Below are 72,089 nucleotides of genomic sequence, written 5' to 3'. Positions count from 1 at the left end.
GAAAACAAATGTGATAGTGTGAGTATTAATCAAACAATAACAAAGGCGTGTGAAATGAGTTAGAGAGAACTAGACTGATTGCTTTAATTACTTGCGGCGTAAAATATTTCCAGAACAAAAGACGCTGCTTTTGTGCTGAGTTCGAATTGGATTTCTGCACTTCTTCTCTTAACGGCTGTAATTATGGGAAACGGCATGCTGGGAGCACAAAGACCCCGAACACCCACAACACACACTACTCTCTCTGTGTGTGTGTTTGGTATTAAAACCACTATTAACACATGAATCTGCTTGTGTTTAGGGATGCATCTCTATAAAAGCGTATTTCTGCGATGGCCAAACTCAGACACTTCAGTTTTATTCATTATAACTTGCTTATTTACACAAACAGGATGTTGATAAAGGGCTAAAGTTGGTGTTTATTCAGAGAGGGACTGACAGTGCACATGAGGACTTTAACTTCAACTTTGTTATTTGCATTTATGCATTTATCCGAAGTGACCTGCGCTGCATTCAGGTATGAGTTATGTAATTTTAGCAAATAGGATCAACACTTCCAAATAACACTACAAAATATTTATCAGAATTCATTAAATCCATACTCACTAATCTGATGTTTATGCTGCTGGTTTTTTTTTTTTTTTGGTTTTTTTTTTCTCCAAAATTATGTCACTTCCTGGAATAAGATGTTGTTCAGGAGCTGGTGGAGATATGAGGAAACAGGATAAATATTAAATACTGATTATGAATTAAAGCAATGTACTCAAGAAAAACATGTTTAGTTTGAAATATTTAAATTAGACAATTTAACACAGAATAAAGTGTCAGTTTTAGTATATATATATATATATATATATACACACACATACATGAAATCATTTAGAAATTCACCCAGCATTCATGTTATTGTGCAGCATTACAGCATTATGGACGTGTTTTACGCCATGGGCAAAAAAGTTAATTGTGATTTTAATCTCACAATTCTGATTATATCTCATAATTCTGAGCCTAAAACTATGCAATATAAACTCAGGATTGCAAGACAATCTCAAAATTACAAGAAATAAACTCAGAATTATGAGATATAAACTCAGAAATGCAAGAAATAAACTCAAAATTGCGAGATAAAAAACTCAGAAGTGTGAGATAAAAACTCGGATATGCAAGATAAAAACTCAGAATTGCGAGATAAAAGTTTGGAATTGCGGAATATGACTCAGAATTGCAAGATATAAACTCAGAATTGTGATATATAAACTAAAAATTGCAAGAAATAAACTAAAAATTGTGAGATATAAACTCAGATATGCGATTAAAACTTGGAATTGCGAGATATAAACTCGGAAATTGCAAGATTATAAAGATTATAAAGATTATAAAAGAATTGTGAAATATAAACTGAGAATTATGAAGGTTGCAATAACTTATTTATTTATTATTTCTATGGCACAAACCAGCTTCAATACAGCATACATACTAAAGCCATTTGCAAAAAAGTTAATTGTGATTTTAATCTCACAATCGTGATTATATCTCATAATTTTGAGCCTAAAACTATGCAATATAAACTCAGAATTGTAAGAGACTTGTAAGATATAAGTGCATAAATGACAGATATAAACTCAGAATTGCAAGACAATCTCAGAATTGCAAGAAATAAACTCAGAATTGCGAGATAGAAAACTCAGAAGTGTGAGATAAAAACTCGGATATGCAAGATAAAAGTTTGGAATTGCAGAATATAAACTCAGAATTCTGAGATATAAACTTGGAAATGCTAGATAAAAACTTGGAATTGTAAGATATAAACTCAATATTGCGAGATATAAACCCAGAATTGTGAGATATAAACTTGGAAATGCGATTAAAACTTGGAATTGCGAGATAAAAGTTTGGAATTGTGAGATATAAACTCAGAATTGAAAGATATAAACTCAGAATTGTGAGGTATAAACTCAGAAATGCGAGATAAAAACTTGGAATTGCGAGATAAAAGTTTGAAATTGTGAGATATAAACTCAATATTGCGAGATATAAACTCAGAATTATGAGATATAAACTAGGAATTGTGAGATATAAACATGGAAATGTGAGATATAAACACAGAAATGCCAGATCGAAACTCGTAAAATTGTGAGAAAAAAGTTTGGAATTGTAAGAGACTGTATAAACTCAGAATTGTGAGATATAAACTTGGAAATGCTAGATAAAAACTTGGAATTGCGAGATAAAAGTTTGAAATTGTGAGATATAAACTCAATATTGCGAGATATAAACTCAAAATTGCGAGATAGAAACTTCGAATTGCGAGATAAAAGTTTGAAATTGTGAGATATAAACTCAATATTGCGAGATATAAACTCAGAATTATGAGATATAAACTAGGAATTGTGAGATATAAACATGGAAATGTGAGATATAAACACAGAAATGCCAGATCGAAACTCGTAATTGTGAGAAAAAAGTTTGGAATTGTAAGATATAAACTCAGAATTGAAAGATATAAACTCAGAATTGTGAGATATAAACTTGGAAATGCAATTAAAACTTGGAACTGTGAGATATAAACTCGGAATTGCAAGATATAAATTCAATATTGCGAGATAGAAACTCAAAATTGCGAGATAGAAACTTGGAATTGCAAAATATAAACTCAGAATTATGAGATATAAACTCAAACTCAAAGAATTGCAATATGTAAATTCAGATCTGCAAAATTTAATCTCAGATAAAAACTCAGAATTGTAAGATATTAACTTTGCGAGATAAACTCGGAAATGCAAGATAAAAGTTTGGAATTGTGAGATAAAAATTTATAATTGCAAGATAAAATTCGGAATTACGAGATTTAACTCAGAATTGTGAGATATAACCTCAGAATTGCAAGATTATAAACTCAGAATTGTGAAATATAAACTGAGAATTATGAAGGTTGCAATAACTTATTTATTTACTATTTCTATGGCGCATTCACACTCACCTTGTGTGCAGTCAGTCATTAAACAGGCGTAATTACAGGCGCTCAGCGATATAAAGACTTTGTCGCGCTGACATGCAGTGGTCAGTCGACGCGCACACGCACACACGCGCTCTGAGCCGCTGAAACCCCTGGATTAAAATCGCTCTCTTAAAGTCTCCCGCCGCTCGTAAACACGCTGATGAGCTTCTAAAGGGATCAGACTCAAAGACGGTTAATTTGCCCCTTTGGTGGGTGACAGACGGGCCGCGGCGGGTGTTTGCTGCAGTATCTCAGTGTCAACTTAAATACTATATGCTGAGGATCACATTTAGATTCATCTCTGCAAAGGTACTTAAGACGATATTGTTTAAAGGGGCCATTTACGCCCAAAGCCACGGACGCGTCGTGCCTGACACCGGCAGAATTAATTGGTTACATCAGTCATTCAACAGTTTAAAGGCAGAAAAATATGCAATTTAAATCTTGAATTTAAATTGCATATTAAAGTGTAATACCACGTTTCATTACTTAAAGTTCAGATGGTTTTTGAGCAACCTAATACTTTTAAAAGCCGCCGGATCGCAGGGTGAAACTCATCATAGGTGACTCGCGTGAGCGCGCGCGTGACGGACGGCGCGCCTGTTATTTATGACGGGGGTCAGTGTGGAGATCTGGGAGGGTAAATGTCACGTATTGATCGCCACTGATTGATCCGCGGCTACAGTCATTGACATTCTCTCCCCTTACAGGACCGTGTGTGTGTGTGTGTGTGTGTGTGTGTGTGTGTGTGTGTGTGTGTGTGTGTGTGTGTGTGTGTGTGTGTGTGTGTGTTGTACCTTCAGCCGGAGATGTGCCAGGAATTTTCTCACTTTCTGGGAAGCAGCACATGCCTGAAAATGATCCACATGTTTCTGGAAATAGAACCGCTGGGAGATCTTAAATTAACTAATTCAAAAATCAAATTCGTTTTATAACAACATTCGTTTGTTTACCAATATAGCCCAAGATTCGTGTGGAGTAACATGACTGTGTCACTGTTTCAAAAACAAATAACACACACACATAAAACAAAGGAAGAAATAGTGTTTTCTGTCATTTAAATGGATGTTTTTGTCTTGTGTTGACATATTTATTACTAAAACAGAAAGTTTTAGGGGCTGTTTACATGACAGTATGTCCAACTAAAAACTCTTTTATGTGTTTTGGCCATTAATACGTTGGCCGAGAGAGCTCAAAGCGCTGCAACTTAAGAAAACACATGCAAACAGAAAAAAGTGACAACAAATTAAAAAAACATCTTCATCAGCTTGACAACAGGCACTGCAAATCCTCGCAACGCAAACTCAAATATGGAAACGCCTGCAAACACAAAAAGCTCTCTCAGCCACCGTACATTAATTTATATGACAACAACAGTTTTGGAGGCCTAAAAATTTAAACTTTTGAAAAAGCTGTTTTAAAATTGCAAGTTTTTAACACTGTTTTGTCTCCAAAAATGTGAATTTGTGAAAATAGTGACATCATGCAGATGCATATTACATGTTCAGTTTGAATAAGTGCAAATTTTTTGTGTAAGAGATTTTATGTAAAACAATGTCTTTGTTTATTTTATTTACTTATTGTATTTTTTACAGTTGTATTTTTGTTGCTGTCTTTCAAGTGTCACTACTGTTGATATTTTGTACTATTTGTATGTTTTTTGTTTTTAGCAGTAAAAAAAAAATTAAGTTTGTAGTAGTGTTTCTTAAACAATAAAGAATTTTTAGTTGTTTTCGTCAATCTGTGTGAGACAACATTGTAGTCTGTATGCGGAACTTTTAAAAAGTGCAAAGGAAAAGAGTTTCAGTTTTTAGTAGGCCTACATCATTTTTGTGTAAACATACCCTTAGATGTATCACATACATATAATATTTGTGTAATATAGTTTTGAATAACATACTAGCTCACTCCATACAAAGATATTTTAGATCTATTTAAAGTAAAATATTCTGAATTTAGCCCAAAGTGGTTGGTCAGCCACGGAGGAAAAAATTAATAAATGCATATTTGCTATAAGTTTGTTTTGTTATCTTTTAGCACAATACACCTTTGACATCTTTTAGTAGTTTGCTATTATAATAGAGCTAAAAGCTCCAGACAAAAATGTTGTCACAGAATCAATCTTTGAAGTCGGCATTTTATTTATTTTTATTAAACTTCAATTATTTTACTAGTGTATTTTTAAATAAAACTGCTTCTTGAATGCAAAAAAAAAAAAAAAATCAAGCTGGGCTTGATATAGTCCACTGGACTAAATTTTTGGTTTGGTAATTGCTGCGATCATTTCACGTGAGTGACAGGTCTCTGGATGAGAGGGATTGAAACTCATCTGGATTCAATAAAAAATATGATTGGTCCATTTTGATTTCACAGTGACAAAGTCATTTGGCTCAAACAGCAGATGAAGATCAACAGAATGTGGTGATATTTGACAAATTCTACTAGAGTTCAGTCAAGCTTAATTATATTATGAACACAAGCTCACACCTGCAACTGGAATTTAGAAAAGAAAAAAGAATAAAAAAAGAGTGTTTTTCCATTTTCCGCTCAAACAGAAGAATAGAGCACACAGCTGGGTTGCCAAGTCCATGGTTTTGGACTACTTTTGCTGCTGGTTGGGTTATTTTGCTGATTTGCTATATTGCATAAACTGTATTGGACTGAAATGAAAATATTTGACCCATTTTACATTCATTTTACTCAATGTTAAAACTGCACTAGATGAGTTTTGTGAGCCTTTGAGCTCCTTTTTTCCTGTGCTTATTATTACTACTATCAAGTGATTTCAAGTTGAAACAATGTATGAAGCAAAACGGTTATAAAATGTGTATTTTGGCTACGTTTTGAGTCCTGATATTTGCCATAGGGTCATTTGGGAGAGTTTGTGCTATTTTTGAATGGCCACCTGGGCTAGTTTTGTTACATAGATCTGGCAACCCCAATACACATACCTGTTAGTTCATGCATTCCACTGGAATCGAACCCATGACCTTGGCGTTGCAAGTGCAGTGCGCTACTGACCTACAGGAATAGTAACCTTAAAAATATATATATAGATTTTCACAAATGCTTAAACAATAAAATAGCAGGTGTTGCAAAAACTTTGTTTGGATGAAATCGGAAAGTAACCCGAGTGCACTTTGATTTCATGTTAACTTTAAAAACAGCCGTAAGTGAACTCAAGCACACGTCTCTCTCTGTCTCTCGTCCAAAGCGCCCATAACTGTCTCTCTCTCTTTCTCTCATTCGCTGTAACTAAGCGCGCATCTGTGTCCGTGTGCGCGCCGGCGGGGCCGCTCGCGCTGCAGGTGACAGCTCTCCTCCAACGCGCCCGTGAGCGACTCGGGGCGCGCCGTTGTCCCCTCACGTCTCCCGCAGTTAGAGGTGATTTGCAGTGACGTGTGCTTGGAGTGCACCTTCCCAGTCCACTGTCAGCCCAATGCGACCTGGCAGGTCCGCACACGCGCACACCCGCGCGCGGCCCTGACAGCTCCACGCGGCGGGAAAGGAGAACGGGAACACGTTGTCAGTCGCCCGAAACCGCGGCTCTCTTTGCCTGGACCGCAATGTCACGGCGAGAGCTAGCGGGCGGCCGCGGAGGTGAGTGAAACTTCCTCATCTGATGTTGCTACAAGGTGAGTTTCAGCTGCCGCCGCGATTCATTCTCTCTTTGAGCTTTCGCAGGTCTGGCATGCTAGCGTGCTGTCGCTGTCTCACGCACACACTCACACTCACATACACATACACACGCGTTTGCTATTTTCAGGCTGTTTTCCTCTCAGTTTACCACACGTACCTCCACTAAAGAGGTGCTTTAGCGCGAGCGAGAGCAGAAGGTGCGTTTCAGCCTGCGGCGTGAGCGCGCGCCCCCATCTCTCTCTCTCTCTCTCTCTCTCTCTCTCTCTCTCTCTCTCTCTCTCTCTCTCTCAGGTAAGCGCGTGTCCGCCGGCGGAGCGTCTGTGTGAGCCAGTAAATGTTTACTAACCGGGTGAGTTTGTATATACTGTATTTCCCTGGGCTTTTTCCCACTGAGGTGAGAAACATTTACCTGTTCACTGATCCCCGACAGACACACTCCCCGAATGTGTGTTTGTGAGGCCACTTTATTCATTTGATAGTTTATGACCTCTTGTTTTACAGTGAACAGGCCCTTTTTACAGGGCCACTGCATTATAATAACATGCCATGAAGGATCCAGTTTAATCGGATAATAAAGGATTAATTAATGATAAATGTGATATATGTATTGTAGGTCAACATTGAAGTGGATCAAACTGCAACAAAGTTGTCCTACAACCAAATCAATACCCGTTCTTGTCTTAGGACAACTTTGATTAACTTTTTTGATCCACTTTAAATGTTGACTACTGTACTTTAAATATTAGTGTTTTATTTTTTTTTTTTGTTTTTTTTTATCACACTATCATCAGGTAAATAAGGGCATTCAATGACTTTTTCAAGGACTTTTCTGTCATTGATTTTCTTTTGAGGTTTGTCTTGCACAACACACATTTCTGACCCTGTCCAATTTTTTTAAAATTGAGATTTATCTGAAAACTGAATTAATAAGCTTTCCATTGATGTATGGTTTGTTAGGATATTTGGCTGAGATACACCTATTTGAAAATTGGAAAAATCAAAACATTGAGAAAATCACCTTTAAAGTTGTCCAAATTAACAGGGTTGCCAGGTTTTCACAATAAAACCCAGCCAATTGCTACTCAAACTAGGCCAAAAGTAGTCCAATTGCATTTCAAGGGGGGTTCCCAGGTAAAAATCACATTCCGGTGGGTAATATACACATTTTTTTGGCAGGGTTCCCCCAGTAAAAGTACCATTTCAGAGGGTAAAAATTACGGACTTTCTTAGCAATGTTTTGATATATTTACAGTAAGAAATTTACAAAATATCTTCATGGAACTTAATATTCTAATGATCATGGTGTGAAAGAAAATGATAACCATGCTACTTATGACTGGTTTTGTGGTCCAGGGTCACATTTGGCACCAGTAAAAGTCTAAACATCATCTTAAAGACAAACACTAAAGCTTTATGTGACAAATTTATGCTACAGTAGGTACAGTACCGTTCAAAAGATTTTTTAATATATTTGAAATAAGTCTCTTTTGCTCACAAAGTTTACATTTATTTGATCATAAATGCAGTAAAAACAGTAAAATTGTGAAATATTATTACAGTTTAAAATATCTGTTTTCCATGTGAATATATATATTAAAATGTAATTTATTTCTGTGATCAAAGCTGACTTTTCAGCATAATTTCTCCAGTCTTCAGTATGACATGATTCTAATCATTCTAATATGCAGATTTTCTGCTAAAGAAACACTTCTGATTATTATCAATGTTGAAAACACTAGTGCTGCCCAATATTTTGGGGAAACTGTGATACATTTTAATTTTCAGGATGCGCAGATGAATAGAAAATTCTAAAGAACAGCTTATTATTTGAAATAGAACCCTTTTGTAACACTTTTGAACAATTTAATGCATCCTTGATTATTAATAAAAGTCAAAATTTCTTAAGCTGACCCTGAACTTTTCAGGACAAGTTTAAATGTGAAATAATGACTCACCATCATGATGTTCCAAATCTGTATGACTTTGTCTTCTGCAAAACACAAAAAAATATATTGTTTTTGAAAAACAATATTTTTAATTGTCCATACAATTAAGTCAATAAGGTCCAAATGAGAAAGATGAGAAAAATACTTATTTATGATTGCTATTCCTTAAAAAAATTGCTTTTTTCATCAAAAATCACACAGCAATGTATTACTCAAACCTGCATCAGTAGCTCATGTACAAACTCATCAACATAGGTTTAAATCACGTACACTAAAATTGAACTTTAAGGAGAGTAATATAAAACCAAATGAACTAATCAGACAAATGACAAAAAATATACAAAAAAAAAATACAGTGCAAAAAATTCTAAACTATTCCATTGCGAAATACTGTAATATTGTTGTGCTCTGAAACTCAGGTTGTCTGCAAAAATGCTAAGGCGAATTTATTTACTTACAGTCGGAGTGTGATCATAAGAGACGGAGAGAGACAGTAAGCGTGTCAGGCGTGTGTAAACACTAAACTGATGGTCAGTAATAACACTGAGGGTCTGGTGAGGGTCTCACACAATAAAGCTTCTATCAGAACTCATTCATCATGTCCTGAAGAGACTCTGAACTCATTCTGATACACATCAGCAATGAGGAACACAGCACTTCCTCCACTACGACTCTGAGAAACACACACACAAAATGGTCAAAATACTTACAATACACAACATATGCAAGCATTACCAAATAAAATGATACACAAACACACTCTACTGTACATAATCTACCATATTCTGTTTTCTAACTGCACACATTTGCGCTGTGATTTTGCACAACCCAATGTAACAATTTTTAATGATAAAAACACTAAACCCAAGCCAATAAACTCCTGCACACCGTCAGCGGCCTGTAAAACTCGCACATCATTTACATGACTCATGCAAATGCAGCAGGAAATGAATATTAATCTGTGATTGTGATGCAGATGTGCTTTGGATATGCAAATGACAAACACGGTAGCGCGGCCTTCAGGATATCAGGAGCGGTGACCTCCACACGACCCCGCAGCTCCAACAATCACATGTGAAGTTACTATAGATGCACAAACGCCACGGGAATCACATCAGACCAACACAAACCAGCCATACAGCACAGAACACGGATATGAAAATGCAGCAAGCACAGTGTCAGGGTTAACGCATTACAAGTAACATAAGTTACGTAATCCGATTACTTTTTTCAAGTAACTAACACATTAGTTTTTAATTTAAAAGAAAATACCTGAGTTACTTTTTTTAAATAAGTAACACTTTGTTTTCCCTTGTATTGAATGACAGCTCTCTTGTTGCCATGTTGATAAAAATGTGAGTACACTCTTAAAAATAAAGGTGTTTCACGATGCCATAGAAGAACCTTTTTTGTCTAAACGGTCCCATAAAGAACCTTTAACATCTGAAGAACCTTTCTGTCTCACAAAAGCTTTGTGGCGAAAGAAGGTTCTTCAGATTATAAAAAGGTAAGAAAGAGATGGTTCTTTGAAGAACCTTTGACTGAATAGTTCTTTGTGGAGCCAAAAATGGTTCTTCTATGGCATCGCTTGAAAATCCCTTTAAAGCACCTTTATTTTTAAGAGTTTAAGTTGTGTGCGCTGTGTGAACATGATGTTACTGTAGTTCTAGACTAAATTTCAACATGCATTTACTCATGCCACTCACACAAAAACAGATTCAGAGTTCCTTGTAATGAATACAAACAGTGAAATGCAAACTCAAAATATGATGCAAACCTGCAATAATTAAACAATATAACTTACGTACTGTATTTAATTCCATTTTATTAAACCAATATTTTTGCTGCTGCCCTTCGATGATCAAATTCAACCATACTAATAAGTAAAAATAACTTGAGATAAACATCCCATTTGTTAATTTCTTTTTTTTTTTTTTTTTTTTTTTTTTAATTGCTGAATTTGCCTAAAACATAACTTTTTATATTAAGAACAAACAAGCATGCCCAGTCAGGTTGAGAAAAAGTAGCACAACAAATTTCTTTCCATTAAGAGTTACTTTTTAGGAAGCAATGTTATATTGTAATCCATTACTTTTTCCCAACAGTATATGTTGGTCTGTCTTTACTGTCAGATGTCAGCTTTATCCTTAAACTCTTTAAAATTAAGGTTTAAAAAGGTTTTAGCACATTTTTGGTTCCTCAAAGAACCTTCTTAAAATGCCTTTTTTTTCATAGTGTAAAGAACATTTAAGCCTGTTTTAAGTTTAGCAAAAAAAAAAAAAAAAACATCACAATCACTCAAAATTTTAATATATATAAATATATAAATATTTTTTTTACAGTGATGCCACAGAAGAACCATTCTGGGTTCCCCAAAAAACCTCTCTGAGAACTGAGAACAGTTCTTAAATGTTTTTCTTAGTTTAAAAAACATTGAAGAACACTTTTTTTTCTATTATAAAGAACCTTTTGTGGAATGGAAAGTTTCCACAGATGATTAATGTTCTTCATGAAACTATTAATGCCTTTATTTTTAAGAGTGAATGAGAGCATATTCCTCATCATTTATATTGAAAACATGTTATGATGCCTTTAAGAATTTTAAATAATTGGATAAATACTTTGAGTATTAATAAATTGAATAAATATTGGTATTTATCATATAGCTGTTGTTGCAAATGTATAACAGACATAAACAATGTATTGCTCCATTATAAAAATGCAATGCAGAATGCTTGATAAAACTGATCAAATCGGTCAAATCTAATTGAGACAAACACATTTACCACAAACTTTGGTCTTCAGTAATACGGTCCAGTCGTTCTAACTCAAATGTGCTGATATCAGGAGGTAGCGTGCACTTTTATAACTCATCCGGGACCTTTTACGCTGCAAATATCACTGAACAATAAAATCAAATCCAGCACATTCGTCTTTACTCTTATCAGATGAGCTTTATTGCTCCAAACAATTACTGTCCAATCAAACGGCAGATAGGCGGAGGAAGTGGTGTCACCGGCGGGACAGTGAAGGATGAAGGCGTGTCAGGATGAGATATTAGGCCGCTCCGGACCTGAACGCCTGATGTATTGAGTTGGAACGGATCCGATCGGCGCCGCGACACGATGGCCTTAAAACAGAGCCGCAATAGTGTTTACTGGCTTATCTGGAAACATGAACCCAATAACACACAAACCTCTTCGCACCGTTTCATTACGTTGTCTAGAAGTTCCTTTCAGAAGACTTTCTGCTGTTTGCAGGAGTATAGATCTGAGAAATATTTAGGTTTTAAATATTTGAATCATTTTTTATATTTTACATTTTAGTTTTAGACATTTAGTTTTTTGTTTGTTTGTTTTTTTGGATCATTTTTAGTTTTTTATGTTTATCTATATCCTTTTTATTTTAGTACATCAAGTTAAACTAAATACATTTTTTTCTATTTTATTTCAGTTACTAATTAGAAACAAAAATGGTTAGTTTTTAATTTTAGTTTTCATTTTTTGTCCTTTTAAAATTTTTATGTTTATCTATATCCTTTTTATTACTTTTTATTCAGTTTTAGTTTTTTAGTACATCAAGTTAAACTAAATCCACATTTTTTTTCAGTTACTAATTATTTTATTTATAAAACAAAATTGTTTAGTTTTTAATTTTAGTTTTCATTTTTTTTGTCATTTTAATTTTTTAATGTTTATCTATATCCTTTTTTATTACTTTTCATTTCAGTTTTAGTTATTTTAGTACATCAAGTTAAACTAAACCCATTTTTTTCTATTTTATTTCAGTTACTAATTATTTTAAGAAACAAAAATGGTTAGTTTTTAATTATAGTTTAATTGTTTTTTGTAATTTTTAGTTTTTTGTTTATATCCTTTTTTTATTTCAGTTTTAGTTATTTTAGCACATCAAGTTAAACTAAATTAATGTTTTTATTTTTTATTTCAGTTACAAATTATTTTAAGAAACAAAAATGGTTAGTTTTTCATTTTAGTTTTCATTTTTTGTCCTTTTAAAATTTTTATGTTTATCTATATCCTTTTTATTACTTTTTATTCAGTTTTTGTTTTTTAGTACATCAAGTTAAACTAAATCCACATTTTTTTCAGTTACTAATTATTTTATTTATAAAACAAAATTGTTGAGTTTTTAATTTTAGTTTTCATTTTTTTTGTCATTTTAATTTTTTAATGTTTATCTATATCCTTTTTTATTACTTTTCATTTCAGTTTTAGTTATTTTAGTACATCAAGTTAAACTAAACCCATTTTTTTCTATTTTATTTCAGTTACTAATTATTTTATTTAAGAAACAAAAATGGTTAGTTTTTAATTATAGTTTAAATTTTTTTTGTAATTTTTAGTTTTTTGTTTATATCCTTTTTTTATTTTTTTATTTCAGTTTTAGTTATTTTAGCACATCAAGTTAAACTAAATTAATGTTTTTATTTTTTATTTCAGTTACAAATTATTTTAAGAAACAAAAATGGTTAGTTTTTCATTTTAGTTTTCAGTTTTTTGTCATTTTTAATTTTTTATGTTTATCTATATCCTTTTTATTACTTTTTTTATTTCAGTTTTAGTCATTTTAATACATGAAGTTAAACTAAATTCATTTTTTTCTATTTTATTTCAGTTACTAATTATTTTATTTAAGAAACAAAAATGGTTAGTTTTTAATTTTAGTTTAATTTTTTTGTTAACTATGATAACCCTGGATTACTCAAGGCCTATAAATGAAGAGTTACAGAATGTTTCTCAGAAGATCAAGAAAAGCTTGATTCCTCATAAAAACATATCATTTTCTGCACCTACTTTATGGTTTGTATCTTTTGTAGATTTTGATGCGTTTTATAAATATTCAATACAAAATCTCATGAAATGACAACACACTAATGCAGTATTTGATCAGATCAATCACACAGTCATTAGCAGATTATTTCGTCTCAGTTCACGTTGACGTCGGGGTTGATCACAAACGCCCGTCTCATATAAACATGACCCCAATTTTCGGCATGAGATCTCAGAGCGGCACACGGCTCCAGGTCAATCGAGGGAGAGAGAGAGAGAGAGAGAGAGAGAGAGAGAGAGAGAGAGAGAGAAACAGCCCTCCTGCAGGCGGCCACTTTTACACACTCTCTATTATTCATACTGACAATATAATATAATCACTATTTTGTTTTATTGTAATCTTACTAGTGCATTGTCGTCCCGTGAGTGATTTCATGTTAAATATTTAATAAATTCAAATGAGCAACAGCCCACATATAAAATTAAATGTACTATTGCAGATTTTTGGATGCGTCTTTAGACTAGCAAAACATTTTCACAATCATATACGACCTAGAGTATATTAAATATTTGACTTCTAGAGTTTATTCAGTATATTAAAGGGATAGTTCACCCAAAAATTATTATTCTGCCATCATTCATTCTCTCTAAAGTAAAAAACACAAAATATATTTTAAAGAACATTGGCAACAGCTTTGGATCCCATTGCATTCTATTATATGGACATATCTCGTATTTCAAAATATATTTTGTGATTTGTAGAAGAAATGCTTGAGGGAGAGTAAATGATGATCATTTTGGTTGAACTGTACTGTTTTTTTCTCTACTTCCTCTACTTTCTCAAAATGTTTCAAACTAAACATTTTTTGAATACAACATTTTAATTGATGTTCAGTGTTTAGTTTTCTGTTATTTCAGTTGCTAATTATTTTATTTAAGTTTTTAATTTTAGTTTTTTTTTGTCATTTTTAGTTTTTTGTTTATATCCTTTTTAATTCTTTTTTATTTCAGTTTTAGTTATGTTAGTACATCAAGTTAAACTAAATTCATTATTTTTCTATTTTAATTTCAGTTACTAATTATTTTAAGAAACAAAAATGTTTAGTTTTTGCTTAGTAATTGTAATTTTAGTTTTCGTTTTTTGTGTGTGTGTGTGTGTGTGTGTGTGTGTGTGTGTGTGTGTGTGTGTGTGTGTGTGTGTGTGTGTGTGTGTGTGTGTGTGTGTGTGTGTGTGTGTGTGTCATTTTTACTTTATGTTTATCTATATCTTTTTACTACTTTTTATTTCAGTTTTAGTTATTTTAGTACATCAAGTTAAACTAAATAATTTTTTCTATTTTATTTCAGTTACTAATTATTTTATTTAAGAAACAAAAATGATTAGTTTTTAATTTTAGTTTTTTTTTTTTTTTTTGTCATTTTTAGTACGTCACTTTCCTTCGATCAAAAGCCTTGTTGACATCCTCCAGAAAGGGACAATTTTGGAGGGAAAACAGTAATTATATCAAGTTTTATCAATGATCTGATGAATTGTGTAAGGTGTTGTGGTGTTAGTTTTTTTTTTTTTATCTGTATTTTTAGTCTAAATTCCACAAATAAGTTTGATGATATCAAAGAAGGATGGTTGAAAAATCTTGTTTGTGCGAATAATCAAGTTATGATGCATAAGGTTTTCTGACAAACATATAATTTAAACTGAATCGAGTTGAAAATGTACTGAAAACACAATCATCTACAAACATCTCAGTGTCGTGAAGCCCGGGAGCGCAGGAGAAATGACTATCATATGCAGCGCGTAACTGGAGACGTTTCCTGAGGGTCATCTGAACGTTGGAGAGCTCATCCATTGACCAGACGCACAAAACATCTCCAATCACCTGAGGCCACGTTCTGCATTACGGCACCAGAAACGGCCTGTTCCTCTCTCATCCGTGGCTCTCGCTCTGTGTGTGTTTAAGGCAAGGTGACAGAGTCACACACAAGAAAAATCCCGTAATTTCCAGAAGAGCCGGAGGTGGCCGGAGCCGGACGGTGGGCGTTTCTCCCGAGGAAACGCATGAGGAGGCAGAGATGAACTCTGACAATCCCTCCACCCCTACAGCGGCCGGAGCCCAAGATTACGATATTTCTTCTGAAAGCTCTTTTACTGAAGATGAGCGCAGACGCAGCACTGCAGGAGGAGGATCTGTCTCCTGTTATTAAACACGCCGCATACGGCCGGTCACAGATACCTCTGTAATATAGGTCACACACACATATGCGTCTCCGCCGGCCGCTCCACGGGCTGATGTGTGATGTCAGCGCGGTTCTGGGTCACGGATTGGCTGGCAGGCTTGGACATGTGACAGCACTGAAACTGTCTAACTGGATACAGAGAGACAAACTGAGCTGTCCTGGCCACCTGTCCAGCCGGACAGAGAGATGGGTGAGAAGAGAGGAAGACAGATAGCGAGTGAGACGGATGAGAGATAATACAAAGTTCCGTTATGAAACTCTGGAAGTCGCCAGCCGATAGGTTCTAACTTAATCTAACTTAATCACATCGTTACTTATGCAGTATAGCGCAGCTGATTGGTTTCTTTTTACATCAGCAGCCAGTGCTCAACATTCAAATACTTGGTTAGTGCTTGCATGCTTCAGAAACATTCCACCCTCCCCAGCTCCACCTGTACAGATCTACTACAGAGTGATTTTGTGTATGTTATACAGTGCCTTGCGAAATTATTCATACCCCTTCGTTTTTTTTTTTACATTGTTTTTTTTGTTGTTGTTGCAGCATTATGTTAAACTGCTTTAAATTACTTTTCCTTCCACATCAATCTACATCTCATACACCATAATGACAAATCACAAAACAGGTTTGTAACAACTTTGCGAATTTATTAGAAATAAAAAACTGAAAAGATCCCGTTGCATAAGTATTCACACTGGAAATGTATCTCAGGAGCATTCATATTGCTTCTAGATGTTCCTACACTTGGAGTGGAGTTAAACTGTGGCAAATTCATTTGAATGAGTCTGATTTAGAAAGACACACACCTCTCAGAAAAGGTCTAACAGCTGGAAATGCAGATCAGAGCAAAAACCAAGATAACTGCCTGTAGAGCTCAGTGACAGACTTGCGTTAAGGCGATGATCTAGAGAAGAGTTCAGAAACAAATCTGCTGCATTGAAGGTTGGCAGAAGCATTCTGCATAATGGAAGACGATTGGAACAACTAGGACTCTAGAAAATGTCCAAGCTGACAGAGATGGAGAGGTGAAAAGGTGAGGCAAAGAATGGCAGATAATTACCAAATGCAGATGTGCAAAGATGCTCACATCAGACCCAAAAAGACTTGAGGATGTAAAGCTGCTTCAACTATGGACTGAGTTAAGGGTATGAATACTTATGACATCTACTTATTTCAGTGTTTTAGTTTTAATACATTTGTCAAATTTGCAAATCTGGTTTTTGCTTTGTCATTATTATGGAGAAATTGATGTGGGGAAAAACTCATTTAAAGCAGTTTAACATAATGCTGCAACAAAACGTGAAAAAAATGAAGGGGTATGAAAGGGGTTATTTCATATATAAGTGTATAAGTATTTCTTACATGCTCACAGCATGTCTGTGGATATATTGGCAGTAGCAGTTCTCAGTACTTGCTTTGCAGCAGCAGCATTGGAGATCAACACATGCCATGTACATAACCACGCTAAACTCTCCAAGAGTTGTCATTACAGAACTGATATGATGATTTAATGTTCTGAAAATATTCTGCAGGGCCTTAAAAAATCTTACATTTGGTTTAATCAGTGTTACAACATGTATTATTACATTTACATTTAGTCATTTAGTAGACTCTTTTATCCAAAGCGACTTACAAACGAGGACAATGGAAGCAATCAAAATCAACAAAGTCTTGGATTAGCTTAATGCAGTATATGTAGCAAGATTTTTTAATTATATAGTAAATAAAAAGAAAATGGACAGAATAGAAAAACTAGTGCTTTTTTATTTTATTTTTTGTTTTTTGTTGTTGTTAATTGTATAATAAATAAAAAGAAAGAAGATAGAAAGATAAAAAAAAAAAACAGAATAGAGAGTGCTAGAGTTAGAGAGTAAAATAGAGACGGAAGAGATGTGTTTTTATCAGATTCTTGAAAAGGACTGCTTGGATTGAATTGGGCAGGTCATTCCACCAAGAGGGAACATTTAAGGTAAAAGTCCGGGAAAGTGAAAATATCTCTCTCAATCAAAGTCCACAGAAAGTCTTAAATACTATAACAAAAGTCAATTAAAACTCTAGGAGATCTTAAATTTGGAGATTGACAAAAAGTGATGATTTGATTCAATAAATGGTCATTTCACATCAAAACATTCGACAGGATTGTGTTTTCAGAGCTGTTTGCTGTCGGTGAATACTCCGCATTTACGCCTAACGTCTACTTATGATGCAGCTTTGATGAACTGGTGATGTTTATATTAAAGTATGTTGTAGATGTTTGAAAATGCATTTTTATACCCCTCATCTTTTTGAAATAGCACCTGAAGTAGTAAAGCATAGACATTTCAGACTTGTTTATGATTATTTCTTCATTTTTTAAATTTATCTTATATTATCTTATTATAATTATAATATAATTATATTATAATATAATTATAAACTTGCATAAAACACGTGTTGTGTATTTAAACTTGCAGTTGCCCTGTTTTGCATTTAAATGTTAGCCACAGTCTCACCTGGTTGAAACAGCTGGTTTATTTAGAGATTGTATGGGGTTTGTTTTGTAATGGCATACGGTATTCATTTTATTTGGGCAGGTCTTTAAAAAGGTGTTTAAAAGTCCTAAATCTGACTTTACAAGTTCTGTGGAAGACCTGCAATAATCATTCGATTTTCTACATTGTCTAAACAGTGCTGTTTGATGGTGTTCTCTTCCTGTCTGTCTTCATTTCTTCTGGTCACTGTGTTTAGTGTGTGTCTGTGGGATTTTCCAGCTGTTTTATGATCCTGCAGGTGTGAATGGGTAAGTTAGTTAGATGTTACATGTTAAGACTTAATGCTGGAGTTTGATGATGACTGACTTACTAAACACCACTAACTAATAATAAATTATTATTCTTATAACTTTATATAAACTCTTTCTAATTTTATGATTTACACAATCATGGAAAAAATTGCATAATGCAGTTCAATCCGAAGGGAACCCAATTAATGCTGTTAAAAGGTTTGTGGCGACAGACATTTTCAGAGCAAACTGATTCACACACAAATGTTTGAGATTGAGCTCGAGAAAAAAGAGAGAGACCTGAGAGACTCCAAGTGTTTCTATGTGTTGGAGTTTTTAAAACAAAGTATTAAAGACAAACAGTGATTTTATGAGTGCTACGGTTTTGATATTTACAGTATGATCAACTGCCGACGTACATCTAACCACAAGAAATATGGGAGAAATTGATCCTGGGTCTAGTTTAAAACACAATTACGTTGAAAAAAAAATCATATCACTTTTTGCATGTGAATATGTGAACACAAACCACACTGACATTCATTCAGACAAGAGCCACTGTATAAAGACCTAGAAAGATTAAATTGTGTTGAGTAGTTTACATAAATGTCAGTTCTGGGCAAGTTGTATATTTGATATAAAGCCAGTGATATGCAGTTTAGTTTAACAGCCCTGCTGAAAAAAAACTGCTAAAACTAGCCTAGACTGGTCGGCTGGTCTTAGTTGGTTTAAGCTAGAAGTAGCTGGTTTTAGCTGGTCTCCCAGCCTGGGAAAGTGGCCAAAACCCCATTAAAACCAGCTTGCTGACCATCGATGACCAGCTAAAACCAGCCAACCAGCCTAGGCTGGTTTTATCCATCTTTTTCAGCAGGGAGCTTACCCATATTACAACAATATGCAACACTGTACATTTCCATTATTGCAAAGCGGCTTACAAAAGAACAAAGTAATTCTTTAAAGAATTGTCGAGGTTTAAAGTTTGTGTTTGTACAGAAAGTGAATTTCAAAAAACATGTGACAACTAGCCCCGCTCCCCTCTAATAAATCTTGTAAGCTGGTTATTCTGACTTACAAACACAAGAAAATACAAGAACGCTGATTTCTCCTTGAATAAAGATGATTTGACACAAGCAGATCTACTGATAGAACATCTGAAATATGAACATGACTCGTGTTGAAGATCTCAGAATGAAGCATCAGAACTGGAGCAGCGGTTTGATGGTGCTGTTCTGACCCCTGCTGGACAATCCCTGCACTGCACATGCACCACCACTGACCGTGTGGAGGTATTTTTAGGCACCTTTGATCAGTGTGTGTGTGTGAGAGAGAGCTCAAGGTCAAGGCTGGTTTTATTTCCAGCATGTCTGTCTTTTGATCTGTGTCTCAGGATGACAAGGTAAAACACACACATACACACAGCAGATGCACACAAACACACAGCAAACGCACTGATCAAACACAGCAGACGCATGCAGCAGGAAATAAACAGAGAATAAGCCCTCCAGTGACACACACACACACACCTTCTGCTCAGCAGGAGTTTGAGCTCCGGATGTTTCTTGCGATCGGTCAGTCTGAAGTCGCTTGGAGCGAAACACACGGGCAGATAAAAATAGTTTGAGATGTTTCAGTGTCGGTGTCAACAATCTGTCAGAATGTCAGACACCTGGTTACGACCCCCATCACATCACATGACCATCACAGCGGTGTCAGACAGGCCACGGGCAGCTCACCACAACTTCAACACTGAGAAAACCTCAGGACCGCACAAACCTGAGTTAGGTTGTTTGTTCAGATAAGAACCTTTTCCACACAACAACAGTTCAAAATAACCTAACTGTCCCAAAAGCAATACAAAAGTAGTATGCACACACACACACACACACACACACACACACACACACACACACACAGCCTTTATGCACCATTTCCCAAGCCTTCTAAGGCTGTGTGATGCTCTGTGTGAGAAACAGAACCAAATGTTGGTCATTCGTCTAAAAATATTCTCCCTTTAAGCAAAAAGTATCCTCCTTATTTGTGTTTCCTTTAAATATAGGGCACTTCCAATTCATTAGCTGCTATGTAAATATCTACAATAGCAGAGAGCAGTAAACTGTAAAACTCTGTGTTGCCACTGTGTTTATGACTATGATATACAAAATATTACTTCTGACCTATAAGGCCCTTAATGGTTTAGCTCCTGCATACCTAACTAGTCTCCTTCCACGCTACAATCCCTCACGCACCCTAAGGTCGCAAAACTCTGAACTTTTAGTAGTACCTAGGATAGCAAAGTCTAGATTAAAGACTCATCTCTTTAGCCAAGCATTCACATAATGTATCTCATAACGTTGTACTTCAGTTACATCTGATCAAATGCACATCAACATTTTTCAGCTTGGGCAAAACACACAATTTTTGCTTGGTTGGAACAGCAGCTACGCTAATTATTTCTCTATTTGTTTCTCTGTTTCTGCCACGGGATTTCCATCTCGTGGTAACTAGGAATTACACAAGATTCAGTCTGGATTCAGAAGAAGAGATGATGCCAACCCCTCAGAGGACCGCAGATGATGAAACAACAGCACTACATAATTTTTCTACAAGTTTGATTGCAACACATAATCATTTCTATTAGTGTTCATCATCTGTTTTTGATTACACCATTACTTTTTTTTTTTTATATTTGTACCATATGTACATCGACTTAACATACAGTAGTCACCACTAATAAGCTACTAAATATATTGTAGTAGCCTACATTTTTTGTACAGCTGCTTTGCAACGATTTGTATTGTGAAAAGCGCTATATAAATAAACTTGAATTGAATTGAATTGATATTAAAATATAATATGTGACCCTGGACCACAAAACCAGTTAAGGGTCATCTGAAAGCTGAATAAATAGGCGTTTTTCGTTGATGGTTTGTTAGGATTGGACAATTTTTGGCTGAGATACAATTATTTGAACATCTGAGGGTGCCAAAAAAAAAAAAAGACCTTTAAAGTTGTTCAAAGGAACTTTTTAGCAATGCATATTACTAATCAAAAATTAAGTTTTGATATATTTATGGAAGGAAATTTGCTAAATATCTTCATGGAACATGATCTTTACCTAATATCCGAATTATCTTTGGCATAAAAGAAAAATCAATCATTTTGACCCATACAATGTAGTTTTGGCTATTGCTACAAATATACCCGTGCAACTTAAAACTGGTTTTGTGCTCCAGGATCACATATGAACAAGTCTGCAAAGTCAAGCCACATAATGACTGTTTTTATACAGCTAAAATAACAAAGTGAATCACATTGGAAGTTTCGCACATTTAAGCCACAAAATTTGCTCTTTCGTTAAAGTTAAGCTGGGTACTTATGTTTTACATGTAAGCTAGTGTATATGTACTGAGCAGAACAGAACAGAATGTTTATTGCCTGATTTTTTGACCAAGTGATTTATAGTTATATGTACTATATGTGCTGTAGATTTGCTCCTTATTCCACCATTTATTTTGTTGTGATTCTTTCAATAAATTCATTTTTTTTTAAATGCATTAATTAATTGGTCCACAAGGTGGCGACATTGACCCGAGCTGTTGTTTCAACATCCAAAAAAAAGAGACAGTAAAATCAGAAACACCCGTGCTGACCAGTGCTTCTGTGAGAGGGTTAAAAGATTCACAAAATGGTAGTTCAAAGGTGCACAAAGTGATTTCTGAAAAAGAAAAAAAAACTATCCAAAAAAAAATCACATTCCTATTATGATAACTCCGCCCTAAATTCACAAACATGCTATGCAACACAGGCACCTCCCCTATTATGCGTGGACACGCCCCTTACTGCTGATGGGCTAGAAGTGTGTTTTGGTGTTTAGTCAAATCCACTTTTGCTTACTGCACCTTTAAAACGAGTATAGAGTCTTTTTTCATCGCTTATAGAATCTGGACAGAAATAGTGCAGACTGGAGAAAGATGCAAGTACAGAGAATAAGTTCTCCATATAGTGGACTTCAATGGTGCTCAACAGATTGAAGGTTGAAAGAAGCAGTTTCAATGCAGCTTCAAAGGGTTCTAAATGATCCCAGCTGAGGAATAAGGGTCTTATCTAGCAGAACGATAATAATAATAATAAATACTTTTTAATCACAAATGCTCATCTTGTCTAGCTCTGTGATGCATATGCCTACTCCGTTCAATTTGTTTCAAGACAGTTAGGGTATGTCGAAAAACTCCCATCTCATTTTCTTCTTCAACTTCAAAATCATCCTATATTGCTGCTTTACCTTTTATTGTCAAGGGTGTTTGACCCTCCTTACAAGTTCACTTTGTAAACACTGGGTCGGTGTGTCTGCAGCGATGTAGGACCTTGAAGTTGGAGAACCTTGAAGGATTTTGAATTGGATTTTTGTGACATACCCTAACTGTCTAAACCGGAGTGCAGAGTGTGCATCGCAGAGTTAGACAAGATGAACATTTGAGGTTAAAAAGTATGTAAATTGTATTTTTTTTTTTTTTTTAGAAAATAACCAGTCGTTTCGCTAGATAAGACACTTAATCCTTGACTGGGATCATTTAGAGCCTTTTGAAGCCTCATTGAAACTGCATTTTTAATCTTCAATCCATTGAGCACCATTGAAGTCCACTATGTGAGAAAAATTTTATTCAAAAAAACTTACTTTTGGAACTGAAGGAAGACAGACATGAAGATCTTGGATGACGTGAGGGTGAGTAAATTATCAGGATTGTTTTATTTTGGAAGTGGAGTAATCCTTTAAATACCATTCTGCTAAACATGCCTATAAGAGACTATTAACTACTCTTCCTTTTTTATTATACAAATGTGTAATTAAAAATGTCTACAAATGTATAAAACTGATCTAGGATTATGTAAAAACCAGACACTGGTTCGATGGTTTCATGTTGATGTCCTCCTATTGGCAAACCATTACAATTTTAAAACATTTCAAAGGCTTGTTTACTAAAACCATGTGGCAGTTTGATACACACTACTTCGAAACAAAAGATTTGCAAAAGTTTTATAGCATCAGTTTGAAAGGCTGTGTTTAAGAAGCGTTTGTGTCAAAACTAGGGGTGCAACGGTCCTCGGTAAAAAATCGAACCGTCCCGTTCTCCTCCCACGGTTCGGTGCGCACCAGGACCGCGGTTCAACTTGAATCTGACAACGCATCTGTAATAGGTTTTAAATAACAACACGTAAAACAAACAGGGTTCGGCTAATGCATGTTTCTGTTGATGGATGCGCATTCTGGCTTCGCAATACGTTACAACAACAGCGATTAAATAAATTCTTGTTCAATGCGAGTGCTGTATACTGGAATATGAGCAGTCATTATTGTGTCGTCTCTCGGGTGCTGATAGTGGTGAGACCTGAACAGCACACATTGCTCTCTGGATTTAAACTAAACTCATTTAAGCTTTGCCAGTTTCAACATTTAAGAGCCATAAGACACAAACTCATGCAGTGAGAAGATCTCTGCCGAAGCGCGCAAACCCGTGCAAATATTAAGCTCTTTTATTGTGTTTGAATGAACAAATTCACAGAAATGTTGTCAGAGTTCCCATCTTGCCAAGTATCCTAGCAGACATTAAGTATCAGTGGATCAGTGCATTCTCTTAAATAGACAGCAATTTTCGTAATATTTACCAACAACAAAATCACTCACTGCTCTGGATTGAATAGCTTTTGTAACTTTAAGCTTCAGTTTATACTGTAAAATATGCAATTTTTTTTTTTTTTTTTTTTTACATTTGATCATTTCCAGTTCTGTACCTAAAAACTAATGTTAGACCTACCTAAAAAAATGAAAAATGACTGGTTATTTTATTTGTATCTTTACTCTGTTGTATTTATTTGCGCTGTTGATTGTAGTTATATAGATTCTTCTTATTTCTTTACTTTTTAATTTTTTCCCTAAACATAGCACATGTACCGAACCGTACCGAAACCGTGACTTTAAAACCGTGATACAAACCGAACCGTGAGTAAGTTGAACTGTTGCACCCCTATTCAAAACTGAAGTATACTTTATACTTTTACTGTGTTATTTGTCCTCTCTGATGCTGGATAGTCAAGTGAAAAAGCTTCTTGAAGATACATTTGGTCACACTTTATATTAGGTGGCCTTAACTATTATGTACTTACATCAAGAAGCAAGTACAATGTACTTAATGTGGTCATATTGCATTGCAAATCACTTTTGCATCTATTAAGGTGGGATACGGATAAGGTTAGAGACAGGTTTGGTGGTATGGATAGGTGTAAGGGATGGGTCAACAATGGTAATTACAAATTTAATTACATATAGGTTTTTAAAAAAGAAAAGTACAATGTAAAAACATGTATGTACACAATAAGTGCATTGGACCAAATGATTCATTTAAATGTAAGTACATAGTAGTTAAGGCCACCTAATGTAAAGTGGGACCATCAATTTTTTTTAGTGTGAAAATAACATCCTAGGGTTTGAAACAACACGAGTGTAAATGATGAGAGTATTTGAATTGCTTTAAAGCTGATCAGGCGTGTGTCCGCAGACAGCAGGTCATTCCGCTCCAAAGACTCAACAACAACAATAATGCACAAGAAGCCCCGATCCATCTCCTGTCCCCTCTCAGCCCACCAGCGCAGGGTTTTAATTACCCAGAGTCCCGTGCGGCCGAACGAACGAGGGCGAACCCTCTCTCGGGTCAGTGCGGCCCACCCTCATCATTAATTACTGCTGCTGGGCCTCCTGACCCCGACACGCTGACCGCAGACGCTCTTCACACAAACACAACACACGTGTCATTAGCCGGGAACTAACATATGAAACATTAAACGCGCTCGGCGGCGCCACAATCCAAACATTTCATTTGTTCTCAATTATTCATTTCTTTGAGGGTTCAGAAGAGTCGTTAATATGGAAATCAGCTCACATGCTAACGAGCTCTCGCTGTCTGATTTGGGACACATCACTGGAGCACATTAACAGATCACTGCGCGTTTCTTGCTTTCTTTTTCTTACAAACCTCACAGAACTATTCAGATAAATACACTAAAATCCACATGAAACAACATTCACAGTCCATTTTACTTGACGGGACATCATTCGGAGTGATTTTATTGTGGTTATTTGCTCGCCGTATGTTCCAAGTTATTTATCAAGGATGCATTAAATTGATCAAAGGTGACTGTAAAGATATTTATAAGGTTACAAAAGGTTTCTTTTTCCAATAAATGCTGTCCTTTTGAACTTTCTATTCATCTGTGAATCCTGAAAAATAAAATCTATCATGGTTTCCACAAAAATATTGGGCAGGACACTGTTTTCAACATTGATAATAATCAATAAACAGCAAGTCAGCATATTAGAAAGATTTCTGAAGGATCATGTGACACTGAAGACTGGAGTAATGAATGACGATAAAAAATAAGCTTTGATCACAAAAATAAATTCAAAATTTTGCGATCAGTAAGATTTTTAATGTTTTTTTTTTGGTTTTGTTTTGTTTTTAATCAAAAATACAGAAAAAGGAATAATATTATGAAATATTATTGCAATTTAAAATAACAGTTTTTATTTTATTTTAATATACTTTAAAATATAGTTTATTTCTGTGATGCATAGCTGAACTTTCATCATTATGTTGGAAACAGTCGCACTGCTTAATATTTTTTGGAACCTGTGATACTTTTTTTTTTGGATTCTTTGATGAATAAAAAGTAAAAATATATATATATTCAAAACAGAAATCTTTTCTAACAATATAAGTCTTTACAATCACTTTTTTTATCAATTTAACACATTTATTTCAAAGAGAGAAAGAAAAAATGTACTGACCTCAAACTTTGAACAAGGTGTTTATTGTTACAAATGTTTTCTATTTGACATAAATGCTGTTATTTTTAACGTATTACTTATCAAAGAATCCTGAAAAAAGTATTACTGTTGTCAGTGCTGATAATAAATCAGCAAATAAGAATAATTTCTGAAAAAACATGTGACACTGAATGCTGGAGTAATGATGCTGAGAATTCAGCTTTGCATCACAGGAATAAATTATATTTTAAAGTATATTAAAATAGAAAACCACTATTTTAAATTGCATTACCATTTCACATTATTACAGTTTTTTCTGTATTTTTAAGCAAATAAACACAGCCTTGATGAGCAGAAAAGTACTTTAAAAAGCAAATTTTACTGATCCCAAACTTTAGAAATATCGAAATTTGTAATTATAATAATATTTCACTTTTTGTATTTTTGATCAAATAAATGCAGCATCAGTGAGCAGAAGAGACTTCAAAAACAATCAAATCTTACTGACTGCAGTTAATCTGGCATCCAACAGCAATGGATATTTCCTAACATCCACGAAATGTGTAAAGGGTAACACGTTTAAAGGCTATATTTGGGAGTATTTGTCTGACAGCAGATATCCCGAACGCAGATGGAGGAGGCTGCTCATTACTCTAAAGAAGGTTAATCCATTTAACTCCTGCATATTGATATGCCAATTACATCTAATTGAGGAGGAGGCATCAGTCAAGGTAATAGTGCAGAAAGAGTGTCGGCGCGCATCGGGCCGCGGGAACACGTGTAAGATCGTCTCTCCTAATTGGGCCAGAGCGACTCGGGCAAACGCACTGAGGTGTGCGACTCCAGACCAGACACATCCGTCAACAGCGCATCCCATAATGCACTTCACCTCCCCATGCTGGGCCTCGCCTGAGCGTGTCCGAAAATGATCAAAGCAAACGGGGAGAGGACGGGACGGGGCACGAATGAATATTTAGCCTGCCGTATTCTGTCTGGAAGCGTTTGGATCAGTGAATGAAGCGCAAACAAACCTGGGATTGATTTCATTAAAGTCTGTTACAAACCCTTCTGCTTTCAGTGTTGAGATACGGTTATAGTTTTTAATAATAGTTTGAATTTGATTTACTTTTATATTTTTTTTCCTTTTAATTGTTGTTTTTGTCATTTTTATTTATTGTTTTTGTTTTAGTATGTGCATTTATTCCCTTTTATTTTTGTTTTAGTTTATTATTTTAGAACAGCAAGCTAACAAGTATTTAAGAATCATTGAGAAATTATAATTTTTTTTATTAATAGCTTAGTTTATTTTTTATTGTTTTTTCATTTAATTTTAGTTTTAGTCATTTTGTTGTGCATGGTTTCATTCTTGATGATAGTTTAACAATAATCATTTTTCATACATTTGACATTAAAATGTCAGTTTTAGTTATTTTACTCCAAGTAAAATTAAATGATAATGATAATTAATGAGATTTTTTTTTTTTGCAACTACCTGGATTTTTATTTATCTATTTATTCTTTTCTCTCCTTTTTGGTAATTCAAAAGTTTTACTATAAAAGTTTTTGTAATTGTTTTATTTAATTATTTTTTTTATTTTTATTTTTTTATTATTAATTTATTTTTATTATTTCAAGAAAGAAATATTTCTTTATGTATTTATTTCTGTTAGCTATAATAATCCTGCTCATTCCTACATAAAGGTAATTATTTGTTTTCATTTTTAATTATTAAATTGTAATTTGTTTTGTATAAATATTTGGATAACAACTAATATGGTGGTACAGTATTTTAGTAATTGTAAACATGGCAGCAGTCATGCAATATTTAATCATTTAATATTACAATACGTTATGATGCAAAAATTGTATGATTTAAAATTTATATATATATATATATATATATATATATATATATATATATATATATAATAACATGCATTACAAATGTCCTTGTGTTTCAGTTAATTTTGGAAAGTTTAAAAAAGTGCAATAAATTCAATGCAAAGTTAGAATCATGATAAACACATGCTAAAGTGCAGATGAACGTCATCGTGCAACCTTGGCGGCATCTGGAGAGACAGACACGGTTAATGCAAATAAAATGCATCAGTGAGTCAAAGTTACAAGACAATAAAACCTGTTTAGCAAACATTTGCAGAGATAGTTGTAAAACAAAGTAAATGATCTTCTAAATGAAACACACGCTGTACAAATACTATAGCATTGCATAACAGAAACCATCCTCAGTTTCTCTTTGGCAAAGACCGTCTGCAGATCTACTGAGACACTTTTCCATTGGGTTTGAATTAAAGTTAATCAAGATTCATTCAGAGAGTGAAAAGTGATTCAAATAAAATGTTCAAGACTCTCAGCTTTAATCTGATGTTCAATGTCCCTAAAAAAACAGGACCTACGTTCCCATGAGGGGCTTGTTTATAATTTACTACTGAATAACTCACTCCAGTGCAAAGTACAAATGTGTCACTGTTCTCATGTGAAGACACTTTGCTTAAAATGTAAAACTTTTACTGCATCGAACATATTCCTGCTGCCTTTGAACCAGATGTCAATCAATTATGTCATCATCTAAAGAAGTTTAATATTTAATATTTATTTAAAATTGAATATTTATCATGTTAGCAAATCTCAAATTGAATATCCATTTTTCATACTTTCAATTTATTAACCCGAATTTAACTTTAGCATTTTTTACATTTATTTTGACAAAATGTATGACAAAGTTATTATTTATTGGCACAGAATTTAATATCAGTACAAACCAACATATTTGAATGGAATCTTTTCTTAATGAAGACTTATTGCATGCACATTAATTATATTTTTCAACTTTTCTACACAAAATCTATGATGAAATATAACCGCATTTCAGATTATTGGTACAAAATTCTTTGAAATCCTTTGGAACATTAGCTGATGTGAAGAGAAACATTCATTGGCCATTTTCATACACTTTAAAAGCATATAAAACTAATTTGCCTGTAATGGATACCCCTGCTCTCGTCATGTTAACAAGCAGCAGCCACTAAAAACATTTCAGGCTTCACATTGCTGAGGGTCTGTCAGTGTTTGGCTCCACAGGCGCTCAGCGCTGATCCCAGAGCAGTGATAAAGCGGTGAACATCAGTGAAGGAGTTGTAGAGCGGCACCGGAGCGACCCGCAGGACATTGGGCTCCCTCATATCGCACTGAAACACCAGACACACAACACACTGAGACACACACAGCCTTGACAACTCTATGGACCTGGAAACTTTCCAGGGAAAAAGCAATATTTCAGTGCTCCTAAAGCGCCACCTCGTGGTAGAGAATGAATTTGCATTTCAGAAAAGTTTTTCTGCCGTTTATGCTCAGATTGCAAATATGCATGTTTTTATGCAGCAGACGCATGGAGTTGTAAATGTGAAAGAAGTTAAAGTACATTCCAAAGATCATTAAGACAGGAATATTTATTTTAAGTTTGAAATAAATACAATAAATTATATACTTGATTTATCCCTTATAATGGTCTAAAAGCTAAAATGTCATTTTTGTACTTTTTGTTTATGTGAAAACCTGTATCTAAACTGTAGAACATGTCATTTTATGGCTTAACATGCTACCGTACATTGTCCAACCCCACTCATACTGTGTTCATTATACTTGTACAGCTTTTAAAAAGGCTCATAAATTATTATTAAAAAAAAATTATTTTATTTTGCAGATAGTACCCTGTAAATAGTGGGTTAACTAACTAAAATTTCTTTCTTGATATTTGTGCATTGAAAATAATTTTTATTGACATTTGTGACCCTGGAGCACAAAACCAGTCTTAAGTCGCTGGGGTATATTTGTAGCAATAGCCAAAAATACATTGTATGGGTCAAAATTATTGAATTTTCTTTTATGCCAAAAATCATTAGGAAATTATGTAAAAATCATGTTCCATGAAGATTTTTTGTAAAATACCTACTGTAAATATATCAAAATGTAAATTTTGATTAGTTATATGCATTGTTAAGAACTTAATTTGGACAACTCTAAAGGTGATTTTCTCAGTATTTAGTTGTTTTTGCACCCTCAGATTCCAGATTTTCAAATAGATGTATCTCGGCCAAATATCCTATCCAAACAAACTATACATCAATAGAAAGCTTAATTATTGAACTTTCATATGATGTATATATCTCAGTTTTGTCAAATGTAACCTTATGACTGGTTTTGTGGTCCAGGGTCACATTTAGACTTCACTCTGGTTTTCTAGTTTTTAAAGAAACTGACTTTTTTTTATTTGGGCTAGTTAAATTAATTTTCAGGGCTACCAAAATCTGAAGAGTACCTAACAGAGATTTTGTGTGGGTATGTTGTATGTGCATGAAAACCAATAAGCTTTCATGTTTACCATAAGTCATTTGCTTTATGTGTGTTTGTAAGGCAATAGGTTACAATAAATGTTCATCATGTCTCTTGTGATGTGATCATATCTCTTCACAAGACTTGGTTAAGTTTTATGACGCCTTTATGAATTTATGATATTTTAAGTTTTGGTCACCTAGAGCTTCAATGAAGGTGGATTTATCAACAATATCTTAATGTGTGTTTCAGAGATGAGTTTGGAAGGACATGAGTAAATGATGATAATAATAAAGTGGTACGTACGGCGATTCCTCTCTTCTCCAGCTCCTGAAAAACAGCTCTGATTGGAAGAGAGAAGGACAGAGACAGCTGGCAGCCTCTCTGCTCGGGGTCCGAGGGCGTGATGATGTGAATCGAGGGTTTGTCGGGATCTGACGGGTCTTTGGTGTAGTAATGTCTGATCAGATACTCCAGATACCCCGTCAGCAGCACCGACTTCCTCCTCAGATCCTTCATACTCGTCCGGTTAAAAATCTGGACACCAGAAAATCAAAAATGACTAAATACTTCACTTACATAAATTGTTAGGAAATCAGTATTTAAAGGATTAGTTCATCCAAAACTGAAAATCTGCCCATTATTTACTCACCCTCCAGGCACCCTAGGTCTATATGTCTTCCTTCTTTCAGACGAATCCAATTGGAGATATATTAAAAATTGTTCTGGCTCTCCCAAGCTTTATCATGGCATAGGCAGGTGTTTCTCTTCATCAGTCCAATAAAGTGCATCCATCCATAATAAAAAGTGTCTCACGTGGCTCCAGGGCTGAATAAAGGCCTCCTGTAGCGAACTGATGCATTTTTATGAGAATAGTATCTCTATTTAAAACGTAAACACCAGCGGTGCACACATGTCACTCAGACCCGACGAATGTGGAAAAAAACAACAGCCAGGAATTAGAAGCACAAATTTGTAAAGAAAAATGTTGAAGGATTTCGATATATAAGACAAGTGGAGACTGGTTTTCCTTTGCTAAAGTCAGGAAACATTGCTTCCTTTGCTGCTGTAAACAAACGCTGGTTTTCACAAGAACAGAACAGCTTCTGTGTATGGATATTTTTCTTACAAAAATGCATCAATCCGCTACAGGAGGCCTGTATTCACCTCCCGGAGGCATGTGAGGCACTTTTTATTATAGATGGATGCACTTTATTGGACTTGTTTTGACTGATGAAGAGAAACATCCGCTCATTTCCATAATAAAGCTTGGAAGTGCCAGGATAGTTTTTAATATAACTCCGATAGGATTGGTCTGAAAGAAGGAGGTCATATACACCTAGGATGCCTGGAGGGTGAGTAAATAATGGGCTAATTTTCATTTTTGGGTGAACTATCCCTTTAAGATGCAACATATAATCAATAATATCAATTTATTATGATATTAACACAGTTTATAATTTTTGGCTGATTAATTTGTGATTTTGTGAACACCCCAAATGGACACATACAGAAATGCTCACAGAACAGTAAACAAAGTGTATCTTGTATCTGTAAATGACTTGAGTTGCTTGTATGATGTTGTAAGATGGATGTGAGTATATAAATAAAGGTTGTCAGAATGTTGTATAATAGTTGTCTGTATGTTATTAAGTTGTTGTACGCTGGTTATCAGAATGTATTTTGTGCGTGTGCTGTGTGATGTCTTACCTCTAGACTGGCCTGTAGTGAACACACCAGTAAGAAGGGCTGATTGGACAGACGGAATCCATTAACCCCAGGCCGAAGATCCATTTCTGCAGAAATACTGTAGTCATTAATGAACATTTTTTTTATATTAACACTGCAGATTGACTTTTCACTAAAATCTATATCTAAAAGCTTATACTGAATCTAAAGTTGCTTTTCCAAGTGTAATGCAACTACAGGTGTGTCCACAGGATGTCAGCAGAGAGCAGACTGTGAGTTCCCACAATCCCTCAAAACTTCCAGTGATCATTATGATGTTTGTGCCAGTGACTGATATTCTCCTACCGTTATTCATGAGGAATCTGGTCTTCAGGTTGTGTCCCCACCAGCCCATCAGACTGACACAAGCACACAGACACACACACATTGCATGAGTATCTCATCAGCTTTATTATGTCTGTAAGTGAGCGTTATTGAATGTGATACTCACGCCGGTTTGATGCTGTGAGCGTGTTTCTCATGTATATACGCTCCAGCCAGACCACCGGCCCCTGAGTTCACATACTGAATAAAACACACACTAAACACCGTTAACACTGATCCATCATATATTCAACACTAATGCAATAAATACACAACAGCAAGAAATAAAAATTAATTAATGAACATACCACAAACACAACACAAAAACTAACCTTATAAGAGCACCAGCATGCAAAATCCACATTCCAGTCATGAAGTTGCATTTCTGCGTTTCCTACAGTGTGTGCGCAATCAAACCCTACAAAACACCCCTGAACACACACACACACACACACACACACACACACACACACACACACACACACACACACACACACACACACACACACACACACACACACACACACACACACACACACACACACAGATTGTTATTTTCCTGTTTACTACTGTGAAGCTGCTTTTAATCAATCTGTATTGCATAGAGTGCTATAGAAATAAAGTTTTAATATTTTAAGCAACAAACTAAAACAATTAACATTGAACACTTTGCAAAAAACAAAAAAGGTTTTAAAAAGTATTTATTTCAGTATTTATTATTATTATTTTAGTATTTACTACTGTTCCTGAGAAGCATATTTAGGATGTTGTCAATTCACAAAACTCTTTAAAATGCATTAATTAAATGCAATTTTTTGTTTGAAAATATTCAAACATTCAGATAAATAAAGGGTGGAGATGCCAAACTTCTCATGGATCTATAAATCAGTACACTGACCCCAATTAGGGTCGCACGAGGGCAAAGCATTTCCAATAAATTTCCGGAAACTCTTTTTGCAACCCTAAGCTCAATATGAGTGAACAGTCACTACTGAGCCTGTTTTGCAATTCCTGTTTTCATGGTAACAGGAAGCTTTCTGATTGGTGGATCTCTTTTCAGGATCATGGTTAGTTACATTTGTTGTTGTGGTTTATTCGGGTTTAAACCAAACTGATACGTGTCTCTCTGATCTCATGTTAGTATTAAAGTGCATTAAACTTTGTGATTTTCGAATGACTTTTCACCTTGGCGTGTCCCGCTCTGGTGATGGCCTCCATGTTGAACAGCTGACCGGTGTAATACTGAACGCTGCTGAGCATGACCAGAGCAATGGAGTCGCCCTCCCGCTCGATGAGCGACAAGATATCCTCCGTCCTGATGGTGTCTTCACCCTGAAAAACAGCCAATCCAAACAGTCACAAAACACTTCCTGTGTGCATGATTTCATACTTAGAGGAAGTGATGTCATTACCTGTCTGGGTTCGATGGTCAGCATGCTGTCGGCCACGTCCAGTCCTCTCAGCCGGATCTGAGATTCAATGGCGTACTGCACATTCACACACAAACACGTCAAACCTACAGCCGTGACTGATCCAGTAATGCTCATATCAAAATAATGTTTACATACATGATCGGATGGAAAGGCCTTATCCTCCAGAAGAATCTTGTAGCGTTTTGGAGTCGGCTTGTAGAAGGAAAGCTGAGAGGATCATAAAAAGAGGAATATTTGAAAATCAATGTGCACAGAAAAATATATACCGTATTTTCAAATGTTTTTACCATCAGAAGATGCAGATTGACTGTCAATCCATTCATCAGAGCCACTTCTTCAGGCTTAGCACCTATTTAAAGAGTCAAACACACACATTTACTGATTTACATGTTTTATAGGTTCATTCCACATGCATAATAGTTCTTCTCTATTTTTTATCAGCTTTCCCTAACCCTACACCTAAACCTACCCTCACATAAAACTACAGGCATTTTTCCATTCTTAAAGGGGTCATCGGATGCCAATTTTCCACAAGTTCATATGATTCTGTAGGGTCTTAATGAAAAGTCTATTATATACTTTGGTTAGAGATTCTCAATAGTAGTGTACAAAAACACCCTTTTACCTTGTCAAAAAATCAACTCATTCTGTTGCATGTTCCTTTAAATGCAAATGAGCTCTGCTCGCCCCGCCCCTCTCTGCTGTGGGATGATGAGCCGTAATGTTTACTTTAGCCGCAAAACTTGACAACAAACACATTATTAAGGCCATTTGCAAAGCTGCATTAAAAAACCCTCATACTCACTTCTGCTGTGGGTGAAGCTGCATTAGGAATGATTCGCACGAACTAGACGCGTATGTAGATCATGATCAGCGCTTTCCTTTCAGAAACGTATGTAACATTATCCTCTGTGTCTTCAGCGGCTCAGATGTCGGGAATAAATGACGATGGCTATGTTCATTATTACATCCATCAATCGCTCAATTAGAGACATTCTTGTCTTCCTCTGCACCTGAGTCTCACAATGGCGATCAGGGTCAGACTGTTTCAGCTCGGTGAGGGCGGGGCTAAGGTAAGGCGCTCATGTCAATCAACTATCGTGGGATCGGCCTCTATCTGTGTGCCGTCACTCTGACAAGAAGCTGAGATTGACCTGTTTTTAAAAGGGGGGTATTACTTTTTAAGATTAAACAAATACCACTGGGTGGATTTTTATCATTGTAGAGTGATTGTGTACTAAAACTACCAACACACATTAATGTTCAAACAACATGAAAAACAGGGCCGTGCAGTAGAGCCCTGCACGGGCCTTAAATCTAAGCCCTAGCCCGGCCCTGGCCCGAAACGCACAGGCTGTAGCCCGGCCCGTGTCCGACAGCTTATCAAAAATGTTGGCCCGAGTCCGACCCGAAGCCCGTCTTTTTTTCCGCCAAACAGCTTATACAGTTACAGCCATTAAAATAGACCAGATTCGTATTTAATAGAAAGTTTATGTTTTTTCGTTTCGTTTTTTTTATCAGAACAATTTTGAGAAATGTTTGGAGTTTGTTTGTTTGTTTGTTTGTTTGTTTGTTTTTTAAATGTAAGTTTTAGTTTTTTAAGTGACATCGATATCCAAGCGGTATGTGGTCCACAGTGAGTTTACTCAATTTAACCTATATATCAAATCAACACTTGACTAGTCTACAATGCAATTCACAGATATAAAACAAACATCAATATATCACAATGTTAGATTTAAAGTTTATTATCACCATCTCAGAACAAAGGCATTTCGAACAGGGCAGGCAGCTCTGCTGCGCAAAACCGGAACATACAAAGTCGCAGTGGTAAAGTAAACGAATAATGAACAAATATATAAAGAATAAATAATAATATAGAAAACTTCAAAAACACAACTTTACCACATGGCTGAAAATCTCTGTGCTGCGCAAAGTATGTAAGCGGAGTGGAGCGGCAACAATTTCCCCCCGCGCTCCTTGCATTTAATAATCGCTCTGCTCCAGCTCCACTCCTCGCTCACTGATATCAGAAACACTGCTCCGCGTCAAAAAAAAAAAAAAAATTAAGTATGTTTGAAATGTAACAGTCCTGTTCATAAAATATAATAAAATAAAATAACAGGAGGAGAGTTTCAAACATAGTATGCAATATTTGTTCCGACCACAGCTAATAATTGTCAACATTAAAAGAGTATTGCTGCTTTATCCAGTGCAAAGTTTGTAATGAAAATAATACATTTTCGTCAGTTATTTTACCTACAGGTCACATTATTTCTGATTTGAGTGATCCATCTCTAGCTAAACATGTTTAACATATGATTTCCTGCTTAATGTGCAGTTATATTATGGACCATTGGCATGAATTGTACTCATGATGGAGCGGTGGTGGAGCGCTCTTGAAGAGAGTGAAAACCATGACGCTCCGACTTTTAAAAAAAATCCGCTCCTTCCTCCATTCAAAATCACACCGCTCCATTTCGCGCTCCGCTCATACTCTGCTATGCGCGAGTTAGGCATCACTGGCGCTTCCGGGGACGCACGCATTAAATCTCATTAAACTTTTTTTTTTTTTAAAGTTTTTTTCTAAAGCAGGCCCGAAGCCCGATATGCGTGCAAGTTATGACGTGAAAATTGGCCCGAAGCCCGGCCCTAGGGGCAAAAAAAAGTCGGGCCCCGACGGGCTCGGGCTCAAATGCAGGGCTCTACCGTGCAGAGACCTTTAAAGGGGCAGGTGCTCAAAGTATAAAAAGGGCATCACCTCATTGTAGGCATCCAGTTACTTATGTAACAAGTAACAATGTCATTAATAAGACAAATTATGCATTATTTGAAGTTTAAATTGCGTTTCAGGACTCAAACAACAGAATCAGTAATATTTTTTTCACTTTGTATTGTATTGTATTGTATTGTACAATTTGTATTGTATTGTAAGATTGTAGACAACATGCTTTACTGCAGAGTATAGAAATAAAACAAACATAAGAAATTTTATTTCACTATTTAAAATATTTTAAATATCAATTTAAGGCAAATTGTGACCCTTTTTAAGAGCCGCAGAAGTAAAATGAACAGTATGAGTAGGATTTGACAATGTACGGTAGAATATTAAGGCATAAAATGGCATGATTTATAATTCAGATACAGCTTCACACAAAACAAAACAAAATATCTTATACAATGGAATTTCAGCCTTTATACCATTAAAAGGGATAAATCGAGTTTATCATTTATTATATTTATTTAAAACATAAATATTACTGTCTTATTTGTTTAGATTCTTAAAAGGCACATTAACTTCTTTCACATTTACAACTCTGTGTTTGCTGCATAACAACGTAGGTCGATAATTGCAATAATTTGACCATAAAGAGCTGAAAAAATGTGGAAAAGAAAAAGTCATTCTCTGTCACAAGGGGGCGCTTTAAGAGCGCTGAAATATTAAGGTTTCCCTAGTAACCGCTGGATACAAATCAGCATTAACGCTGTTTATCAGGCAATAAATGAAAATGACAACGACATGTTTCTGAGGACAGTCGGTTCCCTTCAGATACATTCATATAAAGACATCAGTGCCGCGTTTTGACTTTGAAACGTGCAGCATGCATATTTACTCAATGACATCATTGCCTTTTGAAGTTTAATCCAGCCCTATCGCGATTCTCGTCTTTCCGTCCCCAAATGTACGACCTATTTTCTTATACTATTTAACATATTTCAAACTTTTTATGGCCTGAAATTTGATACAACTAAATTGAGGAGTTTATGGGACCTGCAGGTGCCCTCTGACAGAAGGGCACTTTGGGCATCTGAGCAAAAGGGGCAGGTGCTCGAGCATGAATCAGATTGGCTAAATCAGGCCAATCAGGGATTAGACACAGGGCTAAAGTCCTCTCTTTACTCTGTTTACCTTAGCTGAACCGCCCACATTATATCTACATGCAGACCTATGGCTCAATCTCTGCTTTTACATCACATAGAAACAGATATGAAATGCAAATATTTCCTATGAAGCTCATTTATTCATTCACATTCTCATACTGGATGTGATTACGACCAGTCAAACTGAACTTAACAAGCTCTTAATTACCAACGATCTTTGCCATTGGCTCCTCCAGGTTGTCTTCAGCCCAGACCCAAGGTCGCGACCCCTTCATATGGCCATGGACACCTCTGGAAACAACATGTGGTTACAGCAGGTTACTACAGTATTATGGGATTTTCTTCAAAGTATTTCTGCTATTTTATCAAATTAGTTTTTAACAGTGCTTTTCACAGAATTAAAAAAAATAGTGATTCTAATGAAAAATGAAAAATATGCGTTAGTAAAGAACTTGTTTACCTGATACCTTAAAGTAAAAAATATTATTTTTTAATTATTTTTTTTTTCTGTCACAGGTCAAAATCTCTCTGTCAGTATTACTCCTATGACAACGATATATATTTTGTCATGATTATAAAAAGCTTTGATTGTGAAATACCATAATACATTTGGTAATATGACACTTGACACCGCCCACTAAGGGGGAGGAGACTGCCAAAAGGTTTTAAAGTACCATTTCCATGGTAAGGTAATGACCGGTTAAATTTAATTAAAATGAATTCTAAATTGAATTACATTTTGTATATTTAATTTAACAAGATAATGAATATAGAAAACCTGCTTTTAATATTGCATAAAAATAATAAAATCAGACCAAGATGACATCCTAAAACCTGAAATATAACGATGAACTAAAATAAATAGTACAAAATTGAAGTAAAATTACTTTATGATTTAGAATAGAAATATATTTTAACAAAATCTTCTAACAAGCAACATGTATAAAAAAAAGTCAACAAAATGACATCTTAAAACCTGAAAAATAAATATAAAATAAAATATATAAGAAAAAGTCAACAAACTTCTATTTGAATGAAGTGTAAAAAGTGATTACACTAAGTGTAAATAGCATATTTTCTTGGCGAGAGATGCTATTTACACTAAGTGCAGATAGCTATAGATTGTATTTGCACTATGTTGAAACAGCAGGATTTTCTGATATTTATAATACTTACTGTAAATAGACGCAATTATCTGCACCTCAGAATTGTATTACATTAAAACAGTATTCAGTAAATACGTACTGAGTGTAAATTATAGTTTTAATTTAATTTATTAAATGGTACTGCATTATTGGGACAATAAACCCGCCATACACCTACCACAACCCTAACCAATATTTTATTTACTTTATTTTCAACTTTTCAATTATGTCCTACATATTTATTGAAAATAAATGCCTTTCCAATACGATGAGATTTGAAAAGGGAGAAAAAAGCTTAGCCAGAAGGGGAATTCAAACTCGTAAAAAGTAAAACAAGCGATTTATCCTCTGCGCCACTGGAGCCAGTAATTATCAGCCATCTTTTGTAGTGTTGACTATTCCAATCACATATTGGTGGGTGGAGTTAGTGTAAACAGCCACTGCCAACATAGCAGGCTATTAGCACTAGTGTAAACAGACACTATATGTAAATATTAAAATGCAATTTAAATTCAAATGATTTAAAAAAAATTGTATTTTATTCAACAATACACTACTGTTCAAAAGTTTGGGGTCAGTACATTTTTATTGTTTCTTTTTTTTTTCTTTTTTAAGAAATTAATACTTCTATTCACCAAGGATGTATCAAGTTAATAATTAAACGTTTATTAACCCCTTAACTGTCACCGTCCCACCTGTGGGACGCTTGGCGCTCTTTTTTTCCGTTGTCCTTTTTCTCTATCAAATCTTTTAGTAACCATCATAAATTATATATCATTGGAAAGCTTAGAAGCTCAAGATTCATCCTGTGAAAACCATTTTGAAATCGGACATTGCTTTACCATGGAAATGGTACTTTAAAGTCGTTTGGCGGTATCCTCCCCCTTAGCGGTGTCATATTACAAAATGCATTACGCTCTTTTAGAATCACAACTTTTTACAATCTTGACAAAAAACACATCATTGGAAAGGTCTGAGTCTCAGGATAGCATATTTGCTGGTTATTTTGTGATAGAATGAAAATTTTCAGAAAAATTTTGACTTTTGTGACAGAAAAGTGCATACAAAAATATATATGGCATTTGTATGGCACCCGGTGGCTGTTTGTGGTATAACGCCCTAAACAAACTTTCACAGGAACCTTAATTTTTTGCATATCAACTTCAAATTTGGAACATAACTTATTTAGATGTGGGGCTTCAATTTGATATCAAATTTAGGATAAAACCTGTTATGTAAAATATGTATTTTATATAAAATATAATAAAAAGTGTACAGCGCATTTTATTTACAGTAAATTTAAACTTCAATAATTTGTTGATACTTTATTTTTTTTGAAAAAATTCCACTTTTGCAATAATCTGCTGATTGTCTTCTTTAAAAAGAGACCAACCTTAGATCTGTATTCCAAAGTGTTCATGAATTACAACAATTGAAGTTTGGATAGTGCACTTTCATGCCTATTTTAAAAAATGGGGGTGACAGTTAAGGGGTTAAACGTTAATAATAAATAATTTACATTGTTATAAAAACTTATATTTTGAATAAACACTGTACTTTTTAAACTTGTTATTCATGAAAGAATCCTGAAAAAAAAAAATCACAGGTTCCAAAAAATATTTGGAAGCACAACTGTTGATATGATCCAACATTGATCATTCTAATAATAAACCAGCATATTAGAATGATTTCTGAAGGGTCATGTGACACTGAAGACTGGAGTAACAGCTGATAGAAATTCAGCGTTTCATCACAGGAATAAATTCTATTTTAAAGTATGTTAAAATAAAAAAACTTTATTTTATATTGTAAAAACATTTTGCAATATTACAGTTTTTTCCTGTATTTTTAATCAAATAAATGCAGCCTTGATCAGCATTAGAAACTTAGTTAAATACATTAAAAACTCTACTGACCCCAAACTTTTGAACGGTAGTGTATATAAATTAATGTAAAAGTAAAACGCATTGACAAATGAAGTCACCAAAAGGTATGTTTTATTTGATATTTATGTTATATTTTTCTCAAACCACATTTTTCAGCTGATGAATCAAGACAGATGACTTACGTTTTGGCCCATTTCTCTAGCTCCTCGTCGATGTATTTTTTGGCGTTTTTCGGCTGGAGACCCAGAGAATTCCCAGCGAAATAAACGCAGTCTTCAGAACCATCCACAAGCGACAAATCCGCTAAAACAGACGAGAAATCAAAAGAAATCAGATGATGAATGAACCTGAGCACAGACTCTATCACGGTGATATAATCAGAGTTCTATCTGTTCTATTATATGATCGGGATATAAAGTGAGACTCACACGGCGGCAGGTCTGATATTTTGGGAATGAGGAACTCCTGGCGCAGGTGCCGCAGCTCATCGCATTGGTCCAGGTGTTCTGCGACCCTGAGGGATGTGGGACTACAGCTGAGCTCCTGAGAGACCCTCACGATCGTCTTCTGCACGCTCTCCATCGTCAACACCTGATTCAGAGCAGTCGAGCTTCACAAAACTGCAGGAATCTCTGAGAGACTCTCAGGGTGACACTCTTTCAGTCTAAACTTTGAGCCCGCGAGCAAACACATCAGACCTGAGCTAATGATTTCCAGAGACCCGCATGGTTTCCTGATTTCCATTCGTCCCGCTGTCTGTCAGGACGCTTCATAAGACACACAGACACACTTCCTGATGCTTCTGTTCATGATGAAAGCATTGCGTTCTTTCTGTGCACATGAACTCACTTCTGCTTTCAGTGCCATACCAAACCAACTACATGACATGTACCGTGAGCCTCAGGCTTAGTTTATTGGCTGACTGCTTTTTTGTTGTTCTGTCTGATGCCTGATTAGAAATCCTACTGTAGCTGCAATTACAGCAGATGAATAATGTCTTTTGCTTTGGGCCAAACAGTTACATTAATGTCTGCTGCAAACAGTTAAATTAAATTGTCTTTGAATGTTCAGTTGCAAACTGAATATACTTTATATACAAGATGAATGCAGACAACCATAATGAATAAAACTTCAAATAGTAATTATGCTTAGTTTGTACAGTTTGTCTTTTGTATGTTGTTTAGGAAGAACAGCAGTAAAGCTGCTCAGAGCCACAAAGCCAGTCATAAGGTTAAATTTGACAAAACTGATATATATATACATCATATGAAAGCTCAATAAATAAGCTTGCTATTGATGTATGGTTTGTTAGAATAGGGCAATATTTGGCCGAGATGCATCTATTTGAAAATCTGGAATCTGAGGGTGCAAAAAAATCTAAATACTGAGAAAATCACCTTTAAAGTTGTCCAAATTAAGTTCTTAGCAATGCATATTACTAATCAAAAATTACATTTTGATATATTTATAGTAGGAATTTTACAAAAAATCTTCATGGAACATGATCTTTACTTAATTTCCTAATGATTTTTGGCATAAAAGAAAAATCAATAATTTTGACCCATACAATGTATTTTTGGCTATTGCTACAAATATACCCCAGCGACTTAAGACTGGTTTTGTGCTCCAGGGTCACATTTATTCTCTGTGCAAGCTCAAGAATAACAAAAGTACTAGTAGGAGTAAACGTTTCTGTATTTTTTCTTTATTTCGAAATAAATTAAGTTTCGGTGCACTGCCAAAAAAGACATTCTCTTGAGTAAGGTAGAAGCAAAACGGCTTCAGATATTAAGTCTATCAAGTTTTGTAAATGTTTTAAGATGAAGTGAGTTTATGTGACCCTGGACCACAAATCCAGTCAGTTATGTAAAATGAAAGCTGAGTAAATAAGCTTTTAGTTGATGTATGGTTTGTAAGAAAAGGGCAATATTTGGCCGAGATGCAACTGTTTGAAAATTCTTAACAAAACCAAAAATTAGGTATCTTTACTTAATCCTCCTAATGATTTTTGACATAAAAGAATATTGGAGCACGGGTATATTGCTACAATATACCCATGCTGCTTAAGTGGTCCAGGGTCACATGTATCTGCCAATGGGATCAGAAGAAAAAAAAAAAACTTAACTCAAAGGGAAAACAAGAATAATTTTTCTGACCCCAGTGGGGGTTTTCAATTGTAATACATTTTTTCACAAAACAAGATGGAATATCTTTTGTCATTTTGTTTCCTATATAGAAATAAAATCAAGTAAGAAAATCATTTGTGTTGTCATCTATGTGTATTTGAGTCATTTGCATCATTAATTTCTTGTTTAATTTAACATGCCTGTAATAACCCATCAGCAAAATCCCAAAATAATCCAAAATTATGAAGTGAAGTGATCTTTTCTTAAAGGCACAGTACATACAAATGATAAACGTGACCCTGGAGCACAAAAGCAGTCACCAGGTATATTTGTAGCAATAGCCAACAATAAATTGTAAGGGTAAAAATTATCAATTTTTCTTTTATGCCAAAAATGATTAGGATATTAAGTAAAGATCATGTTCCATAAAGATATTTAGTAAATTTATTTATCATAAATATATCAAAACCTAATGTTTGATTAGTAATATGCATTGCTAAGAACTTCATTTGGACAACTATAAAGGTGATTTTCTCAATATTGTTTTTTATTTGTTTTTTGCACCCTCAGATTCCAGATTTTCACACATCAATGGAAAGCTTGTATAAGTCTTCTTTAATGCAGTTTTCAACCTTTATGACTGGTTTTGTGGTCCACAAACATCAAACATACCTGTCTGAGACGTTCAGAGAAATCTTCGGAAGACGCTTATGGAAGAATCGGTCACACAGAGCTGGTGTTGATCATGGATCACATTTGTTCAGACTGTTCTGAGACTTCTTCATATCCACAGTGCTGCTGTTTTCTATGTGAAATATTTCATTAAGTCCAGCTGAATGATCAGGACTGAAGATTAGTGTGCGTGACTGTCTGTGAATAAACACATTTACTGAACAACTCTACAATGAAACAACCAGCTCACATGAATCAAAACTACTGACAACAGAAAAAAAACAGCATTTGACTACAAAAACCACTGGAATATCCATCAAGATCAAGATTTTAGATTGGATCATCTTTTTTTTTTTTTTTGTCTGGTTCATTTTAAATGACCCTGCAATGTGAGAAATAAACTTGGAAATATTCCATGTAATTATTATGCAATTACTATGAGTTATATGAGTACTACTCACGAGTGCTGTGAGTAATAACTAGATGGAGTATGACACGTCACCACAGCACACGTCTATCAATGAACAGCAGCAGATTTATGTTCCTGGATAAAAATCTCCACCAGCTGAATTAAAAATTTACATTTTATTGTGTTGATTCTCAAAACAAAATTTGAACATCTGTTGAAAATAAGTTCTTTAAGGTGTGTGGACTGTCAAACAGTGCCGTATGTGATAATGTCATGTGTCTCTGGGTCACTGAGACTAAAATCAATCGGTCTATTCAAGATGGAATCTCAAAGATAACAGTCATATTGATTCGGTTGGTGAATGTTGAGTGAGTTGGCTCTGCTCCTATTGGTTGGAGTTTCTGGCTCCGCCTCCAGGGTTTATAATGAGGGGCGGCAGGTGAACGAGACACACTGCTGCAGCTCCTACAACTCAACAAGATGGTGAGTGACATCACTTCCTTTCACTTCCTCTTGATTCTATTCTGTTCTGTTTTGTCTTATTCTATAAGGGTCACAGTTGCTCAGAGCATTTGTGATCTGAGTTGTTCGCTGTGTTGAATCAACAGCATGAACTGATGATATCGCAGTTTCCTTTGAAATCTCACTGTGTTTAAAAAATGAAATGTGAAATGACTTTTTATTCAGTTGAATTATGATGTTATTAAGAAAATGACATGAAGTAATCCTGAATGAGCCATTATTCATTATAAAAGACTTATTATATACTAATTATTACTAATGAACCTAAAAAAAAAATCTGTTACATGGAATTATCAGCAAAGTATAATAAGATTAATATCATGATTTCAAGGCATTGAAAATAGCCACAAAATATTTTAAATTAACACTTTTCCTCAAAACATACAGCTGAATCTGTCACCGCTAAGATCCTATAAACGACTGCGAAAATGCTTTTCTTTCTTAGACTTTTTGTCTTGTTTCCAGCCAAAATATCTAAAAATTCTTAAATCAAGAAGGATTTTCTAGACAAGTTTTCAGAAAAATCAAAATTAAGTGCGTTTTTGCTTGAAACAAGCAAAATAATCTGCCAATGGGGTAAGAAAAATAATCTCGTTTTCTGTTTAAAATAAGATTTTTATTTTTTTTTTTTTTATTTTTTTGCTTACCCCATTGGCAGATTATTCTGCTTGTTTCAAGCAAAAACGCTCTTAATTTTGACTTGTTTTTTCTGAAAACAAAAAAATGATTTTTACTTGTCTAGAAAATCCTTCTTGATTTCAGAATTTTTAGATATTCTGGCTAACAAAGACAAAAAAATCTAAGTAAGAAAAGCATTTTTTGCAGTGTGGGACAGTTCAGATGAATAGTTAGATCTACATTACATATTAAAGCCATCTAAACTTAAAAAAAAAAAAAGAAAAAGTTTAGTATCAGAATAATAAACATGATGCAAATGGAAAAAGTCTCCAGTATTTGCCTCGCTCTATCTCTATCAATCAGTCTGAGTAACGTGTTTTTTAGGTCTGTATGTCGTTTCACAGCACGTTTGTGGCGTTAGATCAAATGTTTGCTCACTGGGTCTTCCTGTTCAGCTCTTTATGACTTTATTACCAGAGGTTTATTATTAACATTGGGTTTGGCCGCTCAGATAACACATTCTGTTCAGAAACTGTTCCGCTTATTGACAAAATGGCAGGTTAAACAGTAATTTAACAGATACATTATCACTGAAGAATCAAAGACCATGTGAACCTATCAATTACATTGTGATTTCAAGCTGAAAAATGTGAAACCTGAGACTGATGACTTACCAAATGTTTCCTCCGTATTTCCCAGGTGTTCACCATAAAGGACATGAGCTTTAAGGCCGGGATGGCGATGAAGGTCACTGGGAAGCCTAAATCGGGCTGTGAAGCGTGCGTACATCTGCTTTACAACCTTAAGAAACAGAGATTTTAGAAACTTTTCGGTATTTTCACACTTTTAGTCCTAAATCTGCTTATGTTTGACATCAAACATCTCACATCAGCCATGAAATCAGTCAAGATGCTCACTATACAAACAGAAGCAGTACAAGGTTTTGAATAAATACACTGTATAAACATGTAAGTTTCATATATATATATTAGTTTAATAATTTAGTTTTAACCAGTGTTGGGGGTAACACATTACAAGTAACACAAGTTACATAATAATATTAGTAGTAAAGTACTAGTAAAGTAACACATTACTATTTAATTGAAAAGAGTTACTTTCCTCCATTTATTGATGAAAAGCTCTCCTGTCTCCATGTTGAGAGAAATCGTAAGATGTTACTTTAGTTCTAGAATAAATGTGAACATGCATTAATTCATCTCACTCACTAAAAAACAGATACAGTGTTCCTAAAAATGAATAAAAACAGTCAAATTCAATGCAAACCTGCAATAATTAAATATGTTCAATAATACAAATATCCTTTATGGATTTAATCCCATTTTCTAACCTTAGATGATCCAATTCATCCATACTAATAAGCCAAAATGACTCAAGATAATCTAACATTTATTTTCCTTTTTTATTGCTGAAGAGTTGACATTTGTTCTTCTGCGGTCTACTGTACAGACGACAATTTACTTTTCTCTAAGCCTGAGGCTTTTGGTGTGAAAAGGCTTTTACATTTGACAAAAATAGAAATTTTATATTAAAAACAAACAAGCAAGCCCTGCCCAGATTTAAAAAGTAACGCAAAAGTAACGTAACACTAGTAATATGTTACTTTTTTTAGGGAGTACTGTAATATTGTAACGCATTACTTTTAAATGTAACTTTCCCCAACACTGGGTTTAACCATTAGGTTTTGTTACTATTTATTTTTATTGTCCTTACCTGAGCAAACCAACGGTAACATTGGCAAGAAACCACTTTTAAAAACAGGTTTCAATATGTTTCAATGCACAGAAAATGCACATGCATGTCTCCAATGGTTCATCTCTTTGTCCTCAGGTTCTCCATCAACATCGGTCACGACGCAGACAACATCGCCCTTCACTTCAACCCTCGCTTCAACAAGTCTGGAGACACAAATGTCATCGTGTGCAACTCCAACCAGGGCAGCTGGGGCGACGAACATCGAGAACCCTGTTTCCCTTTTCAACAGGGCGAAGAGTTTAAGGTGAGCACCGGTGATCTTTGCCCTTTGACCTCCTGCACACTGCAAATGACTCAAACCAGCAGCACAGTCATGCATTTATGACAAATCAAAAAACTTCCGGAAATCACGAGTTAATCTGGTAGTGTTCTCCTTATTTGACCTTTTTTGTGCTTTGTGAGATTTCATCTTCAAAATTCTAAATCTGGCATGTTTGCTGTTGTAATTTGTGCTGCTTCAGATGAAGTTTCATTCAGTGTCCAATCTCAGGCCTTTATCTGTGTTCTTTGACCAGCTCTCCAATAAATCCTATATCTCCAGTAGGTTAGTTGACCGGCTTTAGTCTTCTGACAGATTACAGCAATTCATGTCACAATGAGTCATAAAGCATCACCCTTTGCACATATTAACTACTTAGCAATAAATCACCCACAGGTCAGGGGTTTGAGGATGAATTATGCTACAATCACGGATTCTCATGTGCTCCGTCCTGAAATTCACATTTAAAAATGTCACCGCATACATCACAGTGTCATTTACACTCTCAAAAAAAAAAAAAAAAAAAAAACATAAATAACAAAAACTAATAAAAACGATGCCAAAGAAGAAGCTTTTTGTCTAAATGGTTCCATAAAGAATCTTTAACATCTGAAGAACCTTTCTGTTTCACAAAATGGACTTTGTGGCAAATAAAGTTCTTCAGATTATAAAAACGTAAGCAAGAAATGGTTCTTTAAAGAACCTTTGATTGAATGGTTCTTTGTGGAACCAAAATTGGTTCTTCTATGGCATCACTGTGAAGAACCTTTTAAAGCACTTTTATTTTTTAGAGTGTACTATAATCTAACAATTCTGTTTTTATTTTCTTGCAATTCAGAGTTTATCTCACAATTTTGTGGAATAAAGGCAGAATCGCAAGATGACAAGTTGCCATTAACTTTTATTTATTTTATACCATGGCTGAATTCAGAAAAAACTGAAAATTATGAAATATAAATTCAAAATTCAGATTATTTTTTTCTCACAATTTTCAACTTGTATTTTTTTCACCATGTAATAAAAATAACTAAATTAGCTGCAACCTTTTTTTCTTTCAATTGTCAGTTCATATCTAATAATTCTCAAAAAAAATAAAATAATAATTAGAACTATGAACTAAAAAGTTGGGTGGAATTCTGAGAAAAAGAGTTGGATATCTATTAAAAATTCTGACTTCTCACAATTCAAAGTTTACAACTTGCCATAAAACAAAACATAAATAAGTTAATTTTTGTGACTTTCCCCTTCCAGCACTCTAAGAAAAAAAAAGGACCAAAATGTAAGATCCAAACTCTGAATCTGAGTATTAAAAATAAATTAGTACATAAAAATAATTGTGAGATAAAAAAAAGTCACAATTAACCATTTTATCCAGTGGTACAAACAAGCTTCCATATCTTATACAGAAGTTTGTGGCAAAAGTGAGACATAAATTTAAAGTTCTGACTTTTTTCTTACAATTCTGAGTTTACATCTTGCCATAAAACAAAACATAAGTTAATTGCGACTTTTTAACTCAGTTGTAACGTTATCTCTCGAAAACTTGGACTTTTCCCCCAGCATTGGGCGAAAAAAAGGGCAAATCGTGAGATACAAACTTTGAATCCGAGTATTAAAAATAAATAAAGAAAAAGAATTGTGAGATAAAAAGATGCAATAAACCTTTTTATTCCAGCGGTAGAAACAGAATTCTGTCTCTTATGGACCGAACTTTCTGAAATGCTAGATCAATAGCAACAATGTTGAAGATGAAGACCGTATTGTCTTTGTTTGTGGTGAGTTAGTGGATGAAATTGCTAGTTAATTTGATCCTCTATAACTATAAATTAACACTTGATCTAATAGTGACATTCAGCTAAAGTGAACAAATGTATACTGCCCTCCAAAGGCAAAGCGCAGTAACTACACATTTGGTCAAAATTGAGTTAGGGCTTAAAATGGGCTTTGTGACAACCGTTTTGTCTTGTGGCAAAGTCTCCTGGTTCAATTTTGTCCCGTTTCAGAGAAACAAGAGTGTCAAAATCGCAGTAACTACAAAATCCAAACTAATACCATATATGGTGCAGAAACTTTTAAGGCATTTTTCTCAGTTTCAGTGTTGGCGTAGTTACTGCACTTTGCCTTTGTAGGGCAGTATAAATCTCACTGTCTTTTCTCCAACAGCTGACCATCACCTTCAACAACGACACCTTCTACATCGAGCTCCCGGGGGGCACCATGATGAGCTTCCCCAACCGCTTTGGCGACGACGTCTTCAAACACGTGCATGTGGTGGGAGACGTGAAGGTCATCAGCATTAAGGTCAAATGAGCAGGACGGTGACGTTCTCCTGTGGTTCCTCAGCGTGTCAGACCTCATGAGATCTCCGGTCTGAATGAGCCAAACAAAGCCACTCCAGTGTCAATAAATCCACTGACAGAATGTGAACGGACTCACTGTTCTTCTTGTTTTCTTTCGGTTGGAGATGATTCTCTTTCAGTCATGATGAAGCTGCACTGCAAAAAATGCTTTTCTTACTTAGATTTTTTGTCTTGTTTCCAGCCAAAAGATCTAAAAATTCTTAAATCAAGAAGGATTTTCTGGACAAGCAAAAATATTGTTTTGATTTCAGAAAAAAAAAACCAAGTCAACTTTTTTTAATTGCTTAAAACAAGCAAAGTAATCTGCCAATGAGGTAAAATATCTTGTTTTCTGTTTGAAATAAGATTTTTTCGCCTACCCCGTTGGCAGATTAGCTTGTTCTAAGCAAACTTCATTTTGACTTGTTTTTTCTGAAAACAAGAAAATAATTTGACTTGTCTAGAAAATCCTTCTTGATTTAAGAATTTTAAAATATTTTGGCTGGAAACAAGATTTAAAAAAAATCTATGTAAAAAACATTTTTGCTGTGTGCAGTCTTAAAAATGTCAAAGTACATGTTGAAAATGTTAAAGTATTCCTTCAGAAATGAAGTCTGGAGTTTGAGAAACCTACTTTTTAATTGTAAACAGCTTGTATTTCAGGAATTACCAGATCCATGGTCAAGTTAGAAGGTATTCGTTTTTGAAATGGTTTTCTTTTATAATGAATTGTTTACAGTCGCTGTCTAAACTAGCAAAGTCAATGAAAGAGAGAAAAAATAAAGAAAAAGAGAGAAAGCAAGATTTACATTTTCATTTAGCAGACACTTTTATCCAAAGCAATTTACAAAAGAGGACAAAGCAATCAAAATCAACACGCAGGTTTCATTTAGCCTAACGCGGTACACATAGCAAGGTTCTTTTCATTTATTATTTAATAAATACTAATAAAAAAGATAGAATAAAAAAGGAAAATGCAAGCTAGTGTTAGAGGCCTAAAAATTGATAGATAAAATGAAAAAAGGACAGAGAAGCTAGTGTTAGATTCATGCGACAAAGTCTGAAACACCAAGATATGACGCCATTATAACACAGCATTCGGAAAAAGAAATAAATATAAATGCATGCACAGAGTCAAAAGGCTTTTTCACCATCAACATGCAAAGTGTGATAAAAAATATATAATTGCCATTTCACCGCTCTGGTTTAGTGAACAGTGCACAAATCCTGTGAAAATAATCTGAAATGATGATTTAGCATCTGTCAGAAAACTCAAAAAGACTTCTGCTGTGCTAAACTCATTGTTCAGCAACAGGATCCTCAGGATCATTTTTTCATTTACAGAGCGACTCGAAAAGCCCAAGCAGGAGCTGAGGAATGTGACGGACAGAAAACAGATTCCACACACATACATGCCTCTATAAGAGTTCACAGTTGTCTGAATCACCATAGGTCAATTATCTTTATTTAGCTTGAACAATATACTAAACAAACACCTGAACTTTATAAGCCCACAGGTACACAGAAATAAAAACAAGCACCATAAAGACTGTCCATCAGTGTCACATTCTAAACTTAGAGCTACAAATACAGATTCAACCATATAGAGCAGTGTTTGTCTGGTGCAAAATGATCTGACAGCAGTTAAAAACAATGAAAAAGGCAAATAATAAAACACTAACAATTAACCAGAGAACTCACTACATAAATGTAATAATAGTTACCTTTACACTTATTGCTCACTAACAGCTTATCATCTTTTAAAAGGGAAGAGAAAACACTTCCCAATTCCCATGCCTTCTGCTATTGATGTCAAAGCTTGTGTGTCCAAATTAAACACTTCAGTACTTCTGCACATATGCATCTGTCACTTGATTACATGGCAAATATTAACATATGAATATTAATATACACAATTTATTAAGTCACCATAATGTGTTTGTAGGTTTATCTGCCTGACAGTCAAACACTGAGATGCTTTCACAAGATTGATCTGTTAGTTTAAGCAGCCCATCATGTCAACTTCTGACTCAACCAATCATGTGAGCCTTGGGCGGGGCTATCTTTGTGGCTGACCAATGACAATTGAGGGGGAAGTGTTTAAGAAACCTGTTTTTTTCTGCAATTATGTTGCACTAGTGGTGCAGAAATGGCACATGTTTTTTGAGAAACAGTTTTAGTAATGTATGTAGTGTAAAATAGGGCTGGAAAAAATAAATCAGTGCATCGATTCTGGTAACACTTTACAATACGTGTGCACAAATATGCATTAATTCATGTTTAATTAATGCACAGATAATCATGAGTTAATGTATAATTAATGAAAAACTAAATTTATTAATGATTACTACATCAGCAACTAATGAACATTCTATATGATTAATAGACTAAGTAATCAATAAATTGTTATTAGTTAAATGTGTCATAATGTATTCATTCCCTAATAACCCCTTTTAATAACTAATGTGTAAATGAATGTATTAATTACCAAAATGGGTTCAAGTCATGTATTTCAACTTGCAGTTGTCTGCTTTAATTAATCATTAACTGTAACTATATTACTTTACTTATTGAGGCACGGGACTATTAACTAATTGTTAAGTCATAACATAATGATAACTTTGCAAATCATTAGCTAATTAAGCAGACAACTGGAAGTTGAAGTACATAGCTTTGACCACTGTGGTAACTAACACATGAATTTACACTATTAGTTAATAAAATGAGTTATTAGGGAATTAATACATTATGGCACATTTAACTAATAACAATTTATTGATTACTTCACCTATGAATCATACAGAGTGTTCATTAGTTGCTGATGTAGTAATCATTAATAAATTGTTTAGTTCTTCATTAATTATACATTAACTCGTGATTATCTGTGCATTAATTAAACATGAATTAATGCATATTTGTGCACACGTATTGCAAAGAATTCTGCATTGATTCTGAGATTTTCCAAATACATGATGATTTTCTCTCGAATAGATTCTGAGCTTAGTTTTTAACAGCAGATGGAACTGCATGCTTTAAAAATAGATGTACCTTACAATTCCAATTCTTTACACACACTTGAACCTAAAATTATCATTCATAAATTTTAAAAGTTTGGAGTGAATTATAAGAGATTTTAATGCGTGGTTAAAAACTAGATTTGTGCGCCATCTGCTGCTGTTAAAAACTAAGCTCAGAATCGATTCATGAATCACAATTCACCAATCTATCATCACAGCCCTAGTGTAAAATAAAGAACTCAAGTAAAACCAGCCCTGCTGAAAAAAACGGCTAAAACCAGCCTATGCTGGTTGGCTGGTCTTAGCTGGTTTTAGATGGTCTCTCAGCCTGGCCAGGCTGGTTTTAGCTGCTGGTTACCAAGCCTGACCAGCAAAACCCCTCTAAAACCAGCCTGCTGACCAGCTATAACCAGCTAAAACCAGCCAAGTGGCAGCTTGCATAAACTGTTTGACTGTTGACTACTCTTATGAGATAGTCATGTAGTTGTTATTTTAAGACCAGTTATAACTTAACGTCATTTGCTTAAAAAATAGATTTGAATCTGAAAAGTAAGACTTATTACCACCTGACTAACTGCTAGCTGGACAGACCATGGTCCATTTGCATAAAAGGTTTAGACTAGTCTTAAAAGTCCAAGTCATTTTGGTTACATGGAAACGTTGATTAGTCTAAGTTGAATCCAGAAAGTAAGACGGATTACCCCTTGCGAACTACTAGTTGGTCAAACTCGTTCTTAAGACACTGGTTTAACATAGAGGCTAAGTTTATGCAACTGTTCCCAGAAGTTGATACTCTCAGATCCATGGGCATCAGAAGCAAAATAAATGTGGGTCCTCCCCAGAAAAAAATTGACTGTAGTATGTGCCATTTTCTGGAGTCTGGTGGCTTGAAAAAGACACAAGGTGCAAACAGGTCGCCTTTTTGGCAGGGGCTATTTGCATTACCTCTGTCCACAATGTCACAACATGACAACAGATGGCTGTTTAATAACATTTTCAGTGGCATACATGATCGTATGGGGGAATATCATTTTGGATGCAAGAGACCCGAGCTCGCGTCTGCCTTTTGGCAAAATCATTTGTTTCCCTTTTCACATCTCATATTATATCAGAAATCTTTTGTTTTCAATAAAAATAAAAATGAATAAAATAAACGAAAAGTTGAAAAAGTATCTGGTAGGATTAGGTGTATCTGAGCAGCAGGTATGCTGTTTTTTTTTATTTTTTACTTTAACTTTTACTTTAACTCACAGAATGAGTTTAATTTATATGGAGTCTGAATGAGCCAAGTGGAATGGATTTAAGGAAGCGTGTAATTTAAGGCTGTAGATAAATGCAGTTTAAATGATGAGACCATTCATCAAACAATGGATCTGACGGCGCTCTGAAAAGTGCACAGACATATTTGCTGGATTAGAGATACCTATTAAAAATAGGTGGGTCTAATATCATTGGTCTTCAAATGTAGGTGGGTCCTGTCCCACCCATGTACAATGGTTCTGACGCACATGCTCAGATCTCTCCTGAACTCATCCTATATTGTCCTGGATTGCATTGACCCCTACGGCTGACCCCTGGTCCCCTCGACTGGCTCCTGATGATTGACCTCTCTGGGCCAGGTAGTCGCGGTAGTTGCGCGTCAGCAGCGTGTAAAGCAGCGGGTTGACGCAGCTGTTTCCGTAAGTTAAGCAGGTGACAAAGAAGTTGACGTAGGTGTGAGCGGCGGCCGACAGCGAGCGGAGCGACTCGGACGAGAAGAGCTTCGCCATCTGCCAACCCCAGAACGGCAGGAAACACGCCCAGTACGCCACCACGATGCAGAAGATCATTCCCACCACTTTGTGCTTCAGTTGGCGCCTGCGAACGGACAACGAGGATCCACGCGTCAGATTGGCCTGGGCGGCCCAGTAATGCCGGGCGAGACCCGCGTACAGTCCCACCATCAGCAAACCGGGAAGGAGCATGCTGGTGAAGAAGAGCGCGGTCAGATACGCCTTGAAGGCCTCGGGCGTCCACGTTGGGAAGCAGATGCGCTTGACGAGGCCCGCCGTACTGGGACGTCCCTCGCGGAGACGGATCATCACCATCATGGGGAGCGTCAACACAATCGCTGCCGCCCAGATTCCCAACGCCATCAGCCAGTGTCCGCGGACGGTCGAGCGACGGGCTCTGAAAGGTGCGGCGACGGCGCGGTAGCGCTCCAGACTCATGGCCACCAGCACAAACACGCTGGCATGCATGGTGAGGAGATCCAGACTCAACAACAACCTGCAGCCCAGTTCTCCAAAGAACCAGTCGTGGGCGAAGTAGGTGCAGACCACGAACGGGATGGTGCCGAGATAGAGCAGATCAGCGGTCGCCAGGTTGAGGATGAAGACGTACATGGAGCCAGTGCGCCGTAATGTGGCTGATCGCATGATGGCGAGGGTGTACAGGTTTCCAGTCACGCCCAAAATGCACATGGTGATGAGGGTGGCGCCCAGGAGCGGAGTGACCCAAACTACTCCAGCGCTTCCGGCTGTGGTGCTGCCATTGGGCGAGTTACTCATCGTAAGAGGATCCGGGAGAAATATATCAATTCAAATGTTTCCTGTAAGGCTGAAGCTTCTTTATTGGAATCAATAGTTCCAAGAAGAACATTAAACATCCACTGAATCTTTCTATTGCACCAAAGTTTTTTTGTAGGGGAAAAAGTTCTTCACATGAAGAAAAAAGTGGTTCTTTTAAGAACGGATCACTGAAAGCTTCACAAAATCAATGTTACGTGACCCAAACTACTCCAGCACTTCCACTCTTCATTGGCTTTGATGGTTCCAAGAAGAACATTTAACATCCTCTGAATCTTTCTTTTGCACCAAATACTTTTTATAATGAAAAAGTTATCAAATGTTCTTCAAATGAAAAAAAAAAATGTAGTTATTTTAAGAACTGATCACTGAAAGTTTCCCAAAACACTTCAGCACTTCCACTCTTCATTGGCTTTGATGGTTCCAGGAAGAACATTTAACATCCATGGAACGTTTCCATTGCACAAAAGGTTCTTTATAGTGGAAAAAGGTTATTAAATGTTCTTCATATGAAAAAAAGTGGCTCTTTTAAGAACCAATCACTGAAAGCTTCCCAAAATCATTCTTTTGTGATCTGAACTACTTCAGTGCTTCCACTCTTTATATGATTTGATGGTTTAAAGAAAAACATTTAACATCCATGGAACTTTTTCGTTGCACAAAAGGTTCTTTATAGTGGAAAAAGGATTCTTCGGATTATTAAAATGTCCTTCATTTAAAGAAAATTAAGAAGTGTTCATTGAAAAGTTCCCAAAATGGTTCTTTTATGGCATGGCTGTGAACACCACCTCTTGGATCCTTCAGTTCCAGAAATGTCTGTACAGCTCAAAACAGACAGAGAAGTTTCTTCAAACAGCAAAGCAGCAGATTGACAAGTCCATCTGTAACAAGTCCTAAACATACCCATGATCCAACGCCGTGCAGGATTGTAAAATAAACCTCCGTTCATGAGCATAAAGATGTTCCTCTGACGTTCTCCGCTGTGTCCATCGACTCTTTGGGAAATGCTTTTGGTTGGGTTGAGACACTGTGTGCGTCTTGGTTTCTGTTGTGTCTGCAGTGTTCTCTTCTCTCTTTCTGTCAGGTAGGTGTGATCTGACGTTCAGCGTTCAGTCGCTCTGGTGCCGTTTCACATGCCCCGATCATGAGCAGCACTCAATAATCTTCCATTCACACTCACGTACAAACACACAACACACACACCTGCACTAATATCTTTCAGCTCATGTGAACAATTAAAAATAGACCTCAAACACAAGATTATTAAATCAGTACTTTATTAAAAAGCTGTGCTAAACCCTGAGGGATCATGCTATTACAGGAAAAGACTGTTCTGTCATCATTTAGCCACCCACATGTTGCTTCAGACATCATCTTTTCTAGTGCATCTCATTTGTGGCCAAGTATGATTGAATGGTCATGTGATTGCATTTCAGTCTGTTCGTCACACCAATCATCATATGACAGAAAGCCTCAAACATACAGTGACTTGCGAAAGTCTGGGTTTTTTTAATGCTTTGTTGCAACCTTATGCTGAAATGCTTTCATTTTTACTTTACTTTCGCAAGGCACTTGGATGGATAGTTTTATGACACTCATAAGACTTTTTGGTCTTTTCTGAGACTAAATGTGCTCACTATAAGTACGGAAAAGAACAGCGTGAACATTCTGCTAAACATCTCCTTTTCTGACACATAAAAGAAAGAGAGTTACAAAGGTCTGAACAACATTATGATGAATACATGATGACAGGATGGTCATTTTAATATGTGAATAAACGGAGGCTCGGAACTAGAGAATTGACTTTCACTTTAAAATGAGTTGAAATTTGTTTTAATGTGAAGGCTCAGTTGAATAAATAACTCAATCTCACCACTAGATGGAGCCATTAATCCTTAAAAAAATAGATTTAAAAAAGAAGACATGCAAATATAATATTATGGGGACAAAATACTCTCGAGTTTCATGAACTAAAGATACAGAGTCATAGTACCGTATACAAATACTTAGTGTAAAACAACTTAAAAACACAAACATCCAAGGCACATGCTGTGAGAGCCAAAGCGGGTCAGCTGCAGAGGTCACAGGTGAAAGGTCAAAGGTCACACGGAGAGTTCAGTGGTCCATCAGTGTTTGTGTTTGAAGTAGGCCTCCACTGAAAAACACAGCAGCAGCGCTCATGTTGTGTTGTTCACAGTAGTGTGTGTCTTTGTGCAGTATTATAACTTCGTTACAGTACTTAAGTATTTTTGGGGAGTATCTGTACTTTACGTTTTTATTTTACAGCCTACTTTTACTCCACTACATTTCCTAATTAAAATGTATACTTTACTCCGATACATTTCCCGAAGCATATTCGTTACTTACTACAAAATAGTCAGAAGTCAGGATCTCAGTCAGAATTGCGAGATGTAAACTCGCAACTGTGAGAGAAATTTTACAAAACTGTATGAAAAAAATCTCAAAGAAAGTATTGTGTTCTATCTAGAAAGTGCTTGCCCACAAAAATACTGCCTTTCCCTCATAAAAAATTTGCATTTGCATTGAAATTTAGTTTTCTTTCTTTCACAGTTTTTGTAAGCAAACACAAAGTTTATGAACTGACTTTTTTCTCGCAAACGTGAGTTTGTATCTCAGAATTCTGACTTCTTTTCAGGAAATTCTGGCTTTTTTTCACAGAATTGGGTGATATAAACTTGCAATTGCAAGAAATAAAGTCAGAACTGCGAGATATAAACTCAAAATTCTGACTCTTTTTCTCAGAAATTGATGATATAAAACAATTGTGAGAAATAATTTTCTTTAATAATACAAGTTTGTATCTCGCAATTCTGTTTTCTCACAATTGCGAGTTTGTATCTCACAAATCTGACTTTTTTCCTCTCAAATGCAAGTTTGTATCTCACAATTCTGACTTCTTTTCAGGAAATTCTGACTTTTTTTCTCCGAATTGGGTGATATAAACTTGCAATTGCAAGAAATAAAGTCAGAACTGCGAGATATAAACTCAAAATTCTGACCTTTTTTTTTTTCTGAGAAATTGATGATATAAGTTTCAATTGTGTTTTTATTCTGTTTTCTCGCAATTGCGAGTTTGTATCTCACAAATCTGACTTTTTCCTCACAAATGCAAGTTTGTATCTCGCTGTATCTGTTTTCCTCTGAATTGGGTGATATAAACTCACAATTGTGAGAAATAAAGTCATAATTGCAATATAAACATAATTTGGGCGTTTTTTTTTCTCAGAGATGATATAAACTCGCAATTGCTTCAAGAATTCAAGATTTAAAAAAAAAAGACTTTTTGTACTTAAGTACAATAAACATCACATACTTAAAGACTTTTACTCAATTAATATTCTAAATGGTGACTGCAACTTCTACCAAAGTCACTTTCTGGTATGATATCTGTACTTTTACTTATGTATGGCTTTCAGGTACTTTATACACCACTGTATTTGTGTGTGTGTGTGTGTGTGTGTGTGTGTGTGTGTGTGTGTGTGTGTGTGTGTGTGTTACCTGTGTACTCCTGTGGGCTCATGGGAATGTTGATGACTGCATTAAAATGGCTCATCCATTCCTTCTGGTCCGTATCTGTTTCACAGGTGAACAGGAAGCTGCGTTCAGGCGTTTCTATAGTAATGGCGTACTGCCACGTCCCGGTGTAGTGGGTTCCCGCGGGCAGTCCGATCGTAACGCGGTATCCGTGATCTCGGTGCCCCAGGAACACCTCGCCTTTAGCAAACGCATCCTGCCAGACAGAACGAAACTCGGTTTATGACACCATCGCTTTCAGATTTGACAAGTTCTCTTTCCTCTTTCAATATGAAGCTGTATTTGAACTGTTGAACTGTTGCATCACTCCTACAAACGCTGTCTTTGATAGACATTAGATTAGTATTTTCTCTCATAACTTTGCACTGTGGTACAGTTCTAGATGTCTGCTAAAAGTATATTTACTGTAAATGACTGTTTTAGCAAACAGAGCAGAGTTATTTTTTGTAGTGTTGGACACCATGACATAAATGTGCTGTATTCTAGTGTTCATGCAATTTCTTCATTTAATGTTAATTCTTTTATATAGGATTAATTTTTTTGGAGTGTCTATTTGCACTAACTCCTTACGCATACTTGGAATTTTTGTCTTGTTTCCAGTCAAAATATCTTACAGTTCTTAAATCAAGAAGGATTTTCTAGACAAGTAAAAATTATTGTCTTGTGTTTAAATTATTAAGTGGACACCACCTTATTGGAACAATAAAGCCCTCCCTACATCTGCCCTAAAAACTACCCGATACTTTATTTTCAACTTTTTGATTATTTCCTCAATTTTTATGGAAAATAAATGCCTTTGTGAAACAAAAAGTTCAGAAGTTCGGCAAAAGGTGGATTCGAACTTGGGTTGATCGTGTCTACACTGCAAAAACAAAAAATGCTTTTTTTCACTTAGATTTTTTGTCTTGTTTCCGACCAAACATTCTTAACTCATAATAATGTTTTAGAAAAAACAAGTCAAAATTAAGCAAAATAATCTGCCAAGGGGGTAAGAAAAATAATCTTTTTTTTTGAGTTTGAAGTAAGATTTTTTTGCTTACCCCATTAGCAGATTATTTTGCTTGTTCCAAGCAAAAACTCACTTCATGTTGACTTCATCTTTCTAAACACAAGACAATAATTTTTAAACATCTAAAAAAATCCTTCTTGATTTAAGGATTTTTAGATAGTTTGGTTGGAGACAAAAAAAATCAAATTTGGAAAAGCATTTTTTTCAGTGTAGACATGATCGACCTTTTTACAAACTTCCGGCCTTTTTTTCCTCCCTTTTAAATCTCATCACATTGGAAAGGCTTTTATTTTCCATAAAAATGAAGCAGAATAATCAAAACGTTGAAAACAAGGTATCGGGTAGTTTTAGGGTAGATGTAGGGAGGACTTTATTGTCCTAATGAGGTGGCATCCATTTAATTATTTGAATTAAAATTATAATTTACACTAAATACATTATTATAGCATATTGTTTTATAATGCAATTTGCAATAAGTAGTATTGTATAAATAACAGAATCTATTGCTATTTGCACTGTAAACTAAGAAAATATGCTGTTTTCACTTAGTCTAAATAGCCTCTATTGCTATGTACATTTAGTGCAAATAGCCGCTCCCTTTTTTTTTTTTACTCAGTCATTAGCTAGATTTCCGTTATAATGCATGTAAATGTAAAAGGAAAAGTGTGTATTTAATGTTTTTGTCTTCACTCATTGATTTTGAATGATCTTGTGTTGTGACAAATGCATTTCCCAAGTACAAATATTGCAAACAGTCTCTTAATTATTATGGTAATAAAAACTATTTGCACATCAATAATTTTAAAATAATTAAAATATATATTATTTTCTGTATTGCATACTTGTTTATAATCCATTATTTATTCATTTTGTTGTTTATTAGAAAAAATAATTTACTGGATTAATATTTTCCACTTCCACTCCTGATCTTGATCAGGGTTTTTGATTTTTTTTTTTTAGACATCCCAGTCCCCCAAATATGATCATGCAGGAACCCCATCGTAAATGTTAAAAGGAAGCTATATATTTTCATGTTCAAATGCAAATTATACCAATTTGAACTGGTCTACTGTATACTATAACAATTTAAAAAATATTATTTGCAAAATATTTGATCTCTATTAAGTTACTTGATACTTAAGTTAGTCTTTGGCTTTATTTTTTTAATTATTTACTCAAACTATTTTTATTGTTTACTTTTTTTAATATAATTACTTGTGTCTTTATTTATTTGTTTGTTTGTATTAATAATTTTTTATGATTTATTTAAATCTATTTTATATTATGTATTTATTATTTTTAGAAATATTGGTTTATTTATTTTAATGAGCTGGTGTATGGAAGGTTCATGTACATTAATTGCTGATCTCTCATTAGCTTCACCTATCTTGCCCATAAGCATTCAAATACAGAAACACAGCTGATCTCAGAACAGACGCTAACATCAAACATCAACACCTGATGACATTTCCCTCTCATCAAACCTGTTTTACCGTAACCAAACCTGGAAGTCACTCAACCAGAAAGTTTCATTACTGGGCTGCAGGAGAGACACGAGGAGACGAGAGGCGTTTTACCAGAGGATCTTTGAAGTACATGAGCCGTCTGTGATCCAGCGTGAACCAGCGCTTCTTAAAGCCTTCGGTTTGCTGCAGAAACACAAACCAGCTCAATGTGAATCAAACAGACAATCCTAGTCTGATATAATGATAATAAACATAATACTATTGTTTTTATTGGGTAAAATAAGCAGGACACAAAGCTGGTCACACTGCAAAAATGCTTTTCTTTCTGTCTTGTTTCCAGCCAAAATATTTAAAAAAATTCTGGACAAGTAAAAATGATTGTCTTGTTTTCAGAAAAAAGCAAGTCAAAATTAAGAGAGTTTTTGCTTGAAACAAGCAAAATAATCTGCCAATGGGGTAAGAAAAATAATTTAGTTTTCTGTTTGAAATAAGATTTTTTTTTTTTTGCTTACCCTGTTAGCAGATTATTTAGCTTGTTCTACGCAAAAACTCACTTCATTTTGACTTGCTTTTTTCTGAAAACAAGACAATCATTTTTACTCATCAAGAAAATGCGGTAACACTTTGTATGAAGCCCGTATTTATAATACATTATAAGGGTATTCTTAAGGCATTATAATGAATGCATAATGCATTATAAAAATCCTTATAATGTGTTATATCATCTCATGAGTATTCATAAGAACAGTTTTAATGTGTTATAATTTTTACTTATTTGTGTTTATAGCTTTTAAGAGTATGATTAGCTCCTTATAGTTCTAACGTATTATAAGTCTCATATCTTGCCATGTTACTCATGTCACTTTACTGAAAGCATACAAATACCACTTATAAGTAATAATAATAATATTTCCCAAAGAACCCTACGATCAGGCATCAGATCAGATGTAAATGTAATATGACACATTAGTATCATCAGTTTGATTATTTTGATGGTACCCTTTAGACAGCTTTTGATGAGTAACTCTGCAACTCCATGTCAGCTAGCAGTCATTATTAGTAGTAGTATGCTATATATATGCTAACACTAAATTTCGATGTTTCCCCAAAAGACAAACTATTATATTATAAGTCACTTTGCAACCTTCTACCGAGCCTAACCTTAACCTAAGTCTACTAATGCTCTAAGGAGTGTTAGTTGACACGTAGTTGGAAAGTTTAAGCTTATAGTCAATAAACTAAAGGGACCATCAAAATAAAACGTAACTGAATGTAAAAAATAAATGTAATATAATTAGTGGTGGGCTGTTATCGGCGTTAACGTGAGACTCTTATCAGGCGATAAAAAAATATCGCTGTTAATCTATTCTCAAAGTTGGTTTGGGAGCGGGGTCTATACTACGCAAGCTATGATGACTTTCACCTTGATAGTTTAGCGCGGATGTATACCTGGCCGAATTGCACTGTAGGAGGCGAGAACGAGTCTTTGAACCTGTGTGTATACCTACTGTGAAATTACCACATCAAACACGCAGCTATGAAGCCGCCGGGTTTGCTTCAGGACAGGTGCGTTACTAGACCCTTTTTACTGGGGCACGTGAATGAGTTATAATTTACTTTGATAATCCCTGAAATAAAGACATTAAACTATATGCAACAACTGAATTGACGCTTCTAAAAGCAACGCAGTTTAACTATGCACGTAGATATCCATGTCCATGCGCGTCTGTGTATTTAACTTTTACGCAGAAGTACATGCAGTGTAGGAATAGTTGGTCACACAAGTTTGTATAGTTAATTGTGTTGTAAATGTAATTGTCAAGCAGTTTGTGATGCATTTTGGAAACAGGAGATGAGCTCTGGTCTAATGCGCCACCTGGCTTGAGAAACCCGATCTCAAAGACTTACTTTTAGTCATTATTTGGGTAGCACACATATTCTGAATGCCTTCGGCAGAATTCAAATTAGCCATTTTAATCTAGATTAATCTAGATTAATTCCAAGATTACAGTGAGATTAATCTAGATTAAAAAAAATGTATCGTTGTATTGTGTGTTATAAATAATCATAATCATAATCTTAAAAATTATAACCTCATATGTGACCCTGGAGCACAAAACCAGTCTTAAGTCGCTGGGGTATATTTGTAGCAATAGCCAAAAATACATTGCATGGGTCAAAATTTTAGATTTTTCTTTTATGCCAAAAATCATTGAGAAATTAAGTAAAGTTCATGTTCCATGAAGATTTTTTTGTAAAATTCCTACTGTAAACATATCAAAATGTAATTTTTGATTTGTAATATGCATTGTTAAGAACCTAATTTGGACAACTTTAAAGGTGATTTTCTCAGTCTTTTTGATTTTTTTGCATCCTCAGATTTCTGATTTCAAATAGTTGTATCTCAGTCAAATATTGTCCTATCCCAACAAACCATGCATCAATAGAAAGCTTATTTATTGAGCTTTCATATGATGTATAAATCTCAGTTTTGTCAAATTTAACCTTGTGACTGGTTTTGTGGTCCAGGGTCACATATACTCAAGTATTATAATGTATCATAATTGTTGTTATGATTATTCATGAGATGATATAACATATTATAATGTTTTTTTTATAATGCATTATGCATTCATTATAATGCCTTAGAAATACCCTTATAATGTATTATAAATACGGGCTTCATAGAAAGTGTTACCGAAAAGGCTTTTCGATTTAAGAATTTTTAAATATTTCGGCTGGAAACAAGACAGTAAGTAAGTAAAGCATTGTTTGCAGTGCATTTTCAGAGATGTGACTTCTGAGAGGTATTGTTGTGAATAACGGCTTGAAACGTCTCACCCGTGGGCCTGTTTTCTCCATGTATCCCTCTTTCAGAAAGCTGCGTGTCAGTTTGGGTTTGAGCTGAGCAGAAAGAGAAGCTGTGAGTTGCGTCACACGACCAGATTCACACACAGGAACCGAAACGAGCGCCGGCGTTTCAGGACTCACCTCAGCGTCCGTGGCTCCAGGGAACGCCACTTTCAGATAATGCAGCTGCGCCGCCCGGATGGAGTTAAACCACTCCACGATCTCCTGATGGACAGACAGAGAGATGTGTGTCAGAGTCTCACATAGGACAGTAAGTGTGTTTGTGTGTTTGTCTCTGCGTCTCACCCTGCTGCTGTCGTGGTAGACGAAGATGTTTCGTGTGATGTTGTCTTTCAGGTAGGTGATCTGCAGGCCGTTGGGGTTTCCGATCTTGTCCGGCTGGAAGCAGGCGTTGATGGTGTCCACCTTTATAACAGCTTTGGGTTCTTTAGCCTGCAGAGACGCAGCAGATACGATCATAAACGCTGAGTTTGCCCAAGTTTTGTATTTCTATAATGTCAGCAGTATAAGTAAATGAGCAATGTGTATTATTTGCACCCCGTTTGTTTGTCAACAAAACCTTCTGTGAAAATGACAAAATGATGTTTGTCCACATTTTTGCTCCTCTGCTGATGGATAATGTTATCGAGTGTTATAAGTTTTTTTTTTTCCATAGCCCTTTATCTCTGTTTTCTTTAGTAGTGTAGGATTGATAAAAAAAAATATATATATAAATATGTATATATACTGTATGTACACACACATACACTGCCTGTCAAAAGTTTGGAATCAGTATGATTTATGATGTACTTTAAGTAAGTTTCTAATGTTCATCAAGGCTGCATTTATTTGATCAAAAATACGGAAAAAAATGTGATTATTGTGAAAATATTATGATGTTATAAAACAACATTCTTCTATTTTAATATACATTAAAAATCTAATTTATTTCTGTGATTAAATCTGATTTTTTCGGCATCATTACTCCAGTGTTCAGTGTTCAGGATCCTTCAGAAATCATTCTAATATACTGATTTATTATCAGCGTTGGAAACAGTTGTGCTGCTTAATGTCTTTTTCAGGATTCTTTGATGAATAAAAGGTTAAAAAAGAACAGCATTTATTTAAAATAGAAAGGTTTTCTAATAATATACACTACTTTTCAAAGGTTTGGGGACAGTACATTTTTATTCTCTTTTTTCGAAAGAAATTATTCCTTTTTTTAGCAAGGAAGTGTTACCATAAATCAAAACCCACATTTTGATTAGTAATATGCATTGCTAAGAACTTTCTCATATTGTGACTCCATAATTCAGAAAAAAATGTATGATGTTGTATAAAATCAAGCAAATATTATAGAACTTCTACATTATTTAACTTCATTTGGGCAACTTTAAAGGCAGTTTCCTCGACATTTCTATTTTTTTGTATCTTATCCAAATATCGGCCTATATTTGCTTATTTATTCAGCTTTCATATGATTCATAAATCTAATTTTTAAAAAGTTGACCCTTATACAACCTAATCATATTTTGATGAATAAAATCAAGGCCAATTCACAGAAGATAATACATTGTATCATAAAGATTTATGAAGTATTAAAGTATCCTATGTGTTAATAAAATTACAAACTAGACAAAAACAACACAATTAGTAAAATTTTAACTAAAAGTTAAGATTAGAAAATTTTCGGATTCAAAATGCTTTCAAAAACCATCGTAGTGCATCAGTGATAGTGAAATCCCATTGCCGAATGTGTACAGTGACACTCACGTCTAGTTTAGTGTAGTACTTTAGTGTGCCGTCTCTCTGCGACAAGACGAATCGTCTGTTGAAGAACTGTCCGTTGTCCCGCCCCCTCTTCATCAACATGCCGTCTCTGGTCTCTGTGATTGGTCAAGCGAGCATGTCAATCATCAGGCGGGAAACAGAAAGCGAGTACTATGAGATTCTCACACACGTACCGTCCTCATAGATCAGCTTTTTGCTGTTGTTCATGAATTCCTGCCTCTCATACTTCGCCCGAATCCACTGCTCCTTCAGAATCCTGAAACACACACAATTACATCAGGAGAAACTTGCTGGAGCACAGCTAAACTCATCCTGACTGCAGTGAGTTCAACAACACTAGTTTACCCTGAACTAGTCTAGCCTGGCATAAACCTGACTCGTGATAAAGTTCATTCTCCACAAGAGAATGTAAAGTGACCAGCCAGAGTTCATCATGGTTTCACATGAAATTTAATTAATGAATAAAATGTAATAATTAATTTATAATATTTATAAGATCACATACATAATGCATAGCATTAAGGCGAAACACTGCAGGTGAACAGAGTAAAACATTACCTAATAGTTATAGTCTTACTTACCCAGTTGATTGATTACTTTGATAATTGCAAACATTTTCAAGTTTACTAAAATGTTAGGTTTAAATATGCAAATGAAGCATTATTTAATCAAATATGCACCAATTTTCATACAATTCTACTACAAAAATCTAAACACTGGATGAAGACAGTTTCAAAATTCTTGTTTAATTTTATTTGACATTAGAGTCAAAAGTTTTTACAAAGGGGATTTTGGGTATCCCCAAAAGTCAGATGTCCATAAGTCAGAAAAAACTTTTCATTATTTACAATATTTTTTTAACATGTTTGGGGAATAAAATGTATAAAATCAAGCAAATTATATATGAACAAATAAAAAACTTCAGAATATAGACAGGAATAAAAATGTAAGGTTTTGTGTGTAAGTGCTGCTGAAGTGGAGATTTATGGCTCAGCGTAGGAGAAAAAATTCATTTTGAGAAAAAGGTCATTAAAAATATGTGTTGTAATTTAAATTTATTGACAAAAATAGATAAAGTGTTAGATTTAAATATGCAAATGAGCGTCATTTAATGAGCTATGTGCTAATTTGCATACATTTCTGGTACAAAAATCTAAACACTGGATGAAGTCAGTTTTGAAATTCTGATTAAAATTTTTTGACATATTAGAGTCAGTGGAGATTTTGGGTATCTCATATTGTAACTCCATAATTCAGAAAAAAAACAGACAGGAAACTATATTTTTTATCATTTTTTGGGGAATAAAATGTATAAAATCAAGCAACTTACATATGAACAAATCCCTCTGTAAAAACCTTCAGAATATAGAAAGCAATAAAAATGTATAGTTTGGTGTTTGTAAGCGCTACTGAAGTGGAGATTTATGGCTCAGTGTAGGAGAAAAAATCATTTTAAGAAAACATTCATTAAAAATAATGGGCTGTAATTGAAATCTATTGACACAAATAGATAAAGTGCTATAAAAGAAACACTTAACAGTGTCTTTTGGGTGTTTTCTTTCCACTAGTCTGAAAAAACACTTTGTGAAACACCAAAAAGCCCAAAATCTCAAACTTGACAGGTGCATGAAAAAACTGAGTTTTTGCCTGCAGTGTCTCCCCTTAATAAGAACTGCAAAAGTATATAAATAATACTAAAATAACACTGTCTTACAGATATCCATTTTACTTGCTACTAAGGGCCTCAAAGGCAGACTTGCATGATCTTCTGACTTTCTAAAACCATCCAATCAGCTAAATAAAGCCTCACTACAGCTTGATAAACTCAATTAAGGGGCCTAAAGTCGAAGTGACCCTGATCTCACCCTAAATATAACACTTGTCAGAGCATTTCAAAGCCAGAGAGACCCTGAGGAGCCTGATATGACAGTGTGTGAGATGATATTTCCATACGCCGTCACGGTCTTCTAATGTGATGTGAGATGCGGCACGTTGCCATGGAAACTCACTGGCAGTCTCTATGCGTGGGTTTGTAGTAGTAAACAGGAAGTGCAGCCTCGTACACGGCGTTCATGGCGTCATTCCCACGTTCAGACAATAACTACAAACACAGACATCATCAAACACTCAGGCAGTTCTGATTTAAATGTGCAAAGAAATAGCTGAAACTGAAAACTCATGCAGTTTTAAGCACTGAATTGTTTCTGTGAAACCAAAAAAAGATGCACCTCTTTTCTGTACAGCAATAGTTTCGCAGTGACCACGCAAGAAAGAAAAAACATGAGCACCTTAAATATATCATAAAGCTTATGACTCATATGTGCCATTTTATTCAGAAGTCATATGATGATTTGTTTGAGGAACAAACGGAAAAGTAAGTTCAGCTCAGACACGGTCAACTATTTTAAAGTGGAAAGAGCTGCATGATTTTTTAAACCTAAACAATAATAAACACCTGAACTTCTGCATCCTCCCAGCGTGAGAGTCGGAGCGATTTGACTTTTCCGAGGTTGGGAATACTGCGATGGATCCCGGAGCAGCCCAGACAGATGAAGACTCCTAAAGAACAGGAGCCCCATTCTGGATCTGAGAGAGAAATGATGAATAAAACAGATATTAAAGCACATGAGGTGTCAGCAATGCATTCAGTCTAGATCTTTTAGATTGACAACAAAACAGTGAGAATGTCATCGGCAGGTTTTCAATGATTTTTCATGAAGGAAATCCTGTAAACACATGTCTGCCCGATGTTTCTGAGATCCAGACAAACAGATCATCATGTTATTATGAGATTACAGAGCTGTTACTGACACAAAACTCAGACTCAGCACAAACATGACACTTACAGCGACAGAATAAGGAAGAGATACTGAAGACTGACTTACACCAGGATTACTGGAAAACAGACCCGCAAAAGCTGAAGAGCAAAATAACAGACACACCAGAAAGCAGAGAAACATCTTATTAAGATTCTCCTAAAACACCCTGAAGCTAAAGAAACAAACCGGATGAAAAACTATAAACATCAGCCTCAAGCTACAGAAACAACTTTCCTGCATTATCTCAGGATGATAAAAACTCCAAAACACACAACACTGACTTCATCTGACGTCATACCGACAGAGAGAATAAATACTTCAGCACAGTACACTTAGAAAACACAAAGATTTTGGACCAGAAAACCAAATACAGACTATTTCAGTTTATCATTTATTTATATTAACTACAAATATATGACTGTGTCAATATCTGTATGTGTATGTGAATCTACAGTCGTGGCCCAAAGTTTTGAGAATGACACAAATATTAGTTTTCACAAAGTTTGCTGCTCAACTGCTTTTAGATCTTTGTTTCAGTTGTTTCTGTGATGTACTGAAGTATAATTACAAGCACTTCATACGTTTCAAAGGCTTTTATCGACAATTACATGACATTTATGCAAAGAGTCAGTATTTGCAGTGTTGGCCCTTCTTTTTCAGGACCTCTGCAATTCGACTGGACATGCTCTCAATCAACTTCTGGGCCAAATCCTGACTGATAGCAACCCATTCTTTCATAATCACTTCTTGGAGTTTGTCAGAATTAGTGGGTTTTTGTTTGTCCACCCGCCTCTTGAGGATTGACCACAAGTTTTAAGATCTGGGGAGTTTCCAGGCCATGGACCCAAAATGTCAACGTTTTGGTCCCCGAGCCACTTAGTTATCACTTTTGCCTTATGGCACGGTGCTCCATCGTGCTGGAGAATGCATTGTTCTTCACCAAACTGTTGTTGGATTGTTGGAAGAAGTTGCTGTTGGAGGGTGTTTTGGTACCATTCTTTATTCATGGCTGTGTTTTTGGGCAAAATTGTGAGTGAGCCCACTCTCTTGGACGAGAAGCAACCCCACACATGAATGGTCTCAGGATGCTTTACTGTTGGCATGACACAGGACTGATGGTAGCGCTCACCTTTTCTTCTCCGGACAAGCCTTTTTCCAGATGCCCCAAACAATCGGAAAGAGGCTTCATCGGAGAATATGACTTTGCCCCAGTCCTCAGCAGTCCATTCGCCATACTTTTTGCAGAAGATCAATCTGTCCCTGATGTTTTTTTTGGAGAGAAGTGGCTTCTTTGCTGCCCTTCTTGACACCAGGCCATCTTCCAAAAGTCTTGGCCTCACTGTGTGTTCAGATGCGCTCACACCTGCCTGCTGCCATTCCTGAGCAAGCTCTGCACTGGTGGCACTCCGATCCCGCAGCTCAATCCTCTTTAGGAGACCATCCTGACACTTGCTGGACTTTCTTGGACGCCCTGAAGCCTTCTTAACAATGCAGTGGAACGTTTTTTCGGGATTAAGTTAATTTTCATGGCAAAGAAGGACTATGCAATTGATCTGATCACTCTTCATAACATTCTGGAGTAAATGCAAATTGCTATTATAAAAACTTAAGCAGCAACTTTTCCAATTTCCAATATTTATGTAATTCTCAACATTTTTGGCCATGACTGTATATACAGACAAATCTAAATTTATTCAGATATTTCTCACATTATCAGTTTTTTTTCACTATAGTGAAAGTGATATAGAAAGTGGTAAAATATGACAAGAACTCTGAGTTAAACTGTGTCAGAACAAATTCATCTTGATAGAAAGGTATGTAATGGATAACAATCAACCAAATATTCAGGCGACTGTTAGTATGACAAGATTTACACAACTATTAATCCTTTGTTGACCAATTACCGAGCAATTTTGTTTTCAAGTCTTTTTGTTCAGTTTGTGGTGTAAAAAGAATGCAGTAGCAATTAAAGAAAAAATTATTAAGCAAAAATGGTAAGTGTCTGAATAATCTTTGGTTCCAAATTTTACTGGTAGTCCACTTTAGGACAAAAGTAATCTGATTATATTACCTATAATGTGTAATGTAATGGATTACGTTACTAACTACGATTTTTGTCACGTAATTTATAATCAGTAACAGATTAATTCAATTCAATTCAATTCAAGTTTATTTGTATAGCGCTTTTTACAATACAGATTGTTGCAGAGCAGCTGCACAAAAGTTTTAGGCTACTACAATATATTTAGTAGCTTATTAGTGGTGAATACTGTATGTTGAGTCGATGTACAATTTGAGTAGATTACAATTTGTAAATAATCGACCCAGCTCTGCATATAAGTATGTTTGCAGAGATGCAGTCAACTTGCTCTTGAATTTGTGAATTATTATTATTATTATTATTAAATTAATTAAGATGATTGACAGGGCGGTTTAGATGGGCACAGGATGCACAAAACTATGTGCACAATTATGACAAAGACATTTGTCCCAAAGCTTACCTATCTTCTGCTAAACACTCAAAAGTATATACGTTTTTTGCACAAAGAAGGGATGGGGGCTTATATAGTATAAGTAGGTAAATTGGGACGCAGCTTTGGTCTTGCATGCCTAAAAAAAGCTGCCTGGAGGTGTCACAAACATGGCTACCGAGTGAACAAACTTTCCTTAAAAAGGACTTTGGCTGAGCATGTTCAGGGTCACAACAGAACGGCTCTTTCTATCTTTCTTCAAGTGTTACAGAGTGGACTTTGTGGAGAAACACACTTCCTGTTTCTTCATCAGTCTCCTCAACCGCTCCCACATCCCCCATCTGTCTCTCTCTCTAGAAACATGTAGAAATCCCACACGGCCACACCTTTAGTCTATATCTGATCTGTCTCCGGCAGCCGCTCGTGTCCAGACAAACACAATCCCACAATCCTGATGGAATATCATTTGTGAATCATTCTGAATGAAGGAAAATATCCTGCTGTAGAGTTCCTGAAATCAAATCCAGTCTCACAGGAGTACAAACACAACCCTTGAACCCATCCATCACACCTGGCCTGCCTTCACAAACTCCTGCAGTCTCTTATTACACAGGTATGTCTGAAAAACACGCGCACGAGCGCATGCGCGCGCTTCTGTTCATATTTAAAACAGGAAAGTTCCCATATGACTTTATGAACTCTCAATACTATCACGTAGAATAAAACAGCGTTGTGATATGTTGTTTAAAACATCTCAATGCCAAGTTCGTCGTAAGGTCGTTGCGCGGAGTGTTTCAGGTGAGTCTTGCGCACGCGGCGACGCGCCCCCGTGTGTCTCGAGGGCGCGTTTATACGCTCGCGCAGGTTCGGTCGTGTCTCACGCGCCCGGTTC

The 72,089-nt window shown here is 35.3% G+C and overlaps 4 protein-coding genes across 4 annotated transcripts in view; 1 reads left to right on the top strand and 3 right to left on the bottom strand.

The window, feature by feature from the left end:
* Positions 1 to 28,846: 28,846 nt before the first annotated feature.
* kynu (kynureninase) lies at positions 28,847 to 41,783 on the bottom strand. Its single transcript, XM_073852323.1, has 13 exons — positions 41,363 to 41,783; positions 41,117 to 41,237; positions 38,112 to 38,194; positions 34,309 to 34,370; positions 34,157 to 34,228; positions 34,001 to 34,075; positions 33,774 to 33,920; positions 32,921 to 33,019; positions 32,716 to 32,789; positions 32,571 to 32,623; positions 32,247 to 32,332; positions 30,843 to 31,073; positions 28,847 to 29,392 (listed from the first exon to the last, which is right to left on the bottom strand). Exons 1-13 carry the CDS (start codon positions 41,514 to 41,516, stop codon positions 29,267 to 29,269), a joined length of 1,383 nt encoding a protein of 460 aa, XP_073708424.1. The 5' UTR covers positions 41,517 to 41,783; the 3' UTR covers positions 28,847 to 29,266.
* Positions 41,784 to 45,971: 4,188 nt separating this feature from the next.
* Positions 45,972 to 50,454, top strand: lgals2b (lectin, galactoside-binding, soluble, 2b). The gene is made up of 3 exons (XM_073852133.1): positions 45,972 to 46,060; positions 47,130 to 47,298; positions 49,477 to 50,454. Exons 1-3 carry the CDS (start codon positions 45,999 to 46,001, stop codon positions 49,621 to 49,623), a joined length of 378 nt encoding a protein of 125 aa, XP_073708234.1. The 5' UTR covers positions 45,972 to 45,998; the 3' UTR covers positions 49,624 to 50,454.
* A 3,744-nt stretch (positions 50,455 to 54,198) lies between these two features.
* On the bottom strand, positions 54,199 to 55,218 carry uts2r4 (urotensin-2 receptor 4). Its single transcript, XM_073851138.1, has one exon. The coding sequence runs from the start codon at positions 55,216 to 55,218 to the stop codon at positions 54,199 to 54,201; it is 1,020 nt and encodes a 339-aa protein (XP_073707239.1).
* Positions 55,219 to 58,753: 3,535 nt separating this feature from the next.
* LOC141346762 (arf-GAP with dual PH domain-containing protein 1) overlaps positions 58,754 to 72,089 on the bottom strand; it is a gene marked incomplete at its 3' end in the record, with an annotated part of 13,610 nt that continues 274 nt past the window's right edge. The window contains exons 2-10 of the mRNA XM_073851711.1: positions 68,363 to 68,493; positions 67,917 to 68,008; positions 66,081 to 66,163; positions 65,890 to 66,002; positions 64,423 to 64,569; positions 64,258 to 64,341; positions 64,108 to 64,170; positions 61,378 to 61,449; positions 58,754 to 58,987 (exon numbers count right to left, since the gene is read on the bottom strand). Coding sequence (XP_073707812.1) covers positions 58,754 to 58,987; positions 61,378 to 61,449; positions 64,108 to 64,170; positions 64,258 to 64,341; positions 64,423 to 64,569; positions 65,890 to 66,002; positions 66,081 to 66,163; positions 67,917 to 68,008; positions 68,363 to 68,493 — 1,019 coding nt within the window. The remainder of the gene's footprint in view (positions 58,988 to 61,377; positions 61,450 to 64,107; positions 64,171 to 64,257; positions 64,342 to 64,422; positions 64,570 to 65,889; positions 66,003 to 66,080; positions 66,164 to 67,916; positions 68,009 to 68,362; positions 68,494 to 72,089) is intronic.

The sequence above is a fragment of the Garra rufa genome, chromosome 12 (genome assembly GCF_049309525.1).
Source record: "Garra rufa chromosome 12, GarRuf1.0, whole genome shotgun sequence".
In the NCBI taxonomy this organism is placed as follows: domain Eukaryota; kingdom Metazoa; phylum Chordata; class Actinopteri; order Cypriniformes; family Cyprinidae; genus Garra; species Garra rufa.
The sequence above is the reverse complement of the archived record's forward strand: the minus strand, read 5'-3'. Positions and strand labels throughout refer to the sequence as shown.

Bases quoted from the DNA above. Each gene is read 5' to 3' on its own strand.
- kynu (XM_073852323.1), bottom strand. From the start codon at position 41,516: ATGGAGAGCGTGCAGAAGACGATCGTGAGGGTCTCTCAGGAGCTCAGC. The intron at 33,921-34,000 runs GTAATGACATCA...GCTGTTTTTCAG, and splicing joins TGACCATCGAACCCAGACAG to GGTGAAGACACCATCAGGAC. The intron at 31,074-32,246 runs GTAAGACATCAC...TCTGGTGTCCAG, and splicing joins CACTACAGGCCAGTCTAGAG to ATTTTTAACCGGACGAGTAT.
- lgals2b (XM_073852133.1), top strand. From the start codon at position 45,999: ATGAGCTTTAAGGCCGGGATGGCGATGAAGGTCACTGGGAAGCCTAAA. The intron at 46,061-47,129 runs GTGCGTACATCT...CTTTGTCCTCAG, and splicing joins CCTAAATCGGGCTGTGAAGC to GTTCTCCATCAACATCGGTC. The intron at 47,299-49,476 runs GTGAGCACCGGT...TTTCTCCAACAG, and splicing joins AACAGGGCGAAGAGTTTAAG to CTGACCATCACCTTCAACAA.
- uts2r4 (XM_073851138.1), bottom strand. From the start codon at position 55,218: ATGAGTAACTCGCCCAATGGCAGCACCACAGCCGGAAGCGCTGGAGTA.